The 72,089-nt window shown below is 41.8% G+C and overlaps 1 protein-coding gene across 1 annotated transcript; it reads left to right on the top strand.

The window, feature by feature from the left end:
- Nucleotides 1-59,803: 59,803 nt before the first annotated feature.
- LOC124266911 (cell wall adhesin EAP1-like) lies at nucleotides 59,804-66,159 on the top strand. Its single transcript, XM_046701757.1, has 2 exons — nucleotides 59,804-59,953; nucleotides 65,113-66,159. The coding sequence occupies exons 1-2, from the start codon at nucleotides 59,804-59,806 to the stop codon at nucleotides 66,157-66,159; spliced, it is 1,197 nt and encodes a 398-aa protein (XP_046557713.1).
- Nucleotides 66,160-72,089: the final 5,930 nt, after the last annotated feature.

Here is a 72,089-nt window from a genome sequence, read left to right as displayed (position 1 = left end):
CAGTCGCTGATCTCAAAACCCACAGTCTCTGGACCAGGCAATCCAGTGATCAACAGCATAAGCATCGATCTACGCAACTGGGATACGATGACATGCGTCAACCAAGTCAGCGAGCGTGACCACCCGAGACCGGTTGTCGCCTTTCACGACAGGCATGGGCTGCTGAAAACCTGTTCTAACCGGACCTTCACGTCTATGATGTGACTGTGGGTTGGGAAAGTGTGGGAAGTTGAGTGATACTGATGGTCTCCAAGGATGGTCTACGAAGCTTTGGTACCAGAAAGTTGTGCTCTCAGAAGGGCGTGTCGGGAAAGACCCGACGGGCCAAGGAGGTTATTGTCCAAGCAGGGAGCAACTAGGGATGGTAAGGCCCAATCGTTATTGGGCTTGGGATGGGGGTTGAGGGAGGTAGAAGGCCGGGTGAACGCTGGCCCAAGGAGGGTACGTGTGATATTTGGAGTTGTATTTTTACTTTTGGGTGAATTGGACACGTAATATAATTCTCCACAATATTTTCAAAACAATTATGGACAAATGACTCATATTCCAGTGGTGACACTATAGGTAACCATGCCCCAGAAGAGAACGCTATGACTGCACTGAGATAAACACCAGTATAGTCAGGATTCCACGCAAATGTATAATTTTTTTATAATTATGACAAAACGAAATGTTGGCAATGTATCACGAAAGAATGACTGAAAATATAGAAAGATTACAGACGAAAAAAACCCCAAGAAGATATGTCAGATGAATATATTGTCGTCTTTTTCCTTCATGTAAATCTCATCATCTCATTGTAGCGCTGAGCCATCCTTTCATTCTGCTAATCTATATATTTTCTGGACATCTCCAGTTGTTCAGCATCAGTTCCATCTCATAACCCGACGCTGGAAACAGGAGGTCCCGATGGAGATGGACGTGCCGTTATCCAAGAACACAAGAACCGTACTCCCTTGAAAAACCACCCACTTGAAAAAGAAGCTGTCATGTGCTGATATATGTTTATGTGTATTAGTGTTGGGAATTGGTTAAAATCTCATAATTGATGATTAGTTTTTTACTACCGATCAATCATCGAAACTAATTGGTTAGCGTCATTATTGAAATTTGTTAATGCACATAAAAATAAGGGGAAAATTGCAGTTCTTTTGGGGGTTTTTGGCAGAATTTCACATCTTTAAAGGATGACTAGCATGTTAGGAACCTAAATTTCTTGGAATCTTTAAGATAAATTCAATCATGACTTGAAGCGAGCTTGTAGTGCTTACAAAATGTAACAGACAAAACCAACCATGTGAAAAATATTGTTAATGAAAACAAGTGTTCCAGAATTGTTTGTGTTCGATTATGAGAAATTATGATCGATTGCTTGGTCGTTTAGTCACTGCGACCAATCTTCGATTATTTCAATTAATCGGACCACCACTAATGTGTATTTGTTTGTTACTGAAAGCCGCTATCAGCAATGTTCCAATATACACTTTAATCTGTGCAAACGGGATAAAATGACATGCATCAAGCAAGTCTTACAGTACATATATTTCTTCATACATCATTTTATTTTTTACAAATTATTCTTGACACAAGTCAGCAGCCTGGCCATCCAGACCCGTGCAGATCCGGATTAGAACTGATCTTCAGTAAGAGGCCTAGGCTCCTAACAGGATCGGGTGGTCGGGTTTGCTGACTTGGTTGACACATGTCATCATTCCTAATTGCGCAGATCGATGCTCATGATCTTGATCACTGGGTTGTCTGGACCAAACACGTTTTTCACAGACCGCCGTCATATAGCTAAGATATTGCAGAGTATGGCGTAAAACAAAACTCACTCACTCACCCCAGGGGCGTATACATGTAAACTGGTACAAAGCAACAGTGATATCAGTGATGAGTGCGGCGTTAAACAACAAACAAACCAACTGCTCGTCCGATCCACTTTTTAAGCTGTTAAAGACCAATCCTGAAGCAGTTCTTCACTGACAGCAGCAAACGGGACGATGGAGGTTGCTTATGATTTTGCATAGGATTTGGGCGCTTTTATACGAATAGCAGCAGAAACCGACGCCATCCTTGAAACTTGACGTGGTCAAACGGTAAAACGAAAACAGCTTGACATGTTCCCCCCTTTTCTTAATTTCCGCTGTTAAATACAAGCCGGATTTGACGTAAGAGAATTTAAGTTTTTATGTAGTCAGTCTTACAGAGTTATTATTTAAATAATCAACCCTATTTCCTTCGTATTCGGTCTCCTGTCAGCTCCAGCAGTCTGTTCACCTCCCGATGCTGCTCTGAAATTGAATTGAGATGATTAAATATTCGTTTGTTTCTTTGATTTATCTATAGCTCTGTATTGGGTAATTGAACCTTTCGTTAGTTTGTTGTTTAACGGCACTCAGCAATATTCCAGCTATATGACGGCGGTCTGTAAATAATCGAGTCTGGACCAGATAATCCAGTGATCAACAGCATGAGCATCGATATACACAATTGGGATACGACAGGCATCAACCAAGTTAGCGAGCCTGACCACCCGATCCCGTTAGTCACCTCTTAGGACAAGCGTGGTTTGCTGAAGACCAATTCTAACCTGGATCTTTAGGGTGGAACTTTGTGGTAGCATAAGTCATCCCTCCTGGGTGGCAAATGTACCACCGGCAATTGGGTCAGAGAGGTGGAAACTTCGCAGGAGTAGATGGTCGATGGTTAGATCGCGTCATACGGAAAGACGTTGACAGGCGCCTGTTGTTACCCTGTCTGGTGATCGGCATCCAGGGATAAATCAAGTACTGAGGTAGTCAGTATTGTGTGTCTGTGTAGGGTATTCATATACCACTGCGGCATGGCTAGCACCTGGCTCAGCAGTATAAAACAGGCAGTAGTATCGGACCACAAGTACTGAGGTAGTCAGTATTGTGTGTCTGTGTAGGGTATCCATATACATACCACTGCGGCATGGCTAGCACCTGGCTAGCAGTATATAACATGCAGTAGTATCGGACCACACACAAACACGTGGACTCACAGACTAACGCTTAGTCTCTGAATATATATAATGTAGATAGAAACAAACATTTCCTTTTAAATTCAAAAGGAACCCCTGTGAGATGGGAAATTCAGAACCTGAGTGAGTTTAGTTTTACGGTGGCGAGCCTGACCACCCGATACCGTTAGTCGCCTCTTACGATAAGCATGGTTACTGGATATAAATTCTAACCTGATCTTCACAGGTTTCAGAGCCTGAGGGAATCTAGACTTGCTTCATTTGGGGCTTTAGCATTGCAGACATGGCTGGGCAGAAGGGACGATAAAGGGGTTTGGGGACTGTGAGACAGGTAACGCAGGAAAACTGTTGGACTGTCCATGATGTTCTACCCAAATGTTTCTCTGGAACTGCCAGAAACCTGCAGTTGAGTTTGCGCTTGTATTTCCATGTATGACATACTTACGTAGCATCAAGTCTGTGCTTTGATTCTGGGTTCGAATCCCTGTTTGCCCCGATTGTGTTTCTATATTTGTCAGCGCCGTATCGGTGCTCATTGGTTTCATCGAACTGGTAAACGTCTGAGAGCTTGAATATATAGAATTTTGACGGAAACAAATAATTTCTTTTAAATTGAAAAGGAGCCCGAGTGAGATGGGAAATTCAGAACCTATGGAAATCCAGAAATGCGTCATGGAGGGTTTGAGCGCTCCAGAAAGAGCAGCGCGGAAGGGAAGATAATGCGGCTCAGGGACAGACAGACAGACTAAGTATCTCAGTGGACCGGCGCGGTAAATAAAACTGTCATTAGTCCGGACTAGTACAAGCAGCCGCACACACGCACGCACGCGCTCACACACACACACACACACACACACACACACACGCACGCACGCACGCACGCACGCACGCACGCACGCACGCACACACTAACACTAACACACACACTAACACTAATGGCGGCTAGTCAAGGATTTACGGTAACTAGCCATATGGAGGTTTCACTCCATCGTCGGCAAGCAGAGAACGGATCGGACTCCACCAGATGGCGCTAGCAGCTGATTTCATAGATGACGGCTGTGATAATGCAGCACATCTCTGCCAGGTTGATGTCTGTTTCTATGAGATATTGCCTCATCATAGTACGTCAATGGAAGCACACCAACAACAGCGTTGTGAGGGAGAGAGTAAATCATCATCTTTGTGGATTTATCTTCATCTGGCCGCCTTTGGGTATTTTTTCCAATTTGTAAAACTTGATAACAGACTCTGCTCTACATCATTTATATACATATCTGTCTTTAATGTTTCATATCAATTATTCTTTTTGAAAGATGAGAGATTGTGACTCAAATGAAGACGCTGTCACAGTTTGACACTGAACACTATTTACAGCGTAAAATGAAGACACTGTGATGGTTTTACTTTGTATACTATTATACTATATTAAAGCGTTAAGGGGGCGGTGGGGTAGCCTAATGGTTAAAGCGTTGGCTCGTCACGCCGAAGACCCGGGTTCGAATCCCACATGGGCACAATGAGTGAAGCCCATTTCTGGTGTCCCCCGCCGTGATGTTGCTGGAATATTGCTGAAAGCGACGTAAAACCAAACTCAGTCAGTCAGTCAGTTAAAGCGTAAAGAATAAAGCTGGAAAAGTGCTGAGTGTGGAGTTAAACAAACAAACAACCACTGACAATACAACAGTTGACCACATTCCAAAGAATGGACTGGACAGTCAAAGGCTTCAGTACCCTTGTATCAAGGCTCCTGTGCAGAAAGGTTCCATGTTCATCATCTCTTGTGAGAAATTACGTCGCAAATGGCGATGACGTCAACTATATCATTCTTGTGTCAACTATATCATTACTTGTTAGTCCACCTGAGAATGTCTTCCACACCAATAGGACCTGGCTTTCCAGCATACACCGCCTTGATATTGCTGGAATATTGCTAAAAGCGGCGTAAAACTAAACTCAGACACTCACTACAGCATACGTGGCAGAAGGATGTGGACCTCCGAGAGGATTATGTCGAAAAATAGTTCGCAACGACCTCCATCAAAGCCGTGAGATGTCAATCACTGGATTGTCTGGTCCAAACCGCAAGAATATTGAGTGTGGCGTTAAGCAAGCAAGCAAGCAAACAAACAACTATCAACCTTTCAGCCACCCCTCGGACGTCCAGTGTGTCCAATGTCTGTACTATGAGCCGAAAGTAATGATGATCAAACATTTTAATCTGCTTATGTTATCAACCACTGGTTTTCCTAACCGCGACTTGAAAGTGATTTTTTATCAACGGCAAAAGATAACATTTACTCACTCACACACAGAAGACAATAAGCCCGGTTAACAAAGCGAGAGCAGCGCTCTTACGTAAGTCAGTGTTTATATCAAGGAATTGCTGTACAGCAATTTGACTGCAGAGCTATTTTGTTCCACAACTGTGTAGCTCTGGCTCCGTTCTGCGCAAGGATCTGAGAAAGTTTAACAAGTGAATATCGTTTTACGCCGCCTTTACCATTATTCCAGCAATTGCATATCAGGAAAGGGGGCGGTAGGGTAGCCTTGTGGTTAAAGTGTTTGCTTGTCTCGCCCGGGTTGGATTTCTCGCATGGGTAGAATATGTTAAGTCCATTTCTGGTGTCCCCCGCCGTTATATTGCTGGAATATTGCTAAAAGCGGCGTAAAACCCAACTCACTTGCTCACTCATGGCAGGAGAAAACAGAAATTGGCTTCACAAATTGCATCCGGCAATCGAACTCAGACTCTTGGCATGGCGAGCAAACACTCGAACCACTGCCCCCAAAAGAACATAACATGATCCGCTCACTTAGCATGCACCATCACTATACTTATGTTATACTTATATTATATTTCTGTAATTGTCTGAAATTTGCTCCGTCTCATACATCTTTAATAACTGACATCGTAAAATCACTCATCGCGTGTACATAGGTTCAGGTGGAATACCTCTCGCGTGCATACTTTACTTACCAAATAACACCTTCAGAGTAAGCTGTGAGAAAAACATGAATAAACAAATCTATATGGACTGCGCGGAGTTTGTGCGTTCGCCTGAGTTCCCTTTGTGCTGGGTTTAACATGACGCATGCTCTGTCTGTTGATGTGGAAGATGCGTAAATATTGTATAGAAAGCAAAACACTTTAGTTAACAGCGTAGCAGCACATAAGATTGGGATGAAAACATGTGTGAACTGTTCTATTTCGGATCTGTATATTACCACAGGTGAGCGGAGGCTAAGCGTCGGTGTATGGAGCCCAGACATTGATTTCCCAATGATGGAGGCATGGATAGCGCCAGGAACGTGGCCGCTCCCAATTAACACTAATGTATTGAGACACTCATGGGTGTATTGACGAAAATAATTGTCATGATGGCTTGTTATGGAATAATTAAGTAACACATGGAATATGCTGAAACGTCTTTTCCCCATTTTTATTTTCTTAAAGACCATCTGGGTAGTGACCTTTCTGTGGGACCCGTGAAGATCCGGGTTAGAATTGGTCTTCAGCAACCCATGTTTATTGTAAGAGGCGACTGACGGGATCGGGTGGTCAGGCTTGCTGACTTGGCTGAACACTGTTATCGTGCCCCAATTGCGTAGATCGATGCTCGTGATGTCATTCATCGGATTGCCCGGTCCAGACTCGATCAATTACAGACGGCCTTGATATAGCTGGAAATTTGCTGAGTGTGACATTAACAACAAACAAACGACAAACTACCTTCTACGTCTACTCTGCTGAGTGTGTGGGTGGGTGGGGGTGTGGGTGAGTGGATGGGCAGTGGGTGTGGGTGGGGTGTGAGTGGATGGGTGGGTGAGGGCGTGGGTGAGTGGATGGGTGAGTGGGTGACTGAGTGGGTGGGTGAGGGCGTGGGTGAGTGGATGGGGTGTGTGTGGGTGTGACAGAGGGTGGGTGGGTGGGGGTTGGCTGGTGTGGATGGGTGGGCTGGTGGGTGAGGGGGCGGGTGGGTGACTGAGTGTGTGTAGGTGAGGGTGGTGGGTGATTGAGTGGGAGGGTGGGTGAGGGCGTGGATGAGGGTGGGTTGGTTGGTGTGTGACTGGGTGTGTGTGTGGGTGGGTGGGTGAGTGGTTGGGTGGGTGAGGGCGAGGGTGGTTGGTGACTGAGTGTGTGGGTGGGTGAGGGCGAGGACTGAGTGTGGGTTGGTGAGTGGATGAGCGGTGGGTGAGGGCGTGGCTGAGTTGGTGGGTGGGTGTTGGGTGAGTTGATGGGTGGGTGGGTGAGTTGATGGGTGGTGGGTGACTGAGTGTGTGGGTGGGTGAATGAGTGAGTGAGTAGATTGGATGAGGGCGTGGGTGGATTGGTGAGTGGGTGGATGAGTGGATGACTGAGTTTGTGATTGAGTGAGCGTCGGTGGGTGAGTGGATGGGTGGAGCGATGTATTAATTGGTGGGTGAGTACCCACTTGTAAGCGAATGGGTTAGTAAGTGCTTTGGGTGAGTTGGTATTGATCACGGATGTTGTTATTTTCCAGCTACATCGCAACGGCATTCTTTGAAAGTTTTGAAACAAGATTCGTTTCCTGTAACTAAAGATTTCCAATGGTGTCAAACGTTTAAGCTGTGTATTGTTTACCAGATCGGACATCTTCTGCACATCAGGAATAGATTTATATTAAATATTCCTTCTTCCGGGCTGTCCTTGATATGGACACGGTATGGCCGCACAAACAAGGTTAAATTGAATTCTATATGTTAATTTGTCTTAAAACATTGTCTCGTCCATGCCAGCAATCTTCAAACGGAGGAATTTAAAGAATTGGATTAATAAGGTCCAACTATACGCAGTGTCACAATGATTGACAGTTGACATTTTCGTTGCCTTTCAAACTTTCCACACCACAATACCTCGAGAAGAAACACACAAAATCCTGTTTCCAATCAGTTCCGATCTAATGGCAATATCCAGTACTCGCCAAGTCAATTACCGCGCACAATGGCCGAATACGCTGATCTCAAAGTCGTATAATGACAGTTGCCCGAGAAAGACACGCTTACATTACGACAATACACGGCCACAGCTTTTTAGCAGTTCTGCCTAATATGATCCTAAAGGTCGAGCTCCCGAGCAAACATACTTGTAATTAATGCTCCTACTACTGAGACCGACGCAGGGGAAATTGTCGAACATGTGACCAAAAACGTGGCAATAAACAGAATTCTTTATATTGTTAGTGCGCGTTGGGGACCGCGTCCTGTGGAGATAGTAATACGTAAACCCGATCGTGGATTTGCCTCTGGGACGACTTAAAGGGTGGTTAGCTCTGTGGAATTTGAGATTGTGAACCAGTTTACATATAGATCGTATCTGTGTTTTCATAAATCATGAAGTGATATAATCTCAACTGGATGAATCGATAGATCGTGGCTAGGATGTTTCCTGTTCATTTTGGTATATCATTGGGTTCTTTACAGCGGGGACGTTTACGTCAAGGGTGATTACAAGGTTACGTCAGGGTTACGGACACGACACCGTGCCTTCCATTATTCATGCGTGTCACGTCAAATCACCCTCGACGACAAAGACTAACGGTCTTCTGGTCTCCTATTAGCGGTCTCTAAGTACAATTGGGCGTCGTGGGGCACGAGAGCGACACTTGTTGCGTAAACGGTAAAATTTTAAATCGTTTTTGTGACACCTCTGTTGGAAAAGCGAAGGGCAACGGATCACTAGAGCCTTTCAAACAAGCGTGACATAATTTAAGTGATGATTCGACACATTGTCTTTCAAATAAATCATTGTCGCGATCTTGATTCCAGTAAATATTTTTCTTGTGGCCCACGGTCCGTGTCCAGCTGACAAAGACATAGGTCAACACCCACCAGATTAGATAAGCAGACTGTTTCTTTACAGGAAAAGAGAAAGGTAAAGGAGAAGATAAAGAGAGACGAGAAACAGATGGCACTGGTTTTGTTTGTTTTGTTTTGTTTGTTTGTTTGTTTGTTTAACGTCACACTCACCAATTTTCCAGCTGTAAGACAGTGGACTGTAAATAATCCAGTCTGGACCAGAAAATCCAGTGATCAATAGCATGAACATCGATCTACGCAACTGGGAAACGATGGCATGTGTCAACCAAGTCAGCGAGCCTGAGCGTCCGATCCCGATAGTCGCCTATTATGACAGACATTTGTTGATGAAGATCAATTCTAACCCGGATCTTCACAGGTCAGAGGGCGCTGGAGGTACATTGGTCTGGGGTGCCACAAATCGTTGTGTCTATTGTCACAAAGTCGGTCCATCAGCTCAACACCCATGTTCATGGGTTCCCCAAAGTGGTGAGTGAGTGAGTTTAGTTTTACGCCGCACTCAGCAATATTCCAGCTATATGACGGCGGTCTGTAAATAATGGAGTCTTGACCAAACAATCCAGTGATCAACAGCATGAACATCGATCTACGCAATTTGGGAACCAATGATATGTGTAAACTAAGTCAGCGAACCTGACCACCCGATCCTGTTAGTTGCCTCTGACGACTTGCTAAAGATCCATACTGACCCGGATGTTCACGGGTCTACGGTTGCGGATTTCAATGATAGCTTGTAGTTAAACAGCCATTGCATATGCAGTATTCCCGCTTAGAATATTATAACTGCCCTTGTAAAACGGGTTCAATTTACGCAGATGACGATTTCCAGTGTAAAAACATATGTATTTTTCCATTAATTTTATATTTGTACTGACGGTGTAACGCCGTTGGTTCGGATTCGATGACGCCCATTTATGCTTTCCTTCACTGTGATATTAATAGACTATTGATAAAATAAACGTGTGCAATTTTACTCATTCACTGTATTAATGTCACTCCGTAGTCAGTTCCGATATTTTGCGCCCCCTTTTCACAACAATGTGCTGTCACGTAAAGGAATTACGCTTGTGAATATAAAACCAGGAATTCCTGTATTTCCGGGCATAAATGAGCGACGTTATGCGTGTGGCCTTCACCACTGTAATAAAAAGTCGCATGTTTGGTAAAGGGGAGAGCTAAAAACTGAGAACATAGATAATTCTTACACATTCATTCCAAGGTCACATCAAAAAGCGGGGTCGTACATCATGTAGGAACATGGCTGTGTATTTCAATATCTTCATGCATTTGTTAGATCGACATGAGTGAGCACTCAGCAATTTTACAGCTATATGGCGTCGGTCTGTAAATAATTGAATCTGGAAGAGACAATCCAGTGATCAATAGCACGAACATCGATCTACGCAATTGGGATACGATGACATGTGTCAACCAAGTCAGCGAGCCTGACCATCAGATCCTGTTAGTCGCTTGTTAGCACAAGCATGAGTTGCTGAAGACCAATTCTAAACCGGATCATCGGTTCCATGAATGCACAAGATGTTTAATGTCGTATGTTGATGCAACGTCTCATATGATATATTTTTTTATGTATTATGCTATTATCTAGAATGTATTTGTATGTACATATGTGTCGTGCTGACGCTAAAAAGTGTGCTAATTGACAAAGATATATAGACATATGAGTTTTAATATGTGAATGTATTGTTTGGTTTGTATGATTTTGAAAAAATATATTGTGCATATATCTCACTTTTTTTCTTTATTAACCTTATATTCTTATGCGAGGGTTACAATTCTGCCTTAACGCTGACCCGAAGTCTGACACGAACTATAGCTTAATGGGCTATAGAAATGTCAATTAACCGCATCGTTACACACGACTGATTTTGAGATCCAGTGAACTATTTTTGAGCTGGCTGAGAACAAACCGTGTGTGTGGATGAGCGTTTACGCAGATTTTAGCGATACAATAGCCAGAGATTAGACATCGATAATTGATGTCACATTTTAGGCATCGAACCCTGTTTTTTAATTGAGAATGACTGATTTACCAGCTGCGCTGCTCTATCGCTCTAAATGAAAAGCGTTATGTCTTTGAATGAAACGTAAATCTCCCTTCACGGTTCTAATAAACAATAAATTAAATATAATCATTAAGCTGACCGAAGCTGTCATTTACTAAAGATCATTGTTTCTTGATAACTGAGTAGACACGTGTTTCATGATAACTGAGTAGACACGTGTTTCTTGATAACTGAGTAGACACGTGTTTCATGATAACTGAGTAGACACATGTTTCATGATAACTGAGTAGACACGTGTTTCATAACTGAGTAGACACGTGTTTCATGATAACTGAGTAGACACGTGTTTCATGATAACTGAGTAGACACATGTTTCATGATAACTGAGTAGACACGTGTTTCATGATAACTGAGTAGACACGTGTTTCATGATAACTGAGTAGACACGTGTTTCATGATAACTGAGTAGACACGTGTTTCATGATAACTGAGTAGACACGTGTTTCATGATAACTGAGTAGACACGTGTTTCTTGATAACTGAGTAGACACGTGTTTCATGATAACTGAGTAGACACGTGTTTCATAACTGAGTGTTTCTGAGTAGAGACATGACACGTGTTTTCATGATAACTGAGTAGACACGTGTTTCATGATAACTGAGTAGACACGTGTTTCTTGATAACTGAGTAGACACGTGTTTCATGATAACTGAGTAGACACGTGTTTCATGATAACTGAGTAGACACGTGTTTCATGATAACTGAGTAGACACGTGTTTCATGATAACTGAAGAGACCCGTGTTTCTTGATAACTGAGTAGACCCGTGTTTCTTGATAACTGAGTAGACATGTCAAACACAACAGTTTTCATTAGGTTCAATTAACTGGTTGAAGTAAACTGTTGTAAAAAACTGCTATGGCGAAATGTCCAGTTGGGACATTCCCATTTATACATGGGTGTTGCCCTAATTATTTCCTAGTCCAGTGCCTGACTATTGGGATGTCTAACTAATGGGAGTAAATAATTAGTTCGAATCCCAGACTTGTTGTTCGCAAAAGCGACGAAACCCTCAGTTTATATCCCAAGATACATTACATAACCATCAGCTCCCAACTGCGTCGTGTTATTCACCTTACCTTACCCACTGCCCTTTCACTTCCAGATTCCAGTGAACGAATATGATCAGTTACAGACAAACGCCATTCACCAGACACACATAACCAGACAAACAGGATGAAGTCATCACTAGACGGTGTCCCAGCTTAGCCGGGACCACATGACGCAACGGCGCGAACATGCTGAGTTTGTTTGAAGCGAGCTATCTGACATTGATCCGATCAAGCTAAATAAATGATGAAACATAGAGCAATCATAAAGATCATACCGTGAACTAAAACAAACTTAGCCTTTCTACCACATCTTCAACGATATAAACGTGCTACGGGCTTCTTTCATCCCTACACGTCGCTGATGAAGACAAAAACTCGCAGTATTTGATATGTCGATGAAAGATGGCGCTGTCGCTCACGAAGCAATCGATGTCGTTGCTGGCTAGGTTTATATGGTTTACTTCAAAGACCATCTCGCCATTAAATTGTTATCAAGTTAAATACGCTGTTTTTTTCCGTCGTACACGAGTAGGCTCCAAAAATGTCCAAATCCTGGTCTCAAGGATGTTGAGAAAAAGAGTAAAGGATTTCGTTTTGCTTTCCTGGGTTTCACGATGTGTTCGATCAAGGCAAATATTGATAAAGATATTGCCGCATAACGTTTCAAACTAGATGGAATGAGTAACTTGATCGCTGAATAACGATGCTCTATTTAGAAGATGTTTTTCATCAAGATTGTGTGGGTTGTTTTTTCATATAATATAAACGAGGTAATTTTGACATTTGAGGAAACTTGTATTTTTCATCTACAGAATTGATTTTGTTTTCAGCTTTGTTGACATTGTGTTTTAAGTCATACGTTTTCAATTTTGAACAGACGTTTCATCGGTTTTTCTGCCTCTGGTAAATGGTTTTCACAATTGGAACATATTTTCAGCAGCAATTGGATTGTTGTGTGAATAAGGCATATAAAGTGAATATTGACAAATTGTGAATTAGTTGCTTTTTACGCCGCTTTATTGAATTTCCAAGACGTATCACACATTCACTGCTTCACACATGATATTTCCATGTTTGGAATTGAACCTGATAAACTAACTCTTCCACCACGAGCCTACCCTACCGACCACAAGAACGAGCGAGTATAGTTTTACGCCGCTTTTAGCAATATTCCAGCAATATCACGACGGGGGGACTCCAGAAATGGGCTTCACACATTGTACCATTGTGGGGATTCGAACCCGGGTCTTCGGCGTGACGAGCGAACGATTTAATCACTCGACTACACCATCGACCCCCCTACTAAAACGAAGATATCCTTGACTTTGCGGTTTTGAAAAGGGTTAATTAGTTGGGTTTAACTCTGATTAGAACAGTGAGACACGACGGGTCGGCTTCTAGTGGGAGGATGTCCCATACGTTCAGAGGACCATGATCACCATTTAGGCACCATTATAATCATAATCATAATCATGATCATTATCATAACATTCCTCTGTCTTGTATGCAGTCGTCATAGTGCATGACTAATTGTGTGTGAAGTGGATTATTTAATACAATTCTTGAGGCGGTGGGGTAGCCTAGTGGTCAAAGCATTCTGCTTAAATGAAATTTGGAAGTTGGAACAAGAGATGCGTGTGCCAGAGACCACATACCGATATATGGTCTCTGGGTGTGCTGAGAAAAGAAACAAGTGCGTTTGTAGTGATAAGTATCCAAGAAAACATTACAGGTTAGGAGACACATTAAGCGGCTTCGAGAAAGCTTCTCAAAAAGAGAAATATCCAGCAGGGACATTTTAAAGCGTATTGGCCACCAGAGCCCTCTTCACGATATAATATGACATGTTCTAAGTGCCGTATGCTTCTTGGTAATTTGAACAAACCAGACTTATACATCCACTTTCTAAGAGCGCCAGTCGTAGGCAAATAGCATGTACTAGACTCTTCACACGCCAACGTCGCATTAGGTATGGCGTTAATCTACGAATGTAATTCAAATGGCCGTACAATTACTTGCGAGTTGTGGCGAGAGGGGGATGTTTTGTACAGATAATTATGGTCACCGGTCCACATCTGACTACAATTGTGTCGGACCAACCCGTCTGTGTCGTGTTTCGCGAAGATCTGGCGCTAATAGGCCGCCAAATGGCAAAAGGATGTTCTGAATGCTGACCCGACTTGGGAGATTACTTCATGCTGCTAAGGTGACGACTTGTTATATCATCTGACATCTACACCGGGCCTCTGGTGAATGTTTGTGCCTGTATTTCCCCGACGGCTTTTAAGCTGACGTGACCAGAATACCACGCAGTGAGCTGTGTTATATCAGATGGGGAATGGAATATGTCAATATTTGGAATATTTGGGCATAACCGAATGCTTGTTACCACAGTTATGAGTGAGCAATTTACGACCTTGGCATATAGATAAGTAAACACGGAATGAAATGATATGTAAATACAAATATAATAATTCAAATAAAGCTGGTTGTGATATTAACATACAATTGTAGGCGAGGTCGTTGCATGTGTACATGCAGCAGGGCACGTAACACAGGGCGTGGGGAGAGGAGGGGGGTTTTGAATTTGTTGAAAGATATTCCGTCCAAGAACTCTCATTATGAGAACATCGATTGTGTTTAGCTAAAGGAGTAGTGTGGGTGTGGGTGTGGGTGTGGAGTGTGGATATGGGATTGTGAGTTGTAGGGGAGGAGGGGTGGTGGTGGTTGGGTGTGATTTGGGGTTTGCTATGGTGTGGGAGTGGTATGGTGTTGGTGTGTGTATGGTGCGGGATATGGGTGTGGATATGGTGTAAATGTGTGGGGAGGTGTCATCCCAGATGTTCTTTGACGAAAACTCAAAATGAAGTCCGTGTTAAGGGGAGGTTTAACATCCCTGTAGATATGTCTTCAGACGAAATTGTAGATAGGATTTGTTCCCCGTCTTTTGTCACATCCCTGAGTTGCACCAATTGGTCTTGCTATCCCAGCACCATCTGCCTGCAATAAGATTTTCTTGAAACGTCAATATGCAGATAGCGCGATGCTGACGAATACAGAATCACAATCGGGGCACACCGGGATTGGAACCGAGAATCAAAGGTGAGCACAAACATGATGTTATGTGAGTATGTCATGCCTGGAAATACAAGCGTAAACGCAACTGCAAGTTTCTGGCAGTCCCAAAGAATCATTGGCGTAGAACATCATCGACAGCCCAACGGTTTTGCTGCATCTAGCCAGTGAAGATCCAAGTTATACTTCGGTGCCGTTGTACAAAGTGATCTTAGGACTAAGGTGATCGTAACTCCCATACCTTAACATAGACTTACGACAATTGTAGCGCTAAGGCCGCCATATAGCTGGAATATTGCTGAGTGCGGCGTAAAACTAAACTCACTCACTGTAGCGCTAAGGTTGTTTTGTACAGCGACACCTTGGTCTTCTGTATCGTATTCGTGACGTACGAGGCGACTATCAGGTTGAAGTGGTCGGGCTTGATGACTTCGCTGATGCACCTCAGGATATCCCAATTGCGTGGATCGGTGTTCATTGTGTCAGTCACTGGATTGTCTGGTCCAGAATCGACTGCGCTAAGACCGCCGTCATACAGCTGTAATATTGCTGAGTGCGGCGTAAAACAACAACCATGCATATGGCGTAGTAGACTTTCACAAGACTCTAAGGTAAAAAATAATAGTTAAAATGATAATTTCTAAAAACTTGCCTCTTCGAAGGATAGAATTACTATAGATACATCCATGGGCTCAGCATTCAGTACAGCCTTGGAGCAAGGATAATGTCGTAGCAACATGAAGAAATTGAAATGTTATTGCAGTTCTTAAATTGTACTTTAAATGAAGCACTAACGGTTTTTCCAACCAGTTAGTTGTCAACATATAACAGGTTCAGAATTTCACGGTGAACCTTTTTATTCAATTTGCCGAATATGATCTGGAAATGAAATATGTCATTATCTCAAGTGGTTGCCACTCTCAACTCAACAGCTTAATACCCTTTTACAACCTAGCATATCTGACACACTCAAATATGAAATATGTCGGTCTGAACATATAAAAAATGGGAATGAGGTTTTTCAATTCAATCTCGTCTTTTTCATAGCACCATTTGTACACTGATCTTGAATTGGAGTCGCTTGAGAACTCGCCACACAAGCAGTATTACATGACACTTCAGTTGGATCTTCGACGTTGAGTGACGTTCACGTCATCGGGAGTCAATATGACCTTGACCTTTAAAAAGCAAGACGTTACTGTTTCCTTCCTGAAACAGGTTAAAATCATTTGGGCTTTTTGTATACAAATTTGGGCTATCAATCACTGTTTATAAAGGCTTCAAGCGTTACAGCGTTTCACTTAGAATTAGATCTCTATACTAGTGCTCATGGGTTTGACTACAGTCTGAAGCCTGTATCACTTTGGGCTCTCATCTCTCACCAGGCTGACGCGCCATTACTAACTGAAATACTGTTGAAAGTGGCGTTATAAAGCGAAGGTGAGCGAGTATGGTTTTAGGCCGCTTTTAGTAATATTCCAGCAATGTCACGACAGGGGACACCAAAACTGGGCTTCACACATTGTACCCATGTGGGGAATCGAACCCGGGCGTTCGGTGTTACGAACTAACGCTTTAACACTAGGCTACCCCACCGTCCCTAAAATGCGAAAGTATTTTGAAGGGCGTCAATCCCTTTTCCGACCAGTCCTTGTTTTTCCCTTATAGTGTCGAGCGCCAGGCAAGGAAACAACAAGTACCGCCTTTAAATGAACTTTCGTAACACGCGGTTTGGCATCGAACTACCGACTGCAAATTGAGACGGACAAATATAAATGGTCATGGGAGCCATAAAACTTTTAAGAAACAGGGTTATGAGAAAATACATATCTTTGATAGGTAAAAATGCTGTTCTTAAAGAAATAGTATCCAAAGTTCTGTCAGTTTCATATTGAAAAGCTATTTTGGAGTTACTGATTGAAACAGGATAGTGTTGTACGATTCTCTGTATGATGTGGAGGTGTGACGATACGGAAATGTCACGATACGATACGTATCGCGATATCTTGGAATGATACGATTCGATTCGATGCATGTCACGATATGCTATCTTTAGTTATTTTCTTTAGAAAAGTATATTTTGATAGCAAGTAACAGTGTAATTTTTTACAAAACCGTCAATTTTTAGTGAACATTAAAACAAATTTTAGATAAAGTATCACGATTATCGATGCTACGATATATCGTCACAGCTCTAGTATGATGAGCATTATTATGAATCAATATCAGGTAGCGATGACACCCGGTGGCCCAACCTGTGGCACACATCACAAACACCCGCAAAGGCAAGTCAATTGTTCAGATCTCGAAAATCCATCCACATGTCTACCATAAAGCATTGTGAAAGCTCCAAGCAGACCTGCTTATTTATTTCCACTCTCTTATTTAAACTCCACATATCAATGCAATGATGAGCTTCGTCGAACTTTAACTGAAATAAGATCTGCATTATACTTACACGATAGCAACAATCTACATTTAATCATCTTTAATAATGTCTACATTCTGTTTGTTCCAGAGTTTAATCTCGGTGATATTGAACTACATGTATGTATCATTTCAGTAAGGAATGGTTTGAAGCAGTTGTCAGCCAGTAGTATCGACTTCTCCTTCCTGATTTGAGAGCTACAAGTTAAGCGTGAGCAGCCAGCTCAAGTGAGGTTGATCGTTAGGCTATAAAGACATTGATTTCACGTAGGAAACTCATTCCTGTATCTTAAAATAGAAGATGGTTCAGTTTAGAAACATAACACAAAATATTGGTATTGTACGCTGCCTCGCTGGGCTTCGGTTTGAATGAGTTTGTATCAACAACTGGAGTTTAACGTTAAAGATTTTTCAGTTGAGGAAAATAGTAAAATTTAAATGCGTGCAGTTTACTTAGGCAATCAGGGCGATACCGTTCTCGGTTTTATTCAGAGTTAAATAGTTTGGCTGATATGTGAGTGAGTGAGTTTAGTTTAACGCCGCTTTTAGCAATATTTCAGCAATATCACGACGGGGGGACACCACAAATGGGCTTCACACACTGTGCCCATGTGGGGAATCGAACCCGGGGCTTCAGCGTGACGGGCGAACGCTTTAACCACTAGGCTACCCCACCGCCCCGGCTGATATGTGAGTTATGGATACATATTAATATGTTTGTAATAATTATGATGCGTCCGGAATAATGGGCATCTGGATTAGCATCTGGATTAGCAGGTTTTCGGTATTTTAAGTGACAGCCGTTATGAAAGTATGTTTTAATTTGACAAAATGTGATATGTGAATCACCCCAAGTTTGAAATTATGAGGCCAAAAGTAGTCTATATCCGGACATGAATTAAATCAAGTTCCATTTTCCACGGGTTTATTTTGACCATTTCAAATACTAATAACTGCAGTTCTGTATAGTGATGATAGCATTGTGAATCAGTATAGCCGATAGTTATACGTCTTCGCGTGTTATGATTTATGATACTTGCTTGTACCTTCCCTGTTAGTGTTTCACAGCCCCTGACCATATTATTTCCGCTTCCTAGCTCTTAAGGAAGTCTAAATTTCCGCGGTCTCTGAATCCCCGATCGCACATGGGTCGATTTTAATGTAGTTGCTTGTTTTGATCAAACTTTAAGGTTTTAAAAAACTATTAGTTAGGCTCTCATAATAATAATAATAAATGCATATCTATAATGCGCCCCTTCCACACCCTAAGCCATGCTCAAAGCGCTACAGAATATTTACACTGGAGTATTTACAGATGAAGTTATACATAATATACTGAGAAAAGGTTGGTTTTAAGTCTGGGCTAAAAATGTCAATTGTGTCAGAGCTTTTAAGGTCACATGGGAGAGAGGTCCAAAGTACAGGTGCAGAGTAAGAGATAGACTAACAACTAGTCTCTGAAATGAACATATTTTACTGAAAAAAGTTCATAGTAAAAAAAAAATATATATAATAAAAAGGAACCCGGAGACTTTCTTCAAGCTGAGGAAATCTAGACTTGCCACATTTTCTAGACTTGTGTGGGCTCTCTTGGATATATTTGCTTCAGGGTCTGTACGAGAGACTAAGTAAGACAATGATCGGTGTCCAAAGGATTTCAGTTTGTAGGACTGGATGGTATCTTGAGATACCATGCAGCAGAGAAACCTACACGGATTTTCCCCACACAAATACACGAATGACTAAACGCCTGCCTTACTTGTTGGACCCATTCATTTTTCCAAATCCAGACAGGGCAACCAACAAAAAGTACCATTTTAACTCCTTTTGATATGGTTCGACCAAGAAACTACAGATTACCTGTCTCTTCAGCAGCAAAACATTCAAGGTGGCATGCTGTACAGAAGAACAAAACAATCGATGGGAATGGGGGATTCGAACCCACACTAGCACATCCCGGCATATCGTTTGTACACCTTGAACTACCGCATCTCACGCTAGTGTCAAACATTGTAGTTCGTAATTTTACAACTCCATGCAACTGTGATTAATTACAACGGTAATTACCCACCCAGTACTGATCTACTCGTATTGAATCGGCAAGTGGTTTAGCGATCTGACATGTGCAGTTACGCTTCTCGACTTCCGGTCATGTGATTCAACAAGCGGAGTGTTTCCCTAACGACTTATAATAATCACATAGATTTGTTGATTCACGTGCACAGCAGCAGTAAATCCCAAGCAGAAACATTGATTACATATTTACTTAGGAATTACAACAGGCGTGATAAATGTGACGACAAGCACGGGACGGGTGTTTACGACTGTAAGAATTAATAGTCGTCACAATCGGATCCGCATGGCCGACTGCCATCCTTATTTACCCCTTCCCCAGCCAGGACAATTCAGCTGTGGGACACGTGATGGGTTCATCATGAGATTAAACCAAACTAAAAAACATTGCGAGCAATTAGTCTCGCACGCCAGCTGAACGACAGCTTTACACGGCCGCGTGGTTTAACGGGAAGGAAACTAACGGTAAAAACAAGTGGTTCGGGGGAAGTATGTCATCTTCGCATCAGATATGTTAGATATTCGAATTTCCGCTCGTTTGATAGCTCGAGACAGATGTTGTGGGTGATTTTATTCCGGAATATTTCCCACAAAACTAGTTCTGTCTATGGTTTGTCAATCTGGCAATTTCATCCGGACGAGCGGGAATCCCAAGGAAGTTCTCAATCCTGGGTATTTGTTTTTGCGGACCACACATCTCCATCCGGCTCAGATGCCTGGTGGTAAGATCAAAACTCCGTACAGCGTCTTAAGCTCCACGTGCGCAACATATAACGCTATATATTTCACAGTAAACTTCTACTTTATAGTCAATATAAGTAAATACGGAGCACTTGTTATCACACCGCCTTTGCGTTTTGGTATAGGCGTCGCCATATTGAGCATAGCTGACCATATATACATATTTTGGTGCTGTTTGGCGTGTGGGGTTTTCTGTTTGATGTCGACCTGTCGGCATCTTGTGCAACATGCATGTTTCCATCCGACATGACAGGAATGTGGGGAGTTGCATGCATGTCGTATCACCTATGTTATAATGAGAGGCCCATTTTCTGCGGCCTTGCTCTTTCGGTGTATATTTTGTTTCGCAGACTTTCTGAATGTCGCCTCATTATGACACCATAGGTATGTACGGGGTTCCGTGTGTGGCGAATCAATGCTCTTTCCGCAGACATATGTTGTGATAAATGTCTTCATTGAGTTGGGATGCTGTTGCCGATATTTGATCCGCACCGTCACGTCTCGGTTCATACCTGTAGAGCGGAAGATTGCGGGTTCGATCCCCGGTCGCGTCATACCAAAATACGTTAAAATATAGTACTTGTTGGTCCCTGCCTGGCGCTCGGCATTAATGGGTACAACAAGGACTGGTCGGCTCGGAGTCAGTATAATGTGTCTGAGTGGGGTATTCATGCTTCACTGCGGCATGGTATCTCAGTGGGCTAGCACTATAAAACCAGCTTAAGTCTGGGCTAGTACAAGCAGCCGCACATACACATACACACGCATGCACGTCGTCATATGAGCAATATATTCTTAAATACGACGTAAAACCCCATTCCACCTCACCTCACCTCACCTCACCTCGGATCATCCAAACATACTTGTCCTTTACGTATTACTGTGCAGAGTTGCATGCCGTATCCGTGACAGGATCCGCTATTCGAGGGATATATAAATGCCTCGTCTATGTTAGCGGTTCTTAGAGCTACAATCACGTGCTGGATTCACTAAGGATAAACCATCTACATGACTGTCCTCAGCACCAAACTGACATTGTATACACGGTGTCTGTGAAACACGTGTTTTAAAAGCGATGTTGAACCAACCCACTCACCATCAACAACGTCATCTGCATCACATTGTCGTTTTCCGTAACAAAATAAATGTTAAATATTTATTTTTCGTTTATGTATTTATTTTGAAAACAATATTTTTAAGTGTTTCATCATTGTTGAAGCTTACATACCATTCACTTTGTGTATAAAAATAACATAAAATCACAATTAACAAAAGGCCTTTACAAATATATGATACAGCTTAATAGCAAAAAGGTGTGTGTGTGTGTATGTGTGTGTGTGTGTGCGTGCGTGCGTGTGTGTGTGTGTGCGTGTGTGTGTGAGAGAAAGGGGGTGTAGTGGGTGATAGGGATAGGATAGGATAGCGCGATTGCCGGCAAGAATGTATGATGTTTGAGTAGATTGAAATGAGGTCTTAATATTTTTGATAATCCCGACCATACCGTTTCTAAAGGGGGCAAGGAATCTGTATTAACTGTGTCCACATAAATGGGGGAAAAATTATTTTTTTCAACGCCAATACAACCTCTGTACCATACTGTATGAGAAGTGTATATGTGACCAGTCAAAATTACCACAGTTTCTGAAAATAAAGAAAGACTTTGGACTCCCACTTATTATATTTTATAAAGGGAATTTAGGAACCGTTTATTTTCTGTAAAATATGTTCATTTCAGAGACGAGATGTTAGTATCTCAAGAGCATGTACGATTTTATTCCAAATATCATGCACAGACATTTTGGCTCCCAGCTAAGATTTGAATCAAGATTTCACCATCAAATATCTTGTTTTGCATTCCAGACGTGTTATCATGGTAAACATTCTGGAGAATTTACTAAATTTGACACATTATGTCGGCATAATGTGCAATGCTATCGCCTTTACTTGGCGTTTTCACACCTCTTTACTCACTGGCATTTAGGTTTTTAATAAAAATGATTTCAGTGGCGGATGTAAGTAGGTAGAGTGGTAGAGTGACCGGTAGAGTAAAGTACGTTTTCGCTTTTAGTAAACACCTGGTGTCAAAATCAGTCAATAATCCAATCATATAAATGCCGTCACAAGGTTTCTTCTTCACCCAAGTGGAAAAATTTCGACAGATATTTCCCACTGATTATTCTGTGGTGTTGACATTTTGGATTTCACTTGATGTTCCAGATTTATTCTCGAATTAGTATTAAATGCAAACCCCTGAAGATCCGGCTTAAAACTGGCGAATTAAATCTTCATGAACATATGTTTGTCGTAAAAGGCGGAAAAAAAGGAATCAAGTGGTCAGGCTCTCTGATCATGACTTTGTTGATGCATGTCTTCGGGTCCCAACTGCATGGATCGACGCTCATGACGTCGATCACTGGATCGTCTGGTTCCGATACTTAAGGATCTTCGTCATACACCTGGGGCGGTGAGGTAGCCTAATGGTTTAAGCGTCCGTCGTCGCGTCGAAGACCCGGGTTCGATTCCCCACATGGGTACAATGTGTGAAGCCCAGTTTTGGTGTCCCCTGCCGTGATATTGCTGGAATATTGCTAAAAGCGGCCTAAAACCATACTCACTCACCTTCGCTTTATAACGCCACTTTCAACAGTATTTCAGTTAGTAATGGCATGTCATCCTGGTGAGACATGAGAGCCCAAAGTGATACAGGCTTCAGATTTTAGTCAAACCCACGAGCACTAATATGAAGATCTAATTCTAAGTGAAACGCTGTAAAGCTTGAAGCCTTTATAAACAGTGATTGATAGCCCAAAGTTGTACACAAAAAGCCCAAATGATTTTAACCTGTTTCAGGAAGGAAACAGTAACGTCTTGCTTTTTAAAGGTCAAGGTCATATTGACTCCCGATGACGTGGACGTCACTCAAACGTCGAAGATCCAACTGAAGTGTCATGTAATACTGCTTGTGTGGCGAGTTCTCAAGCGACTCCAATTCAAGATCAGTGTACAAATGGTGCTATGAAAAAGACGAGATTGAATTGAAAAACCTAATTCCCATTTTTTATATGTTCAGACCGACATATTTCATATTTGAGTGTGTCAGATATGCTAGGTTGTAAAAGGGTATTAAGCTGTTGAGTTGTCAGTGGCAACCACTTGAGATAATGACATATTTCATTTCCACATCATATTCGGCAAATTGAATAAAAAGGGTCACCGTGAAATTCTGAACCTGTTATATGTTGACAACTAACTGGTTGGAAAAACCGTTGGTGCTCCGAATCGTCCTCATTTTAAGAACAATTTAAGAACTGCAATAACATTTCAATTTCTACTTGTTGGTACGACATTAGCCTTGCTCCAAGGCTGTACTCAGCCCATGGATGTATAGTAATTCTATCCTTCGAAAAGGCAAGCCTAGATAAGCGGACAGACCCCAGTCTGATATTTACTGTTAACTATTAATGTTTACCTTAGAGACTTGTGAAAGTACTGTTTATATATTTGATTGTTGTTTGACGCCGCACTCAGCAATATTATAGCGCACATGTATAACGGCGGACTCCGATACTTTGTCATACATCCTGGCGGTGGGGTAGACTAATGGTTTAAGCGTTCGCTTGTCACGCTGAAGACCCGGATTCGATTCCCCACATGGTTACAATGTGTGAAGGCCCTTTCTGGTGCCCCCCGCCGTGATATTGCCGGAATATTGCCCAAAGCGACGTAAAACCATACTCACTCACTCACTCGTCATACATCTGTAATGTTGCTGAGAGCCGTGTTAAGCAACAAATTAACAGTGAGTGATCTGAGTTTTACGCCGCACCCAGCAATATTCCAGCTATATGGCGGCGGTCTGTAAATAATCGAGTCTGGACCAGACAATCCAGTGATCAACAGCATGAGCATCGATCTGCACAATTGGGGACCGATGCCATGTGTCAACTAAGTCAGCGAGCCTGACCACCCGATCCCGTTAGTCGCCTCTTACGACAAGCATCGTCGCCTTTTGTGGCAAGCATGGGCTGCTGAAGACCTATTCTACCCCGGACCTTCACGGGTCAACAAATTCACAAATAAAGAAAGTAAATGCAAACGTGGCTTTGAACTGATGAAACCTGCACAGTGTTTCTAATAACTGAGAATTAGCTATGACTAAACGTTATTATCGTTGATTTCTGCAGATCATAAATACTTCATCAGTTTATAGCGTAAATCATGTGCATGCTATCATTATCAAATAATGTGTATATTATCATTATCAAGTAATCTGCATATTATCATTATCCAGTAGCGTGTATATTATCATTTCACTATTGCATCTTTGAAGTTCATCAAATGAGGGTAATCAATATCTGTGACACTTTTAAATATCTGTTCTTCAGTAATGTTTACCTCATATCGTGATCTCGCGAGACTGGATATATACACGGTGTTATCTGCACGTGCTTCACATGCGTAGATCTAACACGTGCATGTCATGTCTGGTCCGTCCCTTCCTCTTATTACTGCCCAGGATCCTTTATCTCCTTTGCATCGTTGCACTGCGCATGTTTATACTCCACTGCTTATCTTCCGGCGAGATCGCTTTTACACACGCCCGTCTCTCGTCGCGTAACACGCGAGACGATGTAATTACCAGCCAATCACTGCCCGCCTTTTTACACAGCGGGAGGTTACTCGCGTGTCAGACTACAGTTCCTCTACCTTCCGCCAGGTGGCATTACAACCGCTCGACGCGCATTATCAGCCATATTGCACATAGCCGTGACGTCACAGATGCCGGATAAGGCAGTGATGACAGGTTTGATGGCGGAATTGACAGAAACACTGCGAAAATTCGGAACATGACACCTCACGCATTGAAACAGCCAATGATGCCATTTTGACACCGATTGAATCGTTTAGGTTACGCAGAATCAATGATTCCAAAATATAATTATTTTACTGTTTCCGACAGGCTTTTATATAATAAGCGTTTTATCTGAGATTTACTAACTTCGCGGACTAGAATCAATGGGACAATTTTCATGGGCAACTCCCTCGGAGCCGGCGTCTCTACATTGTGAGTGAGTGGGTTTAAGTTTACGCTGCTTTTAGCAATATCCCATCAATATCAAGTCGGGAGATACCAGAAATGGGCTCACACATTGTACCCACGTGGGGAATTGAACCAGTGTGTTCGTGACGAGCGGACGCTTTAACCGCTTGGCTACCCCACCGCCTCTACTACATAGTAAAGATGGGGACAGCCAAATTGGCCGAAGCAACACACACTGAATGATGAACTTCTTATGAGGAATGAACGAAGAATCATGTTATTCGTCCAATATTCCACCTCAATCAAGACTGGAGGTTTCATGTACCCATGTAGGCATTCGAACGAATGTTCCAACCATTAGGCTATCCTACCGGTAAAACTTCCGTTTTGTTGGTTTCGTTTTTGATGTGGCAAACATGTTTCTCAGAGACATACTCACATCACTAACTACCATGTTATATTTCATAATTAAGGTTAAATATTGGGGAAGGCATAACTCATTTGAGGGAGGTCTCCTCGCCTCCATGCAGAATAAGCAATGGTGGCACACAATGTGCGGGAGCTGTGGGGTAGCCTTGTAGTTAAAACGTACTCTCCTCACACCAGTTTGATTTCCATATGGGCACATACCCTACAATGCCTTATATTGGTGCAAGCATACAGCTAAAAGCTGCCTAAAACCTAGTCTCTCTCAGTCTTTGAACCATATTATTTTCCCTACAGCCCAGCCCTCCCTGCAAATGCTGAAACCCTAAATGAAGCAAGTCTAGATTTTCGAGGTTCTGAATCTCTGGTCTCCCTGGGGCTCCTTTTCAATTTAAATGGGCTTATTTGTTACAATCAAAATTATATATATTCAGAGACTAAGCGTTAGTCTACCTTAAACCTTACTCAGGTTCTGGTGTCGATGTCTGCTCTCAGACACGACGTTAAGAACGCCACTGTTTGAAATGAGGGATGCATCGGACACGGCGGATTTTCTTACCAAACCAAATTTAGCTGTGGCAGCATTTTACTCGAACCCATCCCATCGTCATATTGTCGAGAATAACGGTAAATTTAGTAGTTAATATAAAATATTTTCGCATTTACTCATTCTGTGATAAAACGTCTGTGAAGAAGTACCACATATAACGATTTTTGTATAAGTTTAGGGGGGCATATTTCAGTTGACCTGACACAACGTTCCAAATGAATTATTGTGTTGTTTCTCAGCACTCGAGTTGGAGTTGTGAAAGCGTACGTAAGCAAAGATATATAGCTTCATCATACGTTACATCCTAACTGAAAAACAGCGTTTGTAGGATTCCATTGATGAAATCGTCGTCGTCGTCATCGTCATCATCATTATCATCATCTGCACATCATAATCATCTGCACATCATCATCATCATCTGCACATCATCATAATCTTCGCATCATCATCATCTGCACATCATCATCATCTGCACATCATCATCATCTGCACATCATCATCATCATCTGCACATCATCATAATCTTCGCATCATCATCATCATCATCATCATCATCATCTTCACATCATCATCACCCTCTGCATCATCATCATCATCATCGTCGTCATCATCATCATCATAATCATCGCATCATCATCAACATCATCTGCACATCATCATCATCATCATCTGCACATCATCATAATCATCGCATCATCATCATCACCTGTACATCATCATTTACACATCATCATTACCACCACCGTCTTCATCATCATCATCATCATCATCTGTACATCATCGTCATGATCATCATATGTACATCATCATCTGTACATCATCATCTGTACATCATCATTATATACCTACATTATCATGTCATCATCATCATCATCATCATCGTTCACGTCTTCGAAGGTAAAATCAAAATGGAACACTGTTGTACTAGGACTACACCACGTGATATATTATCTCCACTGAGATAACTGCCCGTACATTTCCAGTGGAGGGAGCGATGGTTTGATTTAGTGTTATTGTTTTTGGTTGTGCCGTCTCAGTGTATAATGATAGCCGCAGATACGTTTTGTGCGCCGCATGAAGCGGAGTTTAGATTAGCGTTAGCGAGAAGCGCTTGCCGTGACGTATACGTTCTTCATTCACTGATGTCTGCATGGGGAAAACATAACGTCTTTATTGGGTCTTGAAAAGCTGAAACAATGTTTACCGTAGCCATGAAGATCTCAGTGTGAATGGTTTGTTTTGTAAGTCGGTCAAAACTTTGATGGTTGTGTCCGGTACACAAATGGTCAGAAATGTTCCGGATTTTTCATGGCAGGGTTACCTTTGTGTTATGTATTTATATAATATGATAATTGTACACATGATTCATTCATATAATTGTTATCACTTATCAGATGTTACGCCCGATGGAAGCTTGTTTCAGATAACCGAGACAGATTATTCTCTCGTTGAAGTTATATATTTATATACGCCCACACTGCTGGAATATATCTGTCAAAGTTGAAGCTTGCTTATCCTAACCCCTGGTGTTCCTATCCAGACCAGGCGCCGGTGTCATGTATTTGTCGTGTGAGTGACAAAATGAGGATCGGGTGGACATAAAACGTGACTTGGCTGATTGTGCATTTGGCTGATTGTCGACGGCTGCGAAAATTGATTGTGCATTGTTATGAATTGTTTTCATTCCAAACATGTATTTGATTCTGAAAAATACCACCCTCTATCCTCCAAAATAAATAAATAATTAAAATCAATCAATCAATCAATCAATCAATCAATCAATCAATCAATCAATGAATGAATGAATGAATGAATGAATGAATGAATGAATGAATTGTTTTAAATAGATAAATAATAGATAGATAAATAAATTTGATTCTGAAAAATGCCCCTCTGTCCTCCAAAATGAACGAATAATTGATTGAATGAATTGAATAAATAGATAATAAATATATATATATATATAAATTGTCTTTAAATAAATAAATTTGATTCTGAAAAATACCCCTTCTAACACACACACACACACACACACACACACCATTAATAAATGAATGAATGAATGAATGAATTGTCTACTATATGTCCTGAAACCAAAATGCATATCTTGAAGCAGAGACGAAAGATGTATCATTTCTCGAGCAATCCAAGATCTCCGAAATATAACAAATGGGAGGAGACCAATGTGTGTTTTCCAAGCTTAACTCTCCTGAATACATCATGTTTTGTCCCATTACTATGTTGAGTTTTTTTCTGTGGAAAACACAACAATGCTGCATTGAGAACCCTGTTGTTGGTTCACGCCCAAACCATTTTGTTAGGATGTCAGTCATGTCGGTTGTGTACGTCACGTGATGTCATCATGTACCGCCCGAAAGGCTTCCTAAAACGGAAAACCGAACTCTATTAAGATTGACATGGACGCAGATAATGTCGATGTCAAACTAGACAAAAGAAAATGCCGTGATCACTTTATTCAACTGCGATTTCTATGACTTCCTTGTCAAGTTCGTTCAAAGTCCTTTTATACGACTTCCGGGTTGCAGCTACCACCGTAGACTGGTTTCGAAAGCAGCATGCGCCGATGTAGACTGGCGTACTGTCCGCTTATCTAGACGTGCACAAGACTCTAAGTTAATAATTAATAGTTTAAATGATAATTTCTAAAATAGAATATAGATAACCCTCTTATAGACTGGTTGGTGTACTGTCCGCTTATCTAGACTTGCCTCTTTAAAGGACACAATTACTATACATCCATGGGCTTAGCATTCAGTAAAGCCTTGGAACAAGGCTAGCGCCGATATTCCATCTGAGATAGAATACAAACGTGACAAGTTAAATTGTTCAGATGAGAATTGAGGAGGAATAGCCCGCCAGACATTACACTATTCCTAATTCATATAATTATCATAGTAACCTGATTTGCCCAAATTTTAAGTCTAGACGGGCAATGTGTCTGTAGTTAACCAGATTAATTTGAATATACACTCACACTTAACTGGGTGCTATTTGACATCACCATTCAATGAGTGTTAATCGGAAGTTGATTATGGTCATTAATTCCACGTGATCACAAGTCCATTTCATCTGAATAATTTCTTTCATCTTTTCCCCACGTCATCCAGGGAGCGATTGTTCAACAGTCACTTGATCCCTTAAAATTTCTTTGTCATGGGATGCAAAAAATCTTTCGACACGTATTCAGTTTTTCCTATCCTAAAGGCGTTCAGACACTTTTGAGAATTAGTTTTGCATTCATATCGTGACATGGATGAACAAGAAATATAGTCAACGATACCCTCGTCTGATAGTGAGTGTGTTTCGTTTCACGCCGCTTTTAACAATATTCCAGGATATCATGGCGGGGGACACCATAAATGGGCCTCACACATTATACGCACGTGGAGAATCGAACCTGGGTCTTCGGCGTGACGGGCGAACGCTTTAACCGTTAGGCTACCCCACCGTGTTGCCATAATCGAATATCTAGTGTATTATGCTTCAATTTTCAAGTCTAGTTATAATTCCATAAGATCATCGTGTCACCATAATCGAATACCAAGTGTATTATGATTTAATTCCAGGTCGCAGGTGTGGTTTGGTCGTCTGAGGGTCGCATTTATCTATGTAGAGTTACGTACCTTGGGCCCACCGGAACCTGCCATCAGGGGTTTGAATCCGGGATTTTTCCTGATGATGTTTTTTTGGTGTGCCAGCGCCAAGCAACGCTGGGTTTCGCTAAGTGCGAAATATTTAAAACCTGCATCCCTTGGTCTTAAAGTGAAATGTTTTTTAATTGCGATGAGACGGATGGAAATGGTGACATATTCTTTGGTTTGAACTATACACAGATAACATAGTTAAGCACCCCTGACATATCTAACGATTGAATAAGCCCCGATCTTAACCCTTTGGAGCATATCTGGGACATGATTGGTCGTCGTGTGCAACAAAGGGATCCTCCTGTACAGAACCTGGCCCAATTGAAAGCTGCTTTACACGAGGAATGGCGTAGACTGGCCCTTCAGAGGATCAGGAGGCTAACAGGAGTATGAAGAGGAGAGTGCTGGCTGTCATACAGTCACATGGATGACACACTCGGTATTGACCTTGAATCGTGTGAGACACGCAAAATGGCATTCTGAATGTGCACATTCACTATTAAATTCAACAGAGCTACAGATAACTTTTTGGGTCATTGAGTTATGTACTCCCTTATGCTCATCTCAATTGGGTATCCTAATTTTCCTTTGAGTAAGCAAATAAATTGTAAATGCTCGTGTTTGTTATTTGTATTTGATCTGTAACATGAGAAACAATACGACAGCCTGCAAGTTGCCAAGTAGACTAATGCTAAGTTTCTGAAAATATATAATTTTGATAGTAACAAACAAGCCCATTTAAATTGAAAAGGAGCCCCAGGGAGACCAGAGATTACCTGAGGAAATCTAGGCTTGCTTTATTTAGGGCTTTAGCGCTGCAGAGAGGGCTTGGCAGTAGGGAAAATAATGTGGTTCAGGGACTGTAAGACAGACTGGTTGCCAAGTTCATGTCCTGATATAGAACCTCTCAATATACCTTAGTTTGTCATATTTTATGATCAAAGTATCATACGGATCAGAAAATCTCATGTTTTTCCATCGTGGTCGCGAGTTTTATCTATCATTGCAATCTATCATTGCAAAAATACAAGGAGTGCTTAATTAAGATCTTTGTGTATAGTTGCAAATGTTTGAGATTTCCACAAACTTCCAGTGTCATACCCACGCACGTACTGACCGACCGACCACCCGTACATACCAACACACACACAATATATTTTGGGGAAACACAACTATATTTTATAAGTAAGATAACTTTATTTTTCCGACTAAATGTCAGCTTAAAGTTTCATCAGCGGTGTATTTGCTGCAAGCTGATCCTATCAACCATCATGAGCTTTATGAGAGAGAGTCATGCTTTAAAAGAAATGCTCAAATATGCTAAGACCATTTCATTGTCGCAATTCCCATATGTACGCAGATACATTGAAAAAACACGCAAGTCTGAGAATAGACCAGGTGTTCTGGTGCCTATGGCAACAGCACACATCAGTGTTGACAATTTTATGTTCGTACCTGTCACATCAAATCTTGTTGTTGACACTTCTGAGTTGACATACAATGTTACAGATTGTTGGTGCATATGCACTTGATTCCGCACGGGCATTCTGTGCACAGGGCTCCACTGTCACTTGCGACGAGCTTTTCCATGTATATTTGATCATCGATGTATATCTCGCTCAAGGAAATGTATCATTTATAAGCATATCATACATTGTTGTACTTTGCAATATTAGTTAACAAAATCTATTCCACTAATTTATTGATACTTATCAAAATTTCGCTTGTCTGCCCATAATGTATCAATTGAATGTGGAAGATATAAAAATATCATGTAAATGAAACAAACTGTATCAATTGTAATTTTGACATTGAAGACGAGTTTCACTTTGTTTTAAATTTGTCCTTCATATGTAAATGTCAGACAAATATATATTAAACCATATAACTGGAAAAATCCATCTGTCATTAAATTAATCCAGTTATTTGGTTTAAAGAATGTAAAACAGCTGTGTAATCTTGGTAAATATTTGTTTACTGCATTCAATATAAGAAATTTGTATCTAAAATAATTATGTGCATTCTCCATAATGTATAATATTTACCATAAAAAACTGTCAAACCCGTATCAAGTTATGCTTTATATAACCGCCGATAAGTTGTTAAAGTTAAGGTTAATAAAGAACTGAATTGACCCCACGGCTACGGAATCCTACTGGGGACACTGTTGAGCTGTTGCTTGTCACGCTGTGACCTGACAAAACCTGAACAATGCGACAACGCGACATTTTTGTCACGTGGACGCATCGTCGCGCTATGAATAATGCGTATATTTCTACAAACGTTCGACATGCGACAACGCGGCAAAGTCCTCGGTCCAGAGAACAACATACATGTACTGTGTGTGTTGTGTGTTTTGGATCCTTTGGCAAAAAAAACACCCGGTTCTTTTCTTCTCGTAGTGATAGCCTCGTTGGCTAAGTGGATAAAGTGTCTACAGGACAGCGGAAAATCAGTGGTTTGATGCCCAACCTCTCAACACCGGTAGAAGACCCTGAACCGCATTATTTTCACTTCCGCCCAGTCCTTTCTACAATGCTAAAGCCCTACACGAAGGAAGACCAGATTTCATCAGGTTCTTAATCTTACGTCTTAATCGGGCTCCTTTTTAAATCAATAGGAATTATTTGTTTCTTTCAGAATTATGTAGATTCAGATACTTAGCATTAGTCTACAAAAAGACGTTTAAATATTATGCTTGCAGGCATCAATGAACGTCTGGAATGCGAGTCTAAAACGCGTAATATTCCTGGGACAAACTGGTCCTTTACTCTTTAGACTAGATACCCGTGAAGGTCCGGGTTAGAATGAACCTTCAGTAACCCATGCTCGTCGTAAGAGGCGACTAATGGGATCGGGTGGTCAGGCTCGCTGGCTTGGTTGACACATGTCATCGGTTCCCCATTGCGCAGTTCGATGCTCATGCTGTTGATCACTGGATAGTCTGGTCTATACTCGATTATTTACAGACCGCCGCCATATAGCTGGAATATTGCTGAGTGCGGCGTTAAGCTAAACTCACTCACTCACTCACTTTAAACTAGTTGGTGTACTGAAGCCACCGCCCATCACGTGTTATAATTTTATGCTCTCGCTATCGATCACCGGTCTCACTGCTTGACCTGACATGAATTTACCAGCTCATGTCTGATATACAATTGGTCAGTACCACAGTCCATCAAAGCATTTACCCAAAACCCTCACATCCCGAGACGCATTGTACAAACAAGAATCAACAGATCCACGCACCAATTTCCGAGGTATTTTCACAATTACTCTGCAATAACACTCAGACGAGACACACATACAAACCCGTCGCGCCACCTGGCGGTGCAGCGTTGGTGGTAATCGGTGCACAGACTGTTGACAATTTTATTACCAAACTGTCAGCCAGAAAATGGCATTTTTGCGAGGCTGCGTTTTCCAACGGCTATAGTTCATTTGCTATCATGTTCGTGGAAGATGTACTCGGGTGCACGATGTCTGGTCTCATAAACATCTTATGTCAGCTTTGACATCTCTTGTATTTGACTCCAAACAGTTCATGTTACCAAAATAATACTAACATTTTTGGAACAATACAAATCAGATATATGTATGCATCCTCCTGTCTGGTGTGTCCCGATTGCATAAATCCCTTTAGCTTCCTTCTTTTGTTTGTTTGGTTTTTCGTTTGTTTGTTTGTCAATTTGTTCGTTCATTGTTTAACGCCGCAATATTCCAGCTATATGGCGGCGGTCTGTAAATAATAGAGCCTGGACCAGACAATCCAGTGATTGACATTATGTGCATCGATCTACGCAATTGGCATACGATGACCATTCTTCTTTCCATTCTTTTCTTTTCATTGTTTTAATTGTTCATTGGACTGTTTTTGTTTGTTGTGAATGGACACAGTTCAAGTTCCCGTATTGTTTGGGTTTGGAACGAATCCCGTGTGATCTTTGATCTGTGATCTTATGGTTTCCCAAAACGCATACACTTATTCATGGGGTTGATTAGTCTGCCGTACAGACCCTGAAGAAAATATATCCAAGAAAGCCCACGCAAGTCTGGAAAATGTGGCAAGTCTAGATTTCAGCTTCTGAAAATGAAGAAAGTCTCAGGGCTCCTTTTCATTATATTTTATTTTTTCACTATGAGCTTTTCTTTCTGTTTCATTTCAGAAACTAGTTGTTAGTCTAGGGCTTTATGAACGAACACACGTAAGCTGTCCCTGGACCACAGTATTTTCACCTCCGCTCAGACTTTTCTGCACTGCTAAAGCCCTCAATAAAGCAAGTCTAGGTTTCACCGGGATCATCTCCTTCCTCACTGAGGTTCCTTATTAATTTAAAAGGAATTATTTGTTTATATCAAACTTATGTATATTTAGACACTATGCGTCAGTCTAGCGTGCGTTGTACATGCGTGTTTGTTCAGTATACATTGCTGATCATGTACAGTCAAACTTTGTCTTCTCCCTGGGGGAACTGAACCCGTGATTTCGGCCTGACGAGCGAATACTTTAACCACTAGGCTACCCCACCACCCCTATTCTATCAGTAAACCCGTGAAGATCCGGGTTAGAATTGATCATCAGCAACCCATGCTTGTCGTAAGGGGCGACTAACGAGATCTGGGGGTCAGGCTCGCTGACGTGGTTGACACATGTCATCGTATCCCAACTGCGTAGATCGATACTCATGATGTTGATCACTGGATTGTCTGATCCAGTCTCGACTTACAAACTGCCGTCTTAAAGCTGGAATATTTTGTGTTATGGAATAAAACAACAAACAAACTTACTCTCTTTTCTGCGTTGTCGTGTTTGTTTATCTGGAGATGTCAATTCTCTAGTGTTCTAGTTGCGTCCCTTAGTCGTGTCAGGATACATTCGCAGTCCATCACCATATACAACACACAGTTATATATAAGGTACATGCATCAGAACTCGTGTACTCGTTTACTGTGCTCCTTGAGTGAGTGAGTGAGTGAGTGAGTGAGTGAGTATAGTTTTACGTCGCTTTTAGCAATTTTCCAGCAATATCACGGCGGGGAACACCAGAGATGGTCTCCACACATTGTAACCATGTGGGGAATCGAACCCGGGTCTTCGGCGTGACGAACGAACGCTTTAACCACTAGGCTACCCACCGCCCTTGTGCTCCGAGAGAGTGTTGAGCGCCAGTAGGTATCAGCTGTTGACAGGATTATCGGTTCCCCTGTCTGTTTTCTGAGCGCACTGTTAACAATACCGACATGTATGTATGCTATGTAGTCAGTCTGGATTCATCTGCTCTTGCTTTTGTGTGTACTGACATTGAGAAAACATCTTGCAAAATTGTTTGTGAAGTTTGACGAATTTTTGGGGAGAAACATAAGTACGCCATGTCTCTGTTATCTACAATATTTGGACAACATTTGAGTGTTTTCAAACATTGACGTCTGAATGGTTGCTTACAAGAGCAATGAATAAGTGAGTTTAGTTTTACACCGCTTTTAGCAATATTCTAGCGATATCACGGCGGGGAACACCAGAAAAGGGCTTCACACATTGTACCCTTTTTGGGAATCGAACCTGACTCTTTTCTCGTGACGAGCGAACACTTTAACCACTAGGCTACCCCGCCGCCTGCTACACGCTTGCAACCAATCAATAAATGACGTAGATATCAGATGATTTGTCCCAGCTGATTCCTTTGATAGGGGAGCGGTGGGGTAGCCTAGTGGTTAAAGCGTTCGCTCGTCACGCCGAAGGCCCGGGTTCGATTCCCCACATGGGTACAACTTGTGAAGCCCATTTCTGGTGTCCCCCGCCGTGATATTGCTGGAATATTGCTGAAACGGCGTAAAAACATACTCAGCCAGTCAGCCTTTGATAGGCTGCAAGTGTAGCGCAAGCGCAGCGTAACAAGTGAACCAGTCTGTTACGACTAATACAACGCTCTTTCCTGCATATCGTCTCTGAACTAAATTCTGAAAAAGATTGTATGATATGATGTCTTCTTACATTGAATGCTAAAAATATCATATGGAATCTTACGAAAATCTGCAAAAAGTAACAATGCGACAACGCGACATTTTGAACATTTGTTGTTTTTCCTCCCTTTGGAAGAAGTAGACAATATCATTCAAAGCGCCACTATGCGACGAAAGTCAAAGTGTCGTGTTTTTGCATTGTCGTCCTTTGGTTAATAATGACACCTTTGTTTGTTTTTGCACCCATGTGACAACACGCAATGTCCATTTTAAATAAATATATGACGGAAAGTTGCCAAGAAAATCTATTCATGTTTTGAATATGACGAAATGCAGAATATCAAAGAATATTTGACTTTTGGGCAGAACTCGGGTAATTTTACGACTACGTGCATTCACTTACGACGTAGTATTACTACTCACACGTCATCAGTATAGACATTCTTGTCATCTCTGAGAAAGGGTGAGTGAGTCAATATAGTTTTACGCCGTTTTTAAGCAATATTCTTGAAAGCATTATCACGGCGGGGGACACCACAAATGGGCTTCACACATTGAAGCCACGTGGGGAAACGAACCCGGGTCTTCGGCGTGACGAGCGAACGTTTTAACTACTCGGTTACCCCACCGCCCTCGCTGGGAAAGAACCCGTGAAGATCCGGGGTAGAATCGGCCTTCAGCAACCGCTGCTTGTCATAAGAGGCGACATACGGGATCGGGTGGTCAGGCTCGCTGACTTGGATGACACATGTCATCGTATCCCAATTTCGTAGATCGATGCTCATGCTGTTGATCACTGCATTGTCTGTTCCAGACTCGATTATTTACACACCGCCGCAATATAGCTGGAATATTACTTCGGCGTTAATCAGCAACACTCACCAAACCAACTCACTGGGAATTCGAAAGTAGAGCTCGTCACTCAACATTTTTTATTAATAATCACATTCGACCAAGCAAGTCTATATCTCACCATCCCAAACGCATCCCCGAACAAATTAGTATCATAAAGCACGTTATTTCTCTCGTTCCACAAAGAGCCTAGTTTCAAAGACATGACAAGCTTAATAGATTCTGTAACCCAAAACTTGTTTTATTTTTGTTACAGACAGCACAACAAACGTATGGCTGTATTTATTTGCCTTGAACATAACGCCACAGCAAGGGATCTTAACAGCCAATTTCCACCGAGACGAGCTCCCCACATCACGTGCGGTGCAGAGGAAGCGGAGTCAATAGGATATAAACACACTACACGTGCTTCCAATAACGGTGCTCCGTTTCATATATACATACCCGCTGATAGGTAATTCTCGTATCATGCAATCCTGTGAAATGTTTCCAACACGTGGAGCTAATTATGTGACTCTCGCAAGGTGCGTTTGAAGTTCTTGATGGGACTAACGTCCACAGTATGATCTCATGTGACGGAATGGTGAAGATTCCATACGATCCCGTTATCTTTGACTATTTGGATCTGTGGGGTTTGGCGTTTGGTTGAACGCTGATGTTAAACACAGTCCCGTTCATGGCGGTACCTTACGAACAGTGTTACCTTGGCATAATAGGTTTGGTCCGGATGAAGGACAAAAGCGGATCCAGGATTTTGATGAAGGAGACGGATTGGTTCATCTTAATTACGATCTAGCTCACCAAATAACAAAGACACATTAAGATCTATTATTTGTAAACGTCAAGAATTTCAGTCCAAAATGTATCATCCATCAATTTGTTTCAATTCATCATTAATCTGTCCATTTTATATCGTTTTTACCTTTCCATTAATGAGAGAGAAAGTATGGAATCCTGGAAGGGACATTGTCGCGCTTTGGTTAATTTTGCCTCATTTTGCTTGTTTTTGAGAGGGCGACAACCCGACAATGTACCTTCCAGGATTCTATAAGAAAGAGAGAGAGGAAAGAGAGAAAAATAATTTATTCAAGTGTCTAGCGGTACATGATTGACATACAAATAGAGAGACAGACAGACACACACACACACACACACGCACGCACGCACGCACGCACGCACACGCACACGCACGCACATACATACATACATACATACACAGACATACATACATACATACATACATACATACATACATACATACATACATACATACATACATACATACAGACATACAGACATACATACATACATACATGTAACCATCGCCCGGCTTACTAGGGTCTATACTCTGTTAGACACCATCACCATTAAATTCAATATATGATAAAAGCACTATGAGTGCTGAAATAAAATTTACATAAGATCACTAAATATGCATTCTTAAAATATCAGATAAAAACATCAAGTTAAAATATCAATTGAGGTGGGAATGGTGAAAAGTCTACGTTTAAACATAGTTGTAAAAAGTGCTGCTACGTAATTCCATAAATCGTCGCACTGCATGATAGTGAGTTTGGTTTTACGCCACTTTTAGCAATATTCCAGCAACATCACGGCGGGGGACACCAGAAATGGGCTTCACACATTGTACCCATGTGGGGATTCGAACCCGGGTCTTCGGCGTGACGAGCCAACGCTTTAACCATTAGGCTACCCCACCACCCACCACTGCATGATAAATGTAGTTTGTTTTGAAAATGATAACTGGTTGAAATTTGGGTTTTTAGCATGGGCGAGATTCAAGTGGGGTTCTCAAATCAGAATATAAATTGCAGTCGATAAGAAGATGCGCCTCATCTTCAACATTAGAAGAATTACAATATTTACATATACGCTGATCTAAGGGAGTTTTTGGTTTCTTAAACCGACCAAGTTCTACTTCTAAGGGGAGTGTGCCACATCTAAATTTTGCTAAATAAATAAATAAATTAGCTCTGTCATTTACTGCAGTAACATAATAAGAAGTGCTCAGAGAAGTTTTAAAAAGACGGTAATTCCTTAACTAAGAGTTTTGTTACCATTTGCATTTGTCCATCCGTCCGGCCCTTGACCGTCTTTATCATATAGTTCGCCCATCCATCCCAAGCTTAACATCATATGTACCCTCTCCGCTCAAATGGGGCGGTGGGGTAGCCTAATGGTTAAAGAGTTCGCTCGTCACGCAAAAGACCCGGGTTCGATTCCCCACATGGGTACAATGTGTGAAGCCCATTTCTGATATCCCCTGCCGTGATATAGCTGGAAGATAGCTAAAAGTGGCGTAATACTAAACTCACTCACTTTCCGCTCAAAGACATGTCCATCCTTCTTTCCCAAGTCTTTCCAAGAAAGCTGTTGGGTATTAGTAAATGATAAACATGTGTACTATTTCCATTTATGTGGCAATTTTGTACAATGATAAAATTTGCAATTCATCGGTCCGTTTCTGACTCAAACGGACTGCAGTAGCCATGAAATTGTTATCCACTGGACTGTAGTTGTTAGCCACAAAACTAGTCATGCATTCATATTTTTCTGAATGCTATCAAAGACAAAAACACTATAAATTTCAGCTATCATCCGACAACAATTTTACAACATTCATCATTCAGCCACCCAAATGAACCAAACACAAAAACATTCAGCAATCTTAACGTCTCGAAGTTCCGTTCTCAACCAACAGTCATTCATTCCATACCAGGTCATTCAAACCAACGTGCAATATGCCCATATGATAAATTTCCCATAAACGCCCAAACCGATTTATTGCCCCAAAACGTATGTTAACACCGACAGAGTCAACAAAACCAGACACATACGTCATCATAAAATCATGACACAAACGACATATCCCGATAAACCGAGATAATGATATTTCATAAATGTCGCGGCCAGATTTTAACAGATGACACCAGATATTCGACTACATTACTTTGAATGTGTAACTTTAGAGTCGGCTATTTAAAGATCCCCTGGGTGTTTATTGAGTAATATAAACACTCCCTCCCGGGGTTAGGGGATGTTACACCGTGTTTTAAGGACCCTCGAGAGTTCAAACAGTAAAGTAAACAGGTCATGGCCTGTACTTCGTACTGTGGCGCAACACAACCCCCAGCAGTCGCTTCAAAGCGGTCCGGTTTATTTGATCCGGTTTGTGTTTATAACCTGGAGCATTCACATTCCTGTTTTTCTTCAAGGGAGTTTAACATTCTGATTGCGGTACGTCGGACTGAACTCAACAGAATCATGGAGGGTAAACAACAATTATAATTGTAGATTAGAATGGTGTTTGAATAAAATAGCTACGTATTCATTCAACCAGTGTGTTCGTTTTCTTCTCTTTCTAGAACAGCTGCATCTGGTCTGATCGTGAAGGGATCGCTTGGCCTCCATTTTGATGACACAGTTCCGATATTGTCTGTCAACATGGAAACCGAAGTATGAATTAACTATGGATTTTTGTATAATAGGAATGTGTTTGGAATCATTAGATATGAGATTAAGATGTGAGGGTCGTAATAAGGTCATATTTTCCAACCTGCTAACATTCACAAGCAGCGGGTGATTTGGTTGGGCTTTAGGCAGTTTGTATGATATGATCGTACTCCTACAATGGATTCTACACCCAGCAGAGGGGTCTTAATATCAAGGAAAGAGGTTTTGTCGTTTTTGTCTATCAATATTTCATCTATATCACGGAAGGAGCACCAGATTTCAGATTCACACTTGAGATCAATGACGGAAGGCGCTGAGTCGCCCATAGTCTGTCTCACAGTCCCTGAACCACATTATTTTCCCTACAGCCTAGCCTTCCCTGTAGTGCTAAAGCCCTAAACGAAGCAAGTCTAGATTTCCCAAGGTTCAGGTCTCCCTAGGGCTCCTTTTCAATTTAAATGGGCTTGTTTGTTACTATCAAAATTATATATATTCAGAGACTAAGCCTTAGTCTAAGTCGCCCATTGCCCTCCAAGCCACCATGATATATATTCCCGTCCTCACAGTTCCTGAACCATATTTGTTCCTTTCCGCCCAGTTTGTCTGTGATGGAAAACGCTTATTGAAGCAAGTCTAGTTTTTTCCCTCATTTTCTAAATCGGTTTCTCACTGGGAGTTCTTTGTTTCGGTCAACATTATATATCATCAGAGACTAGGTGTAAGTCTATGCTCTAAGCACCGACATACATGGCATGTAATGTTTTCTGTACTAATGTAGTACGCATAAAGGACAGATATGATGTTTTAATTCGCAAAACAAGAATATTAGTTTTCTGTGTACATATGTGTTTAATAATTACTTTCCTCATCTCTGGATAGTTTCTGAATGTAAAATCAGATTTCAGGCAAACCGCTCCTGGATGATGTGATGTGCAAGATGAGATAATGAATAATTGAAGGATTCTACCTCATCCGCTCTCTCTCTCACTCTTCCTCATCCACATCCTCTCTCTCTCTCTGTGTCTCTTTCTCTCTCTCTCTTTCACACACTTCTTCATCCTCTCTCTCTCTCTGTCTCTCTCTCTCTCTCACTCTTCCTCATCCTCATCCTCTCTATCTCTCTCTCTGTCTCTCTCTCTCTCACTCTTCCTCATCCTAAAAACGTAAAACTCAACTCACTCACTCACTCTCCATCTATCCTCTCCTCTCCCTCTCTTGTTCTTTCCATCTGCCCCTCTTTTTCTCTCCATTTATCCCTCTTCTCTCGCTCTCTTCTTTCCATCTGTCCCTCTCTTCTCCCTCTCTTCTTCTCTCCATCTGTCCCTCTAAACTCCGTCTCCTCTTCTCTCGATCTCTCCCTTCCTATCATCCTCTCCCCATCTGTCCTTAGCTCTCCTTCTATCTTCTCTGGATCTATCCCTCTCCCCTACCTCCGCCTCTCTCTCTCTTCCTCTCCTCTTCTTTCCATCCCCCACGCCTCCCCTCTCTTCGTCTTCTCTCCATCTGCCTCTCCCTCTCCCACACATCTTCTCCCCCTGTCCCCTCCCTCGCTTCTTCTGGCTATCTCCATCTCTCACGACCCTATCTCGTTCTTAATGCAGGAGAATAGCCCCAACGTAGCTATAGACTAATGCCAGCATTGATCGCCCATTGAGGTGTTTTGAATAATAAACTCTCAGCAGCTAAATACTGCAACATCCCTGCCGTGTTACCTCCAGTGGACAATACACCCTATCAGCCCCAATCGCCCTACGTCCTGGAACGATCAGGCACAATTTAAGTTCAGTTTGATTCTTCACAGCATTGACGTGCTTAAGAGAGTGTTGAAAAATTTCTTTTTAGATACCACAAAACATACAAAGTCCTTAAAGCATTTTTAAGGAAAAACCTGCAAACTTAACTGTACACAACATCTATTTCTATACTACAAGTGCCTCTCGTAAATAGCTAACGTGAAATGCAACGCATCTAGTACTCTTACGGATAAAAACCTAACCGAAGGATAAAAACTGGTGCAAATGAGGTTCCGGAATACGGCTACAGTGTACGTTTTATTCATCGGAGGGGAAAATAGAACGGTATTTTAATGGCGTATCTGCAATGACTTGATTTAAGTTCTACCTGTGTTAACCGTTCACAGGTAAGTCGAGAACCACGGCAATACCGCTACCATCAGAGCGTGGAGAGAGGCAGATGCGCCTTTGGGACGAGAGGATTTCATGGTGAACTTGGGAATAGAGTAATGGATGCAGACAGGGGAATCACTTGATAACAACGGATGGTTCGGTAGCGTAGCAGGTAGAGGGTTAGTCTGCTATGCTCATCAGGTTTGAATTCCGACTGGGGACTGCAAGTAATAGCTTTTTGTAGACGAAACACTGTTTTTACTTAAAACTTAAACACATATAACTTTGCATCCATTCAAAAGATGAGACCCCGATTGTGAAACAGTAAAGTCAACAGTGAAGTAATCGGTGAAGACAACAATTAAGTAAATATTGAAAATAACATTGCAGTAATCAGTGAAATTAACAGTTAAGTAATCATTGAACATTGCAGTAAAGTCAAACTTGAAAATTGAACTAAAGCATCCCGTGAAGATAACAGTGAAACAGTCAACGGATAACGGTGAAATAATCATTGAAGCTAACAGTAATGTAATCTTTGAAGATACGTTGGAATAATCAGTGAAAGTAACGGTGGAGTAGTCAGTGAAAATAATAGTGGAAAAAACAGTGAACCTATCACTGAAAGTAAAGGTGGACACAATCGGGAAGACAAACTGTGACGCAATCGGTAAAGGTAACAGTGAAGTTATCAGTGAAGACAATAATTAAGTAATCAGTAACGACGGCAGTAAAGACAATAATTAAGTAATCAGTAACGACCGCAGTGAAGACAATAATTAAGTGATCAGTAACGACGGCAGTGAAGACAATAATTAAGTAATCAGTAACGACGGCAGTGAAGACAATAATTAAGTAATCAGTAACGACGGCAGTGAAGAAACCAGTAAAGACGATAATGAAACTTGCCAATGAATGTTAGCCATGTTTGTATTTCCGATATATAAACCTCAGTGATAGCTCAGATGATTCGAAGACAAGCTCAACCACTTAAACAAACGAAAGAATGTTGTTTTTTAACAGTATCCGCTTGAACACAATCACCAGTACACGCGTGTACCTACATTTCCTTGGATGGTTTACACCATCCAAAGGAAAAGTAGATATATGCATGTTTTGTTTGTCTGACGCCGCACTCTGCAATATTCCAGCTATATGACGGCGGTCTGTAAATTAATCGAGTCTCGACGAGACAATCCAGGGATCAATATCATGAGCATATCGTTCCACGCAGACATATAAATGCATAATCATATTTGCTCATATTGTGTATATCTACATGGTAACAATCTCATAGCTCCTAAGAGAGCCGGTTGTGTAAAAATGTTGACTAGAACAATATGACCATCCCTTTCTTGGAGCACCGTGCCTGGAACGATACTCGTTCATACAGCTCGTACCTGTACTCTGGGTCCTGCTGAAAGTGGCCCTGGTTTGACATGGGGAAAAAGAAACCACAGAACAAATACTACTGTTTTATTGAGGTGATGTACAAGGGGAAAAAATGTCTTTTATGTTTATTTTTTTGCATCATGGACGCATGATGCTCGCCATTTGTGAGAACAGATCACGAAGAACAAATTTTCCCCAGTCGACAATTGCACACCCAGAGTCAGACAACATGACAACGCGGGTGTACCCCTTTCCTTCAAGTACGTTGTCAAGTTTTTTTGCATCCAGATTTCTGATGCAAGAAGTGTGAAGCATAAAGAGATGCCTGAACGTTTTGGGCCAAAATATTTCCATGGTACTAAAGGTGTGAGTGAGTGAGTTTAGTTTTACGCCGCTTTTAGAAATATTCCAGCAATAGCACGGCGGGAGACACCGGAAATGGGCTTCACACATTGTACCCATGTGGGGAATGGAACCCGGGTGTTCAGCGTGACGAGCGAATGCTTTAATCACTAGGCTACCCCCACCTCTCCCGTACCAAAGGAGCTGCAAAGGAGTGAATTGGTGGTAATGCAGCTGAAACAGTTACACATACAACTGAACATCGAATTACAACCTGGGTTAAACCGTCGAGCATGGAATGATGCTGGCAGGTTTCCAGTTGCCTACCTTGTCGAACTGTACTGGAATTTCGTTGCTTGATCGTAGCGCGACCTAGTGGCCATTGCGGGTTATGTCCCGTTAATGTCACTCCTACTGACCAAACGAATTTCACCAACGTTTATTTCAAACAAAATGGCTCCCTCATGAGGATCTGCCCGATAATCAAGATGAATACTGTAGTTCAATGGATCTTACCTCAAATAACCTGAGCACCCTGATAACAACACCATAATATTTGGAAAATATCTTTCGACGCCCGGCTGGCGGTACAGATGCTTTGCAATTCCTGCAATAGACCGACATCTTCAGGGCAGACATCATATTGTTTACGAACCGATAAGCCAATTTCGTTACGCGATTTTGATTGCACTGTGAAGAAACACTTTGGTCCAGACAAAATATACATGTAAGTCCAAGGCTGCCTGGTTCAGCAAGGATGGAAGCAGGCCTGCTATAGTCAGTTCACTCTCTTGCCTTGGGAAGATAGTGATGATCTTAAAATGACAATGGACGATGATAGTTCCAACTTTGGTGATACCCAGAAATCAGGGCTATTGTGGTCACAGACCAACTGTAAAAATAGGAGCGAATCTGGGAACCAAAGAATGTGCAGCGGATCCTGGCATACTTACGGGGAGCAAATCTGTATTGTGAAGTGATGTGCTATGACGTCAGTGCTGTGTGAATTGCGATGATCATTTTGTTCAAACCCCAATGTCATCGGTCGTTGTCCAAACTTTCAGGCATGGTTTGTCTGAGCCAGCTTCGATCATTTCCAGTCCGCCATGACATAGATGGGTTATTGCTGTTTGTGGCGTTTGACATCATTCACTAATTCCTCCTGATGATATGGTTGGGATATTGATATAAGCGGTCTCAACCGCATTCACTTACTGATTTCTTATGATCAGTGTTGCTAAAACGAGACTAATTTTAAGGTCGTACACTATTACAGCCCCGCTTTAGCCGTTTTTGAACCTTGATAATTCTACCAAAGACTGCTTTTATGACTAATATTGTCGAAAATACGCTTCACGTTATCTCAATCACCAAACAACCTCCCTTCATCCGCTTTTCAACTTCCCCACAAGGTGGCGCTCGTCTAACGTTGAGGCAGCCTCGCTCCATCACATTCCCCTGTCGACATATTGTCACTGAGATAATATTTACCTACAGCTGATCTTCTATCTGTTCAATGCTCTTGTTTACAGTGGCAATTGTCGGGGAAGCTTTTAGTATCGATTGACGGGAAGATGCTATACCCGCCTCGTCGATGTGTGGAGTTTACCACCAGGCGATGGAGAAGACATTATCGCGAAAGCTTGCTCTGATGTAGAACAAACCTGCAGCATCAAAGCAACACAATAGCAAGAACAATATAACTGTTTAATTGTTTGCAAAGTGCATCTATTGTTATACAGGTCTTAATTAAGTACATGAAAGCGTTAGATTAACAAGAATGTGCGAGTGAACCTTATGGAATTGAAGTAATTGTATTCAAATACAAAGCAACAAATGATTATTCGTTGCAATGTCCTTTTAAGGCCAAAATCATATCATTCATTACAAATTATAAAAACAACGCCGTTTTCCTTGACACGTTTAGGAAGTTTCTGAAAATAATCATGTTTAATTCCTAATTTCAGAAGTAAAGAAAATGTTTATTCAATGTTTGATATGCATTCGCATGCACGGTGAAAACGTGCACATTGGCTCGTTTCTTTCGGGACCGAATGCGTATTGATTTTATCTTAGCAGTGATAAGGCAGTGAGGGTGTGGAGGGCATTTAAGATTGCTCAAATGCAATTTGAACCCTGTAAAATCCTACCTACACATGCTGTACCTTATGTTATCCATATTAATAAAAATTGATAGATAAATGAAATATAATATTTGACAGATAACGAAAAACAGCTAATGGACATTGCATCCCTGTAAATACAAACCTAACGCACTAATGAATAGCGCATCGTTGTTTGTTGATAAGATACGCTGAATCACGGCTTCAAAGCAAGTAATTGTATTTGTGCAATTGCCCACGTTTTATAAAGACTGAATGCCTTGACATGCGCACTTAACCTCTGGGGTGTTTTCTTGGATTTAAAGCTCTTAACTCGGAATCTTTTAATTTGAAACACATGACGTATCTTTGAAGAACCCTCGATTGTGAAACTAGCTAACGTTGATAGAGATCGCGGGCTGGGGGAGAATGGGGGTTAAAGGGGTATTTTACACCTGGGAGACAGTTCGAACCTGCAACAACAGCTGGCAAAATACATTATTTGCACTAATCGTCTGAAATAGCAGTCTTGACTTGTGCGATCTATTTACTTTTGTCTGGTACAGAAGATGTTACCTTGGTCTCGCGCTATTCGAGAACCCGCGAGATTTAATTGACTTCCCATTTCTATTTGTGTATCTAACCATTGGCATTCTTTAATCAGCTGTAGATTGTTTTTAGTTAAATTTTATACAATCCCGGCATTTGACGTTAAGAAAGTGAAAGTGAAAGATATATTTACGCTGATGCCCTACATTATTAATAAAAAAAATATTTCAACACTCGCTTTGTAGTACATGATTCAAGGTAATCCGTGGTGTAAATATTTTTTTGGAATTAAAAAACGTTCTAAATAAAACGAAACCATTATGCCGTTTGACGCAATCTGTCGTCATTTATTCGTTTCGGTATAGTTCCATTTTTTATGTTTCCGAAGTCTCGCTGACATTTGCGTTTGAAACCAAATAGCCTTGAAAGCTGACACCGCCCGGACTTGATCATCAACAGCTACTGTCCGCCTCCCTCCTTAAATAGATCTGTGTGCGTCAAATCGCTACATACCACGCACAGCTACAACTATCAAGAATTTTGTAAAGAGAATCCGATTTCAAAGCGATACTTTAAGTGAACATCATATTTCACGAACGGAAATTGTAGTTGTTGACCTAAGAAAAAGTGATTTCAGTACATCTGACTTTTAAAATCTTACTTGAGAAAGCTCTGTAATTTGTATTCAAATGAAGAAGCTTGATTTTGTGCTATGAATCGTACTATGGTTTTCGTCAGAGATTTCTTGATCTTTAGAAAGGGTTTCGTCTCTTCTATTTACTTTTGAACATCAACATTCTCTACTTAATTAATTGTTAGCTAGAAACTTGAGCTTAGTTTTACGCAGCTTTTACCAATATTACGGCAATATCACGGCGGGGGACACCAGAAATGGGCTTCACAAATTGTACCCATCTGGGGAATCGAACCCGGTTCTTCGGCGTGACGAGCGAACGCTTTAACCACTATGCTGCCCCACCGCCTCTAGAAGCTTTAATAAAGGCAAGTTTATGTAATATTATTTGGAACTGTTTATTTCATGCTAATGAACATAATGATGATAATTATCCTACTTCTAGCCACTTGAGGAAGATGTTGCAGAAGATGATGACGTTTTGGGACTAGCTGCCGGATTGTGATAAACTTTAAGCCTAGATGAGCCCCAATCAACTCTTTGTCTTCCACGTAAAACAAAAAAACATATCTCGTTATATTAATAATTAGGCAGTGTACACTTAATCGGTAAAGTGCGCTTGCAAGTCGATTACAGTAAATATACAATGAACCGATAACCAACCTCAACTGTCAGTCGATTCAGATCCCATTGGCCGTGATATTTGAAATAACGATGAAAATTCTTCGAAAGGAGAACTGAATATCAGTGATGACAAGGGATGCGACAACTCGACGGTATTCATTCATTAATTTGGACATGTCCTAATAGAACCAGGGGCGGTGGGGTAGTGGGTAAAGCGTTCGCTCGTCACGCCGATGACCCAGGTTCGATTCTACACATGGGTACAATGTGTGAAGCCCATTTCTGGTGTCCCCCGTCGTGATATTGCTGGAACATTGCTAAAAGCGGCGTAAAACCATACTCACTCACTCCTAATAGATCTGGGGATGGAAGATTCCTCCCGACATCCCCACTCTCCATCCACCCCTACTATTAATTACCACTACAAATCAAATGCCGAAAAACACAAAATTGCAATCGGGTTTTCTTTTGGCAATACAATGCCACAAAAAGAGGGGGAAATGTATGATGTGTTTTTCATGTGCCTAAGAAATATGAATGCAGATAATTTGTTCAGTGTGTAGATTCTGTGAGATTACCAAAGTGTCTGTCACTATATGTTTCTATACGATGAGTCAACACGGATCACCGTGCTCACACCGGTCGAAGGCAGTGTTTCTAATTAAATTGTCAAGCAACACTCCGTTCAAAGCATGCCAGGCCGTTTCAAGTTAAAACACTCCCGCTTTGCTAATGACGCATTCAGCAGCGATATAATTTGCTTGACAATTTTTACGATAAACACTGCCAACCTTGACGAGTAAATATCCTCGTTTAAAGAGAAGGAAAATAATTAGTCGTAGATCGGAGCCTGTCGTGTTTATGTCTCTAAACTTTTAGTTTGTTTCCGTTGCAAGTCGGCCATGACAGTGGCGAAGCACAGCAGGCATGAGTTATCTCCCTTGACCTTCAAAGCCACGATATGGCAGTTATGTCATAAATCTGTCAGAAAAAGCTTAGATGAAATCTAAAGCCTTAAATACCAGCTGGGTTACTTCCTTTAAGATAAAAGAGTCGTGTGTATATGTAGTTTACACGTTTATACACCGACAGCATCACGGCGTGGCAATGGTATATACTCATAGGCAAAAGTAATGACGCTCCTTTTTCTTGTTTGTGAAATTTTGTAGCATTTTAGACTCAAATAATTGAAACTCGCCTCTGTTTTACTGATAACCTTCACGTAATAACTAACGCAATAACCTGATTGCCCTTAAGACTAATTTTTCAAAATGAAAATTATGTTGCCTTGTTGACAGATTATTTTGTTTAAATCTTTAGAGAACAGGACGGTTCAATTGTCTAAGTGCTTCAAATCTATTTTACAAACTAGCAAATTTATTTTTTTCTTTTCAGATTTTTTTTCATAAAGGACACTAGACTGAGATAAATAGACGGCCGTACCTAGTTCAATGTCATTTTTAACCAACATATACTGCCGAGCAAAAACAAATACCACACATTTGTGTCTGGTGGCAGCTAAAATTAAACAAACATGAAATGGTTAGTCGACATTGATGTATTTGATAAGATATCCTATTATCCTATTGGTGTTTTGAACCTTTGGTACTCAAGTGTCTCGGCGACTATTTCCAGTCTATCAGATTTTTCAAAACTTTTAGATTATTTATATCTGAACCAGTCATTAAGTGTATACTTCGTTTTTTTGTCTAGTTTGCCCAACTTGTATTATTGCATATTCAACCAGGTTGAAATAATTCTTCAACCAAAATAAAACGTTCTATGGTAGACATATGGTTAGTATCAGAACAAGTGACTTGCCTCTGCATGTGTTTGTGACCCCGATGGCGCAGGATAGGCTCAATTTATACAAATTCCTTGTATCATAACTATGTCATAGTCATTCATACACAGGAAAACAAAAATGAGACACTCTAAAACCCCACACCCAGAGAAAAACCAGTCAGGAATTTTTTGCCGAAATAAATTTCTATTGGGTGTTGTAGATAATAAAGCACTGAGAATTATGTGGAACTGTTATAATTATATTGCTGAAAATATGTGATGGAATCATGTGTCCGAGGAAAGGGTTCGCTGCTCAACCAGAGGCTCCTGCCAGTAACACTATTTGGATTGATTCCTACAGTTCAATTATAAATACCGTTAACTACCCTTCTCTTTGAACCTTGTTAACCGCAGTGTCGCGAAACCACGTTTCCTCACGCGTGACATCACATGGCACCACGTGACATGGTTAAAACAGCGAGTATTTCCAGCCACAAATTTGAAAATCAAGTCTTTCCCACACACAGGAAATACAATTGTTGAATTGTCCAAACACTATTTGTTGCTGTGTGAATCACAAAGGAATGTCAAGGTCGTTCAAGCAGGCCGCTTTGGTCTCTCCTTCAAATTTAATGCCCTGTTTTATTCAATTTTAGGCGTCATCGGTTTTCTCAATTGGGTGCATCAAGTTAGGACACGAGTGAGACGTGATTCTCCCCTCGCGCACTGCATGTCGGGATTGACAGTTGCGGCATCACGTGAGAGCTATCACGTGACCCCAAGGGAGGCAATATTTACACCAATAGATGGCTCTGAAACTGTATTATGTCACTTTGTTACATAAAGTAGTACCTACGGACGGCCATTCTTGTAATATGATAAGCCAGTGCAGGGAAAAGGAGGACTATTATTTCCTTTCTTGATGTAGAGTTATATTTTGATATTCCCCACCCAGGATCAAATAAGTTATTCGACTCCTTGGTACGTGTGACCTATTTTTTTATTGACTTTCACAGTTGGCGCAATGCTATAGGATATGCTTGGTCTAACTCCTACGTTGCATTAAGAGCTATTATGAAATTGTATATTGGTGTTATTTATTCATGCTTCCGATAACTTATTCACCCTCAGACCGTTTATTTCATTTTTGGTGATCTCAGAATAACCTCCTCACTCGCTCAATTTATTCATTCGCCTTCGAGTTCTTTTCGTCATCAATATATGCACTTCTGACTAACTTTGTGAGGGGCGGTGGGGTAACCTAGTGGTTAAAGCGTTCGCTCGTCGCGCCGAAGAACCGGGTTCGATTCCGAACATGGGTACAATGTGTTTGGTCCATTACTGGTGTTCCCCGTTGTGATATTGCTGGAATATTGCTAAAAGCGGTGGAACCCATACTCACTCACTCACTCAAAAAAATGGAAGTCGGACAACTGGTAGTCTCGACTGCGGACTTGGTGTACCCCTCTGGTAAGTGTAAATTGGCACGGCTCCCACGGCCGAAAGCTATGATTACACAATGCCATTTAGAAAGTGGCCAAATGTAACATATGTTGTATTTGGGATTACACTTTCTTAGTAAAGTTCCTTATTTTAAGGATTGTCTCGTCCAATTCCGACTATTTTAGACCACATCATAATGTTCAACTTAGCTCTTGGTAAGTGAAATTCTTTTTCTCAGACACAACAGCGCTTTTGAGCAGCATTTTCCTGGATATCAGCGCTTTACAAGTTTTAGGATAGATAGATAGATAGATAGATAGATAGATAGATAGATAGATAGATAGATAGATAGATAGATAGATAGATAGATAGATAGATAGATAGATAGATAGATAGATAGATAGATAGATAGATAGATAGATAGATAGATAGATAGATAGATTATTCTGACTGCCATCATATCATACGATTTTTCCGGCGGTCGTCATATTAGTGATTATTCCGATTGTATTCATGTATGTGATTATATCCACTATATCATCATAAAAGTGATCATCATATCATAGAACAATAGATAAATAAATAAATAAATAAATAAATAAATAAATAAATAAATAAATAAATAAATAAATAAATAAATAAATAAATAAATAAATAAATAAATAAATAAATAAATAAATAAATAAAATAAATAAATAAATAAATAAATAAATAAATAAATAAATAAATAAATAAATAAATAAATAAATGCAAACATGTATGTACTCAAGCACAATCTAAAAAAAACATTTAATCGGGAGATGCATGCAAATGATTTTTATCCAACCCAACTATTAATTCAAGAAGTGCCACAGATGCACGTACACAGTGGAATGGAAAACGGCCATATCCCAGGGGTACTTCAACGTACACGATAGCCACTACACCGGTGCTTTAGATGGGAGGTCAGTTACTCCAGACTATTATAGCTGACGGTTTGGCCATTTGATCGTTTTGTGGGAACGAGATAGTGCAGTGGCCGATCGACGAATTCAGGGACACTATTGTGGCGAAACAGATTAAAGTTTGACGATGTCCTCTGAGTCATACACTCCATCTCATTAAAGAGACTTCGTCTCCTTGTCAGCCATTTAACCTCCCACCAGGTCTCGCAGAATCTCGCCAAGTCTCAAGGATCCGAGAGTTGAATGTTTCGTTGCAAGGTTAAGGTGAATTCGTTTAATTATTAAAAAGATTTTCAATTACTGTGAAATTTAAGAAATGTGTCCATTGGTATTGTCTTCAAAATGAAAATAATAACAACTTTGAATTCGTTTTTATGTTTGGATCAAAATTGAAAGAAGGGTGGCATTTTGACAATAGTTTTTTCCTTAACAGATTATAGACAAGGTTCTTTTTTTTAACTGAAATATAATGTCGTGATGCATTCCTAGTTTTTATATCCTACTTCAGAAACGCGATGAAATTGGAATATGACAGGACCGAGGAGGAACAGGCGTTAGCTAGCTTCACAGGCTTGTGGCATAGGATATCCAGATTTGATGAAAATAATTGAAATCCAGTTTATAAATGTCAAATTTAATTTCGTTAAAAGTACATGCATTAAGTGGAATAGCTCGAATAACATGTAAAAGTACCTTTGTTTTCAAGCTGCCTATTGTTACTTCAGCTGAAGATCAACCATCACTCAAACACCGAACTGCTGAGAAAAATCACTGTATCGATTACTGGTATTTAATTCACAAAGTGCATTGGCACACATACACTATATCTCTGACCCTAGTAAAATATATATCTGATACATTGATCATCCTTTCGAAGATTTAACTGGAATGAAAAGCAAAAAAATATTAATTACAATCACAAGGTTGAATGGTACAATTGCTTTATTCATTAAATATAGAGATAACGCTCACTGAATCAAACGAACGTTAATAATCAGTATAAATTTACTGTTTTCGACAGAACAAATGTGTTATATGGATATGATGGAGTCTGCCAATCTAAATGCATTGTTGCGCTGAGGGTATTCGGTTCCTAATCCCATTTCATCAAAAGGCCAACGGTCCTATCTCGTGTCCCCGCGGAGGTGAATGAGTCACCATTGTGACACGTGCTATTTGTCCAGCTATGTTTGACCACCGGGCACCTGCCAGACCAGACCCGTACTGCACGTGCAGCATGCTCCAAACGTGCCTTCGATGTCGATATCAATATGGTGACCTCATAATCCGATTACGCTATAATACGACAGCATGTTTTAATGAGCAAGCACAAGAATCCGTGTCTCTTGAATGACAACATTAATTACAAGCAATATTCTGAAGAGAGCAGATTTAATCATTCGGGGCTATTGTCTGCCTAAAATGACAAATCATATTAGAGGGACACTGAGTGGTGTTTAGTCAATAGCGTTATAGTAGCTTCCGAAATTTGATACCCTGAAATGAAAGGATTTTCCAATTAATTTGTTACTTTTCCTAGATGACGCCTTTGATTAGATGATATCTGATTTGACCGTAGGAAATCTGTTGGGAACGGGAATCATTTATCAGATACTGATTTCTGGAACATGCCTTTTAAAAATTCTTTCAAAAAATCCTCGTCCGAATGTCGCTGGCAAATTGCTGTTGGCGACGTCGAAACCTTCCCATTCAGTCGTGAATGAAGACCGACTGTTGCAATTATTTCCGAATAATTTCTTCTGTCTGCCACTGCAAATTGTGAATAGTTCCCATTTCATTGGTAATTTTTACCTTGGGGAGGACCGAAAACAAATAAGTGTGTGTGAGTGAGTTGGTTTAGACTCCTGTTTGAACATACTTTTTACCCGGCGTGTCAGTTTTATAGTGGAGAGCTGCGGGATGAGGAACAAGGGGATTTACCATCATCATGGCTGCACGTTTGAACCGACGTAAATGTATCTCGTGTGTGTGCGTGCGTGCGTGCGTGCGTGCGTGCGCGTGTGTGTGTCTGTAGTGGTGAAACGGTGCGCTCTTCGTACGGTACGGTGGGTATTGCGGTATTCCGTTTGGGTTCGGTATATGAGAACTTACTTCCGGGAAAATAGTGACCGCCTCAAGCAAAGAAATCATAGATTTTGACAAAATAATTCGATTTCTAGACATTTTAGAAAAGGCTTAAAAAGGTTATAAAATGAAGGCACGCAAACCGAAAATGCCGAATTCTTGGGTTGCATTACGGTATACCGAACCGAAGGCAAAATACCGCGGTTCAACTGATATAGAATATGTGACAAGTCTAGATTACCCCAGTTTCAGAATATGAGGAAACTCGCCGTGCTGCTTTGTATTATGTTGTAAGAATGTTCTTCAAGAACCGTTTTTTTAAATATATGTACATTTCAGAGACTAGATGTTGATCTATGTGTGTGTGTGTGTGCGTGTGCGTGTGCGTACTTGTCGAGAGTAATACCCATTTTATAGTGCTATCATACGGACACTCCATTCAACATTAACATTAACACCCGGTTCAGTCCATGCACGGACTCCCCTTAAAACTTAAATTGTGTTTGTTTGCTGTTTAACGCCTTATTCAGCAATATCCCAGCTATATGACATCGTTTTGTAAATGTTTTAGTCTGGACCGGACAATCCTGTGATTGACATGATGAACATCGATCTTCGGAACTGGGATAGGATGGCACGCATTAACCACGTCAGAGAGCCTGACCACCGGATTCCATTAGTCGCCTCTCACGACAGGCATTGGGTGCTGAAGACCAATTCAAGAGCGACAGGGTAACACCATGTAGCACCTTTGGTTTTAGGACCCCCTTTGTTGGTTGTGTGGATAGTGCGTATTTTGGTCAAAGGTCGAAACCCCGATCTTCCGCCGGCCCTGCAGGCGCTCTATCCACTAGACCACCGCGGTGGTACTTACTTGGAAAGTCAAAGTGTTGCATATCATAGACGTTCATAGTGGGGTAGCCTAGTGGTTAAAGCGTTCGCTCGTCACGCCGAAGACCCGGGTTCGAATCCCAACATGGATACAATGTGTGAGGCCCATTTCTGTGGTCACCAACCGTGATATCGCTGAAATATTGCTAAAAGCGGCGTTAAACCAACCATACAAAGTCAGTCAGTATTAACTTCAGACTTCAGTGGAACCTGTGCATGATGATTATACATAGTTTTGTCGGATCGAGAATCGTCTCGGAGTCCTGATCAGCGGATCCAGGCACAGACAAGGGATTTAACCCAACCCGACTACCATTCAACTGTACCTGACTACCATGGAATTCCCTCGGGGTTAACTCAGTGGACTATAAGCAGGGGATCGAACACAGGGAAAGCACACTCCGGGGCGACTAAGAGACCCGTGTCTTCACATGCATATAGACGTACGGTAGGTAACCAGGAATGAAAAGCGCAGTAGATTACGGGGCCTCAAGCCTCCAATAAGATTGAAAAACCTTGACTGTATGGATAATGTAACAGTAACTATACGACAGGTGGATTAAATCTGCCGAGTTAAGACACCTTTTATGCCCATCTGAAATGTCAGTCAGGGGCGTAGCTACCATTACAAAAATCCCGGGCTAACACATGACCGTTGCTAAAAAAGCTGGGCAAACACTCAATACTATTTGAATATAAAGCTTTTGCAACCTATCGGGCTTGCTACGCGCCTGTCAGTTAACAACGTGATGAATTGTGTATGGCTATTTTCAGGTATGTTTATATCTTGGAAGAAAGGTGATTCTCTTTGTCTTTCTTACACTAACACATTTCGGACAAGTCGCAGTAGAAATGTTGCTAAAAGTAGTAAAAGCTCGATTTTCTGTGTTGTCAATGACCCACGAAGATTCGGGTTAGAATTGGTCTTCAGCAACTCCGCTTGTCGTAAGAAGCGACTAACGGGATCGGGTGGTTAATCTCCTTGACGTGGTTGATGCATGTCAACGTATCCCAGTTGCGTATATCAATGTTCCTGATGTCAATCACAATACCATTTAGAAAGTGATCAAATGTAACACGTTTTATTTGAGATCACACTTTCTCAGTAAAGTATAGATTCTAGCACCTTTGTTGGTTTCAGTCCAATCCTAGTACTTTACAGAGAAAGTGTTATCCGTATTTGAAACATACCATCCAAAACAAGTAGCTATAGGGATATTGGATTTACAAGATTAATAAACTGCAAATGATGAAGCCAAGGAGGAAACAGATGATGAAGTGAAAATGTGACAATTTATTCCACTCCTTTTGAAATGTTTCATCTGTATGGATATATATTACTTTTCTCATATGCATTGGCATTGGCTGGTGGTATGCTCGCACAATGGAATATCCCCTACTTCTTTTAATGGAATATAGAACAAGTGTTACATTTGACTTTCTAAATGGCATTGTGTATTCATCGGCCGTGGGGGTTGTGCCAATTTACACTTGAAAGAGGGGTATACAATTTAAAGTCAGTGGTCTTGACCACCGATTTCCATCTGAGGGGGTTAGATGGATGACGTTGCGTGCTTTACTGAGAAAGTGTAATCCCAAATATAACATAATGATATGTTACATATGACAACTTTCTGAATGATATTGTGTATTCAATCCAGTGATTGTCACAATGAGCATCGAAAGACGCAACGAGGATTCGATGACATGCATCACTGAATGCCTGGCCACTAGCTCGATTATTTACAGACCGCCGTCATATAACTGGGCGTTAAACAACAAACAAACAAAACAGACACAATATTATCAATGAGAAATGTAAACCGGAAAAAGGGTTTCACACATCTTTGTTTTGTTTCAGCCATCCTCTAAAATGCTCCGGAAATAAATACACTTCCTGAAAATATAAATGAACATTTTATGTAAAGGGTTTGGTTGACCTCAACATTAAGACTTAGAGTTATCGTTACAAGTTTTTCTTAGTTGTTTTAAAATGATGGGTTGAACGGGGACCTTGTCATTCTTCGAGCTTCGATTGGAAAAGAAGTCAAATTATCTTAGGAACATGTCGTGAGCTTGTTATTCACTGAATCACAGACAAACATGTGTTATTGATTAATCGAGAAATACGCACAGAAAAACGATTATCTCAACAGCGAGTTATTTATGTTTTAACCTGTCTCGGATACCCGATTTATTGTTTGGCTCTGTTGTTTTAAGCAGCAATATTCTCCAGCTATATCTCGGGCGGTGGTAGCCTAGTGGTTAAAGCGTCTGCTCGTCACGTTGAAGACCCGGGTTCGATTCCCCACATGGGTACAATGTGTGAAGTCCATTCCTGGTGTCCCCGCCGTGATATTGCTGGAATATTGCTAAAAGCAGCGTAAAGCCATAGTCACTCATTCCAGCTGTATCTACACGATCGGGAATAATGCCGACCAAAGCTAGAATCATGGATAGGAGATTTTGGATTGTCATGATAACGGGATGTTTGATCGGCCTTCTAGAGTGAGTGAGTGATGGAGTGAGTTTGGTTGTACCCCGCTTTTGGCACTATTCCAGCAATATCACGGTGGGTGACACCAGAAATGGATGATAACTTCTTGTTTATTGCATAGAGCGACGTTTCGGTGTAGTTTCTTGCTCTTAGCTGGGACGGTGGGGTAGCCTAGTGGTTACAGCGTTGGTTCGTCTCGCCGAAGACCCGGGTTCGATTCCCCACATGGGTACTATGTGTGAAGCCTATTTCTGGTGTTACTCTAAGTTTGCTGGAATATTTCTAAAAGCGGCGTAAAACTAAACTCACTCACTCTTAGCTAGACAATAATGAAAGAATCTACACCGAAACGTCGCCCTATGCAATAAATAAGAAGTTGTCATCCATAAAGTTGTACGCTTCACTGCTGATAATGGATGTGTGAGGAGGCGGAATATGTGACTATAAAGATATATATAAATGAGTGAGTATTTTTGTACTCCGCTTTTGGCAATATTTCAACAATGTCAAGGCGGGGAACACCAGAAATGGACTTCTCATATTACCTATGCGGGGAATCGAACTCGGGTCTTAGGTGTGACGAGCGAACGCTTTCACAACTAGGCTACCCCACCGTACCATGACACATTAGATTTTGTACAATATTATATACATGTATACTCATATAAAAAGTAGGGGAACTTCATTTTTATTTTACGATTGAAAAAAATGGGTGATATATCGGAGTCAATCAATTTTGGTATGATAATAATTAATGTTTTGAGAGAGCATCACCACTTGCACTTCCTTATGACCGTAGCTGTTTGTACAGTAGTCGCTCTTGAAAGATGATTGGTGTAGGACTTGAAATTTGCATGTGTACGATTTGCATTTTCAAACAAAAAAGCGACTAGAAACAAACACTAGACATTGTGTGATGCAATATGAATGTCAAAGTTAATGGTCTACAGTGTTTTATCGACCTTCTTGAAAATCGTCAACATCAAGAATGACACCCTATGCACATGGGTGGGTGGGGCTACTGCGTTGTGCACGTGCATCCCATGCGTTGTGTGGTGGTGATAAAGAGAATTGTGGTGCGTTCATAAGATGTCTTTGAAAGGTTTGTTATCGCTTATCCTTCCTAGCTTATCCTTCCTATCCAAATGGAAGGTTCCGATTCCCCTACTTTTTTAAGAGTATATATCTGCATGCCCTTGCTGTGGCATCACTGTGTACGATGAACAAGATATTACGACATTGTGGTTATGATATAGAGGAAATAACGTCATAATTGACGCTTCGATATAATGGTGATAACAACGCACGTTTGTTACGACATAAAGGATATTACGTCAGATACATGTTACGCTTTGTATAATGTCTATTACGGCAACTGTGTTTGGACGGAAATGGGAATTACGATATAACCGTTTTGACGTCAAACCGAATATTACGAGGCGAAGCAATATTTCACATAACGTTGTTACGACATTAACCGTGTCAGAACATTACGACATAGCGGTTATCACGAGATGAAACCGGGAGAACAAGATAACGGATTACCAATCACGATAACAGGGCACGTAATATATTCAAAATCTATGAAAAAGTATTGCTCCAATATTACGGCGAATAGTTCCAAGAATGAACATCACATATTGCAGCTGTGTAGAAAATCGAAACTTTTTAACATGATATTCCACGGCTTTAATACAGGCTACACTATCCCTTCATTGAGCCAGAAAACGTGTTTCCATATCTCTGAAAACTGAAGAAGGCTTCACATCGCGTTTAATATCACCAGAAAACGCGTTCAATTGACTAGGACCCGAACGTACGTCAAACAACGGAGGACGTGCACTTTACCACCACACAACTTCACGTACGGCATCCTATCCATTCCACGGCCACGACTCTCGGCGTATCAACTTTGTACGTTAGCGCATCCAGTCCCTCTGACGCTTCGCGGTAGACCGATCCACGAGACTGTTGGAAAACAACCGCGGGGTAAATCAATGAAACAAAGTCTTGTCCAAATAATTTACTAATGTACAAATATTTACTTTGATTACAATCTTGATGATTCCATTTAGAAATTCGGCAGTTCCGCACCTTTCCGAAACTGACTCGACAGCCACATGAAGGCAATTAAAGCTACCCCCGAGGTCTTGAGTCTCCGTCACCAACGATTCATATGGTACCTGTTGTGCAACATTGTGGACGGCCACGACATCGCCGTTGTTGCAGCCTGCGGGGGTGATGTTGCTGATGAAAGGATCAAGATTGGAGTGAGTGAAGGTTTGACTATATCTATACTTATCTATCTATATAACGGCAAGATACTGTAACCTTTGTATTGTCGAACAAATAGATTTAAGTTTCATTGTGCACTAAACTACGGTTAAAACGAACTCAAAGGGACCCCTATGTTTAATTCGTTATAGCCGTAGTTCGTCATACGCATTTCGACTAATTTTTGTTTCTTTGTTGTTTTCTATTTTTTATTTGTTTTTTGTTTGAAGCTGCACTCAGCAATATTCCAGCTATATGACGGTGGTCTGTAAATAATCAAGTCTGGATCAGACAATCCAGTGATCAACAGCATGATCATCGACCTACGCAATTCGGATACGATGACATGTGTCGCCTCTTACAACAGGCACGGGGCGGTGGGGTAGCCTAATGGTTAAAGCATTGGCTCGTCATGCCGAAGACCCGGGTTCGAATCCCCACATGGGTACAATGTGTGAAGCCCATTTCTGGTGTCCCCCGCCGTGATGTTGCTGGAATATTGCTAAAAGCGGCGTAAAACCAAACTCAGTCAGTCCGTCAGTTTTACAACAGGCATGGGTTGCTGAAGACAAATTCTAACCCTGATCTACATGGGGTAGCTAAGTGATTAACGCTCAATTTATGCCAGTCGCCGTGATGTTTAAGAAATATTGCTGAAAGCGGAGAACAATTACACTCACTGACTTACGCACTTACGCCGCACTCACTCACTCAATCACGCACGTACACATTGTGTATTACGATTCTTTTAGTGAGTGAGTGAATATAGTTTTACGCCACGTTTAGCACTATTCCCCCAATTTCACGAAGGGCAAGCAAGAAATGGCCTCGGGTATTACGATTCATATAGAGTGAGGATAAATTGTCATGATTCTGTTACGTATTGTTTTTAACATAGACCAACATAGTTGTCGTATGAGAAGACTGTTTTAGCTCTGTAACGGTGAAATGGCAATGATGACGATATAAGTAACTGCGGACAACCATCACGTAATGGTAATTAGCATTATGCATCAGCTCTGCCGTTTGTCCGGTTGAGCGGCACTGGTCACTTAAGACAAACCGTAAGCCGACAACACGACCAGCTTCTCCGTTATACTTCAGTCTGAAGTCATGTGTAACTAAAATATACACACAAAACTTAATTAAGTACCCCTGTATTTTTGCAATGATAGGTTTTCAACACGTACATTAAATTTCTCGTGGTAGGCACGATGGAAAAACATGAGTTTTTCTGACCCGTGTTTGATTTTATGAAGCTAATTGCTCATTTAAAGAGAAAAAAACCAAATGATTTTCACACAAATCCATGTAAGTATGGCCCTATAATGTTTATTGTTGGATTTATTAGTGAATGTGAACACTTAAAATGTTATTTTGCGTGTCTTACACGATTCAAGTTCAATACCGAGTGTAACCTCCATGTGACTGTATGACAGCCAGCACTCCCCTCCTCATACCCCATGTCAGCCTCCTGGTCCTCGGGGCAGTCTACGCCATTCCTCGTGTAAAGCAGCTTCCAATTGGGCCAGCTTCTGTTCAGGAGTGAGTGAGTGAGTGAGCGAGTATGGTTTTACGCAGCTTTTAGCAATGTTCCAACAATATCACGGCGGGGGACACCAGAAATGGGCTTCACACATATAGTACCAATGTGGGGAATCGAACCCGGGTCTTCGGAGTGACGAGCAAACGCTTTTAACCACTAGGCTACCCCACCGAACGTCTATGATATGCTGTTTCCAGCAAAATTAAGAAATAGGCTTCACGATGGTCTTTGGATAGAGCACACGACGACCAAGGCTACCCTACGGTCCCTCAATCCCTTTGCTTAACTATGCTCCAAAGGGTTAACATCGGGGCTCATTCAACAGATGAGATATGTCAGGGGTGCTTGACTAAATTCTTTGTGTATACTACAACTAGACGAGAACACAACGAGAACAAATGGTGTAGCTGCTCCAGGCTCGAAATCGGGGCAACCGGAGCGTATTGCTTAAGAATGGTTTACAGCGCGTTTAGCAATGGTCGAATTGTATTGCGTCAGAGGCAACAACGGGATTCACATTGACAAACTGGGATTCGAACACATGGCTTGGGCGTGATAAGCAAGTGCTTTAACCACTTGGCTAACCACCAGTTGATGAGTGGACGGCAGTAGTATATACCCAATCCTCATTTAAATACCCCGGAGAATTTGTATGCATTGTAAATGTGTGGTTTTACTATTACCGATCGAATCTAGTTGAACGATCCGTTGACGATTCGTTATGGTTTAATATCTTTGATGTTTGTTCTTGACAAGACCGTCAGCCACTTGGGGAAGCATCTGGCTTCTGTTTCTCGTCCCACTAGAATTATCTTTCATTAAAAACTATCGATAAAGAACAAACCCATACCCATTCCATCCAACATGTCCTTCCCGAGTAAAAAATGTTATTTTCAAATCAAACATTTATCAGATTTAAACCAAATGTTTATCTTCCCCACAGGCAGACAACAAACAGACAACACAAAGACAACACACAGACACGAAACTTGGTTACGGTACTAGGAGCCGAGGAAATGGCAAAAAAGTGGATATAAAAACAATGTAATGGGATTTTTCGTAGTGCTAGCGCAAGCTACCATTTGATCCAGTCCAGGCTTTGCAGATCAATTGATCCGTTATTGAGTTAAACTGGCATCATTTTCTGTCCACTGGGTCCTGTCTTCCTACGGCCAACGCCCGGGGGTCGGGAAGGGACAATGTGGGTGGTGCAGGGGTTGGTTGGGTCAGGGGTTTGACCCAAGGGGATTACTGTCAGAATAGAATTTGGTTTGAGGCAAACTTACCATTTTTCTAAAACATTTCCACCGCAGCAACGACCTTGAATGATTGCAAAAAGATATCTTTTCAAATATGATCACTTGAGTTAACAACAGAAATGGGCTTCGGATATTGTACCCACGTTGGGAATCGAAACCGAGTTTTTATCGCCCTAAAGTATAAGTTATGTTAGATTTAGTTCAAAATGATATTTCAGCGAAATGTTGTTACGGCATAACGTTATACAAAAAGGAGGACATTGCGGTTACGGTAAATGGTGATAACGACACACGTCACATTCATGTTATATACTCGCTTATACTCCCTATCTAAATTGAAGGTTCAGGTTCCCGTACTTTTTTAAGAGTATATATCAGCGTACTCTTGCTGTGGCATCACTGTGTACGATAAACAGGATATTACGTCACTGTGGTCACGATATAGAGGAAATAACGTCATAACTGACGCTTCGATATAATGATGAGTGAGTGAGTGAGTGAGTGAGTTAAAATTTAAAGTCACATTGGCAATATTTCAGCCATATCGTGATTAAAACTAATTCTAAATCCATAAAGCATACATATAATATATGAAACCCTGTCAACGAAGGACAGTTAAATTACTAGGTTATCACAATTTAGGTAAAACTAGTTAGCATATATCTTTAAAAGTAGAAATTGTATTTGGACAATACAATATAAAAATGGGCTATGATCACCATACTAGGAACCCGATATAATGATGATATTACGAAGAGAGAGAGAGAGAGAGAGAGAGAGAGAGAGAGAGAGAGAGAGAGAGAGAGAGAGAGAGAGAGAGAGAGAGACACACACACAGATAAAGAAGAAAGATGAGAAAGAGAAGAGACCTGCAGACAGACAGACAGACAGACAGGAAGAGATACACTCATCCATTACGCAACTTGCTGACGGAAGTTGCCGAGATTTTCCGACAGTGTCTCCTAAATCAATTTACCGTTAGATCTTGTATCGCTTCCGCTGCGTTGCCTCTAATAGTCTTGTCATTATCTGTCATAGTCTTTTGCTTTCTATGTGATCGTTTTCCCGTGACTGGCGGTGCCGAATGGTTGGTAAAAGCTGCTACCAATTTGCCGTTTCGCGATGAGACCTCGTTGCATTCCTGCGAGTGTTTGACTAGAAGGTGGTTTCGACTTGTGATGCAGGTTTTGCAATTGTTCCCATTTCGCCAACATTTAGTTCCAGAATAATGAGTGGTTATTGTGCGGCTAATCTGCTGACGATTCCTGGTTTTGGTTAATTGCCCGGTGCTGCACACACGTAAGTGGGTGAGGGTTTAAACGTTTTTTAGAAAGTATCATGGGATCACCAAGCACAGGTTGCACTGGAGTAAAGTTTGACGAGCAATGGCTAAGCCATTATGCCACCCGATCGCTATTTCCCTGTGTGAGCACTCGTGAAGATCCAGGCTAGAATTGATTTTCAGCAACCCATGCTTGTCGTAAGAGGCGACTAAGGGGATCGAGTGGGCAGACTCGCTGACTTGGTTGACAGATGTCATCGTATCCCAATTGAGTAGATTATTCTCATGTTGTTGATCACTGGATTGTCTGGTTCAGACTCGATTATTTACAGACCGCCGCAATATAGCTGGAATATTGCCGAATAACAAATAAACAAATACAAACCGTACGTGAGTAAGTGAGTTTGGTTTAAGGCCGTTTCGAACAGTATGTCCTTGATGTAGCGTCTTGGCAGCAAGGTGTTGTTGTTGTTGTTGTTGTTGTTGTTGTTGTTCTCCAAAAGACACGTTATACGGGCTGTATCAAGATAGCTTCGAAACTCTTCAAACAAACTAGTGGTTGATAACACAAACAACCTTTCCATGTTGTCGAGTTACGATGGCACACAGACAGGTAACATGCTGTGATCAACCGATCGTCATTCTAGTCAGCCCTGAAGACAATCAAGGGGTGCCGGTTAACTAGTTTTTCCATTCCGGTCTCCCTGTCCCGGCTTCTCGGGCTTCTGAGGCAAATTGTGCCAGTCGAGTTTTACTTTGGCCTACTTTAGCCTCTCAGGATACTGGTTCTCCTGTGGCTTCTCGGTCTATTCGGGCAACCGTCACTACTTCGTTTACTTGGGCTACTCGAGATAGTTTGGCTTATGAGGCTACCTGCTACTCGATCTCCTCGGTCTACTCGGTATACCCGGGCAACTAACACTACTTCGTCTACCCTGTCTACTTTGTCTACTTCACGGATTTCGCAGATTATTCGGGCTGCTCGAGTTACTGGGTTTACTTCGTCTACTCGGGCCACAACGGGGCTTCTCGGTTTATTCGGCCTACTCAGACTACTTGGGCCACAAGGGCTACTTGGACCACAGTGGCTACTCGGGCTACGCCGGCAACAGTAGCTACTCGGACTACGCCAGTAACAGTGGCTACTCGGACTACGCCAGTAACAGTGGCTCCTCGGGCTACGACGGCAACAATGACTGCTCGGACTACGCCGGCAACAGTGACTACTCGGGCTACGCCAGCGACAGTGGCTACTCGGACTACGCCGGCAACAGTGACTGCTCGGACTATGCCGGCAACAGTGGCTACTCGGACTACGCCAGTAACAGTGGCTACTCGGGCTACGACGGCAACAGTGACTGCTCGGACTACGCCGGCAACAGTGACTACTCGGGCTACGCCAGCGACAGTGGCTACTCGGACTACGCCGGCAACAGTGACTGCTCGGACTATGCCGGCAACAGTGGCTACTCGGGCTACTTGGGCCACAGTGGCTACTCGGGCTACGCCGGCAACAGTGACTGCTCTACGGGCTACTTTGCTCGTGGCTACTCTGGCTACGCCAGCAACAGTGGCTACTCGGACTACGGCGGCAACAGTGGCTACTCGGGCTACGCCAGCAACAGTGGCTACTCAGGCTACTTGGGCCACAGTGGCTACTCGGACTACGCCGGCAACAGTGACTGCTCGGACTACACCGGCTCAGTGGCTACTCGGGCTACGCCGGCAACAGTGACAACTCGGGCTACTTGGGCCACAGTGGCTACTCGGGCTACACCGGCAACAGTGACTGCTCGGACTACGCCGGCAACAGTGGCTACTCGGACTGCGCCAGTAACAGTGGCTATTCGGGATACTTGGGCCACAATGGCTACTCGGACTACGCCGGCAACAGTGACTACTCGGGCTACGCCAGTAACAGTGGCTACTCGGACTACGCCGGCAACAGTGACTGCTCGGACTACGCCGGCAACAGTGGCCACTCTAGCTACGCCGGAAACAGTGGCTATTCGGGCTAGTTGGGCCACAGTGGCAACTCAGGCTACGCCGGCAACAGTGGCTACTCGGACTACGCCGGCAACAGTAGCTACTCGGGCTAAGTGGCTACTTAGTTAAAGTTTTAAATACTTTCATTTTCAAATGAAAACGACAAAAATGAATAAACCGTCTACGTAAACTATCTGAGACAACTACATCATTGTGTGCATCCATGATTCATTTCTTTTAAACTTTGCTGAAGTTTGTCCAAAAAAATCAACAATGAGAAATAGCGATAGTGATGCATTTGATACGGAAATCATAGCTGCGTCTCAGACCTAAAGTCTGCAGTTTTTCGGCGACCGTTTTCAGCAGAGAAACATTTTTGCAACGTTTGAACTTTTTTGGTCAAATCCAATCTTAAATGTATGCTTTCTTCTGCCCTGCAGTTTGCATCACGGCTTCATGCGCATGCGCCAATCGTTCCTCCTCAGCATCATGTACACCTACACTAACGTTAAGGTAGTATCATATTTGTGGAACCAAGTCATGTAAGAGGTGTTACGGTCAGCGCCGAGAGGAAATCCATCTGTCAGGGGTAAGACCAAGTAAGCCAGACGTGTCTGGGGGATTTACACGTTTATGTGGCTTGTGTGCTTCTAGACTGGACAAGAATAGACGCAACTGTACACGACGTCTTATCTCAGTCGGCCCTCTCAGCTTGCCCCCCTTAGCATCATGGCGTAGTGATATTGTAGGGTTTCAGTTAAACCGCATTACGACGCATCCTTCCGCATATAGTTCGTACTTGACGTTCTATTTTCAGAATTGATTTTGTGATGAGTGACTAAAACTAGGTGAGCAGTTTTATTGAGCATCATATACATGATAATCATCACTGTCATGAGACTGTCTTGCGCCTGTGATAGTCATGTGGCTGGTGAAGTCCAAGGTGCCGTTGTACAATGGGATCTTAGCGGTAAGTAACTTGACAGTAACTCCCATACCTTAACATAGAGGTAAGGTAGTCTTAGCGATAAGGATGTTTTGTGCAACACCCCCAGTTAATGTATGGCCTGTGGAATTAAACTGAGCCGAATGGGTATTTCCGGAAGTTAATAGAATCGCCAGAATTTCTTGGGTTATAATTGGTGCCTCTCAATATGCTAGTGATCATATAAGCGAGTGATTTGGGTTTTACGCCGCTTTGAGCAATATTCCAGTTATATCACGGTGTGTCAGCTTAATGTGTGAGGACAACCCGAAGTAATGCAGTCCCAGAGGGTTACCGCTCTGGTTTCTGGCATACTCAAAGGAAGGTGAGCTGCAGTGCCTCAGATACCTGGGCCACCCGTGCCCACAGTGAACATATGAATCTAACTTTGGTTGATATATAAATGTTCACATCAACGAAAGCTTGTTACATTTGTTGAATTCTGTGTCACGGGAATATTTCTCTGCAGATATGTTCATAAGCGCAGAACACGTGAAGATCCGGGTTAGAATTGGTCTTCAGCAACCCATGCTTGTCGTGGGAGGCGACTAAGGGGATCGGGTGTTCAGACTCGCGAACTTGGTTGATACTTGTCGTCGTATCCCAAATGTCTAGATTGATGCTTATGATTTCGATCAGTGGATCACCTGGTCCAGATTCGGGTATTTATTGATTGCCACCATACAGCTGGAATATTGCTGAGGGCGACGTTAAACCACAAACAAACATAAGCGCCGACGCTTGTGGGGTGCGGTAATCGGGTTGCGTGATTTCGTACCTCACCGAGACGGTTGGGTAGGCTAGTGATTATTCCAAATCGTTCGCTCGTCATGCCGAAGTTCCGGGTTCGATTCCCCACAATGTGTGAAGCTCCTTTCTAGTGTTCCTCGCCGTGATATTGCTGGAAAATTGCTAAAAGCGGCGTAAAGCAGACTCACTCACTCACTCGTACCTTATTGGCGTAACTCATTACTCATAATTTCAAGTACTCGTCAGTACATGATTATAAACAAAACAATAACCACTTACTCAGTAAGAATGAATTTTAGACTAAAATCGAACGAAAACACACGCCAACATGTTGCCTCCCCAATTCCGACCGGACTGGTTTTACTGTTCGTACGCGCAGTCGCATATATCTCGAAAGACGTGACCCAGTCTCAACGAAAACACACGCCAACATGTTGCCTCCTAAAACCCGACCGGACTGGTTTTACTATTCGTACGCGCAGTTGCACATCTCGGAAGACGTGACCCCGGGCTCAGCCAGGGCACCTGACGCCAGTTTATAGCTCACGGGATTGTGCTTCGCCGATAGGCCGGAAATTCCAACAGACACACAATTAACTTTTTTCATCATACCGCATTCTTATATCCTTTTTCTATACGGAAATCATACAATTCCACAGTAAGGCACTTCCATATTACGCAAAGTATTCAAGACACTAAGCCACAAAGGGCATCAGGTGCTTTTGAAAGAACAAAAAGTAGTTCGTGAAAATAGCAAGTTGTCTGTTCAAAATATATTTAGTATTGCTTCTGTGTACTGTCTCTTTAACATACTGTTCTAATGACTCCTGTCAAAATAAACTATCATACCAGAAATATCCCGTGCTCTTGAAGAAGGATTTCGCACTGTTTCCTGTGTTTGATTCAGACGGCATGAACAATCACCTGCCGTGTGTTTTTTCGGATTGTGTCATAGTCAGCTGTTGTAATTCCTATAGAACTGCCTGACGTGAAGCTCGGCATGAATGGGTTTAATATTTATGGTAATAGGGAATATGTAGTAGGAGGGGTTTGTGGTGATCAGTACTAGTACTGAGAGTATTAGTAGAGGTTGCGTGGTAGTATTGATGTAGGAAATAGTTGTAGTAGTATGAATACTAGTAGTCACAGCACACAGTAGTAGTAGTAGTAGCGGTGGTGGTGGTATAGTAGTAGTGGTAGTAGCAGGAGCAGCAATAGTAGTAGTTGTAGAGGTAGTGGCAGTAGTAGAAGTGGTGGTGGTAGTAATAGTAGTAGTAGTAGTAGTAGTTATTTCTGCCGTAGTGGTGGTCATTGTATCATTAGTATTAGGATGCAGTGACGGTGTTAGTAGCAAAACATTAGTAGTAGTAGTAGTAGTAGTAGTAGTAGTGGCAGTGACAGTAGCAGCAGCAGTAGTAGCAGCAGTATATAGTAGTGGACCAGGTAATAGGAGATTGAAAGACTGATGGTCAACGTTCACATCTAAGGACCAACGAGGGAACCTTAAAGTTTCCACGCAGCTAATTTGCGATAAGATCGATCATAACTCGCATATCAGTGATAGACGAACCAGAACCGTTGTGATAACGTCGCTGGTGGAACAGAGCCCTGTCCGCACATGCAAGTCTGTGTTAACCCATTGGGATTATGGTCATCTTAGTGCTTTGATGTCTTTCTGGAACCAGACCTACGCCTCCGATCTTAGCAGTAACGTCTTTGGTAACATATTGGGATTATGGTCATCTTAGCGATATGATGTCTTTGTGGAACAATACCTACACCTCCGATCTTAGCGGTAACGTCTTTGGTAACATATTGGCGTTATGATCATCTTAGCACTGTGACGTCTTTCTGGAACCAGACCTACACCTCCGATCTTAGCGGTAAAGTCTGTGGTAACACATTGGGATTATGATCATCTTAGCGTTATGATGTCTTTGTGGAACAAAACGTACAACTCCGATGTTAGCGGTAATGCCTTCGGTAACATATTTTGGGTTATGATCATCTGAGCGTTATGATATCTTTTTATGGAACCATGCCCTACACCTCCGATGTTAGCGGTAACGTCTTTGGTAACATATTTGGGTTATGATCATCTTAGCGTTATGATGTCTTTTTATGGAACCATGCCCTACACCTCCGATGTTAGCGGTAACGTCTTTGGTAACATATTTGGGTTATGATCATCTTAGCGTTATGATGTCTTTTTATAGAACCATGCCCTACACCTCCGATCTTAGCGGTAACGTCTTTGGTAATATATTTGGGTTATGATCATCTTAGCGTTATGATGTCTTTTTATGGAACCATGCCCTACACCTCCGATGTTAGCGGTAACGTCTTTGGTAACATATTTGGGTTATGATCATCTTAGCGTTATGATGTCTTTTTATGGAATCATGCCCTACACCTCCGATGTTAGCGGTAACGTCTTTGGTAACATATTTGGGTTATGGTCATCTTAGCGTTATGATGTCTTTATGGAACCATGCCCTACACCTCCGATGTTAGCGGTGACGTCTTTGGTAACATATTTGGGTTATGATCATCTTAGCGTTATGATGTCTTTTTATGGAACCATGCCCTACACCTCCGATGTTAGCGGTGACGTCTTTGGTAACATATTTGGGGTTATGATCATCTTAGCGTTATGATGTATTTTTATGGAACCATCCCCTACACCTCCGATGTTAGCGGTGACGTCTTTGGTAACATATTTGGGGTTATGATCATCTTAGCGTCATTATGTTGTTTTTTTTATGGAATCATGCCCTACACCTCTGATCTTAGAGGCAAAATCTGTGGTAACGTATTTGGCTTATGATCATCTTAGCTTTATGATGTCTTTTAATGGAATCATGCCCTACACCTCTGATCTTAGAGGCAAAATCTGTGGTAACGTATTTGGCTTATGATCATCTTAGCGTTATGATGTAATTTTATGGAATCATGCCCTACACCTCTGATCTTAGAGGCAAAATCTGTGGTAACGTATTTGGCTTATGATCATCTTAGCGTTATGATGTAATTTTATGGAATCATGCCCTACACCTCTGATCTTAGAGGCAAAATCTGTGGTAACGTATTTGGCTTATGATCATCATGATCATCTTAACGTTATGATGTTTTTTTCTGGACCCAGACCATCACCTCCGTTCGTAGCGGTAAACCTTGGAACTTGAAACGCAAAGGTTACATTTGTATGTGCAGATACGATAACAAACCGCTGACATGTTGAGTGACTGAGCTGATTGGTATTAACCAAGCTTTAGGCAGCATTCTAGTAACATCAAGTATAGATGACACATGAATTGCAACGCTAAGTTACGATTATTAAAACATTGACTTTTAAAGTGAGTGAGTGACCGGGTATGTTCCAAAGTTGCTTCAAACAGTATTGGTAGCTATATCAGGGCGTACCAGGTTACAGACTGACTGACTGAGTTTGGTTTTACGCCGCTTTTAGCAATATTCCAGCAACATCACGGCGGGGGACAACAGAAATGGGCTTCACACATTGTGCCCATGTGGGGATTCGAACCCGGGTCTTCGGCGTGACGAGCCAACGCTTTAACCATTAGGCTACCCCACCGCCCCACAAGGTTACAGAAGGGAAACCCGAAGTGATGCAGGAAGGGAAACCCGAAGAGATGCAGGAAGGGAAACCCGAAGTGATGCAGGAAGGGAAGGGAAACCCGAAGTGATGCAGGAAGGGAAACCCGAAGTGATGCAGGAAGGGAAACCCGAAGTGATGCAGGAAGGGAAACCCGAAGTGATGCAGGGAGGGAAACCCGAAGAGATGCAGGAAGGGAAACCCGAAGTGATGCAGGAAGGGAAACCCGAAGAGATGCAGGAAGGGAAACCCGAAGTGATGCAGGAAGGGAAACCCGAAGAGATGCAGGAAGGGAAACCCGAAGTGATGCAGGAAGGGAAACCCGAAGTGATGCAGGTCTCAAACGTCTGTCACTTTGTGAAACGTACGAGTGTAGTTTAGGGTGTTCACCAGTCAGGGATTCGAACCCCAGTTCGGTTATTCGGGGATTACAGTTTTGTAGGGATCCCAAGGGACACAACTCACAGCTGATTACAGGGCCTTAGAAACTGGGCCACCTTGCCCGCGGACATAGTAGAACAAGGCCGAGTTGTGTGCAGCGACATTTTTATGTAACAAACTTCTTTTTCGAGAACGCGATGATTGTTAAGTCGTCAAATTAGGCAGGAGGACAAAAAGGAACAATTAATGTTTTACCACCGTAGGAGCTAAAATCAGTTCAACGTTTTGTTCAACTTGAAACGGCGCACGTGTTGTGTTATGATGTTC

Source organism: Haliotis rubra, unplaced genomic scaffold (assembly GCF_003918875.1).
Source record: "Haliotis rubra isolate DU_JTF1 unplaced genomic scaffold, ASM391887v1 Scf100, whole genome shotgun sequence".
NCBI classification, from domain to species: Eukaryota; Metazoa; Mollusca; class Gastropoda; order Lepetellida; family Haliotidae; genus Haliotis; species Haliotis rubra.
This window is presented reverse-complemented; position numbering and strand designations above follow the sequence as displayed.

Bases quoted from the DNA above. Each gene is read 5' to 3' on its own strand.
- LOC124266911 (XM_046701757.1), top strand. From the start codon at position 59,804: ATGAAGGCAATTAAAGCTACCCCCGAGGTCTTGAGTCTCCGTCACCAA. The intron at 59,954-65,112 runs GTGAGTGAAGGT...TTGGGCCACAAG, and splicing joins ATGAAAGGATCAAGATTGGA to GGCTACTTGGACCACAGTGG.